The sequence below is a fragment of the Ovis aries genome, chromosome 10, assembly GCF_016772045.2.
Source record: "Ovis aries strain OAR_USU_Benz2616 breed Rambouillet chromosome 10, ARS-UI_Ramb_v3.0, whole genome shotgun sequence".
NCBI lineage: Eukaryota > Metazoa > Chordata > Mammalia > Artiodactyla > Bovidae > Ovis > Ovis aries.
In genome coordinates this window covers 10,599,196-10,671,284 of record NC_056063.1, presented here as the reverse complement: position 1 = coordinate 10,671,284, position 72,089 = coordinate 10,599,196, and positions in this window count along the sequence as shown.

Genomic DNA, 72,089 nt, shown 5'->3' with positions numbered 1-72,089 from the left:
CCATTCAGTATGACCTTAATCAAATCCCTTATGATTATACAGTGAAAGTGAGAAATAGATTTAAGGGCCTAGATCTGATAGACAGAGTGCCTGATGAACTATAGAATGAGGTTCATGACATTGTACAGGAGACAGGGATCAAGGCCATCCCCATGGAAAAGAAATGCAAAAAAGCAAAATGGCTGTCTGGGGAGGCCTTACAAATAGCTGTGAAAAGAAGAGAAGCAAAAAGCAAAGGAGAAAAGGAAAAATATAAGCATCTGAATGCAGAGTTCCAAAGAATAGCAAGGAGAGATAAGAAAGCCTTCTTCAGCGATCAATGCAAAGAAATAGAGGGAAAGAACAGAATGGGAAAGACTAGAGATCTCTTCAAGAAAATTAGAGATACCAAGGGAACATTTCATGCAAAGATGGGCTCGATAAAGGACAGAAATGGTATGAACCTAACAGAAGCAGAAGATATTAAGAAGAGGTGGCAAGAATACACAGAAAAACTGTACAAAAAAGATCTTCATGACCCAGATAATCATGATAGTGTGATCACTAATCTAGAGCCAGACATCCTGGAATGTGAAGTCAAGTGGGCCTTGGAAAGCATCGCTACAAACAAAGCTGGTGGAGGTGATGGAATTCCAGTGGAGCTATTTCAAATCCTGAAAGATGATGCTGTGAAAGTGCTGCACTCAATATGCCAGCAAATTTGGACAACTCAGCAATGGCCACAGGACTGGAAAAGGTCAGTTTTCATTCCAATTCCAAAGAAAGGCAATGCCAAAGAATGCTCAAACTACCACACAATTGCACTCATCTCACATGCTACTAAAGTAATGCTCAAATTCTCCAAGCCAGGCTTCAGCAATACATGAACCGTGAACTTCCTGATGTTCAAGCGCTGGTTTTAGGAAAGGCAGAGGAACCAGAGATCAAATTGCCAACATCTGCTGGATCATGGAAAAAGCAAGAGAGTTCCAGAAAAACATCTATTTCTGCTTTATTGACTATGCCAAAGCCTTTGACTGTGTGGATCACAATAAACTGTGGAAAATTCTGAAAGAGATGGGAATACTAGACCACCTAACCTGCTTCTTGAGAAATCTGTATGCAGGTTAGGAAGCAACAGTTAGAACTGGACATGGAACCACAGACAGGTTCCAAATAAGAAAAGGAGTACGTCAAGGTTGTATATTGTCACCCTGCTTATTTAACTTATATGCAGAGTACATCATGAGAAATGCTGGACTGGAGGAAACACAAGCTGGAATCAAGATTGCCAAGAGAAATCTCAATAACCTCAGATATGCAGATGACACCACCCTTATGGCAGAAAGTGAAGAGGAACTAAAAAGTCTCTTGATGAAAGTGAAAGAGGAGAGTGAAAAGTCGGCTTAAAGCTCAACATTCAGAAAACGAAGATCATGGCATCTGGTCCCATCACTTCATGGGAAATAGATGGGGAAACCAGTGGAAACAGTGTCAGACTTTATTTTTTGGGGCTCAAAATCACTGCAGATGGTGATTGTAGCCATGAAATTAAAAGACACTTACTCCTTGGAAGAAAAGTTATGACCAACCTAGATAGTATATTCAAAAGCAGAGACATTACTTTGCCAACTAAGGTCCGTTGAGTCAAGGCTATGGTTTTTCCTGTGGTCATGTATGGATGTGAGAGTTGGACTGTGAAGAAGGCTGAGCGCTGAAGAATTGATGCTTTTGAACTGTGGTGTTGGAGAAGACTCTTGAGAGTCCCTTTGACTGCAAGGAGATCCCACCAGTCCATTCTTAAGGAGATCAGCCCTGGGATTTCTTTGGAAGGAATGAAGCTAAAGTTGAAACTCCAGTACTTTGGCCACCTCATGCCAAGAGTTGACTCATTGGAAAAGACTCTGATGCTGGGAGGGATTGGGGGCAGGAGGAGAAGGGGACGACCGAGGATGAGATGGCTGGATGGCATCACTGACTTGATGGACTTGAGACTGAGTGAACTCCGGGAGTTGGTGATGGACAGAGAGGCCTGGCGTGCTGTGATTCATGGGGTTGCAAAGAGTCAGACACGACTGAGCTACTGAACTGAACTGAAATAGTAATTAGCAGGATTTAAAACTCTTAATAATTTAATCCATTTTACTTCTGGAGTTGTTGTTGTTGTTCAGTTGCTAAGTCATGTCCAAATTTTGGGGACCCCATGGACTGTAACCAGCCAGGCTCTTCTGTCCATAGGATTTCCCAGGCAAGAATACTGGAGTGGATTGCCATTTCCTTCTCCAGGGGATCTTCCTGACCCATGGATTAAACCTGCATCTACCAGCGTCTCCTGCAGTAGTAGGCAGATTCTTTACCACTGAGCCACCAGGGAAGCCCCGTATTTTTGGTGTCCTGAGTGGTAAAAACTGTAAGAAAATAATGATGTCATGATATCCTCTTTGCTTTTTACTATTGCTTATTTTTATCCACAGATCTGGTAAAGTATGTTTTTTTCACAGCATGCTTTTGTGTATGTATGTGCCTGTAATATCTACATGCGCCTCCCACATGAACACAGATATTTATATAAAGTTCTCTCTCTTTTGTTATGTTTATTAAGAAGTCTTCTTAATAATATTATAGTAACAAGGCAGTTTGAGCATGTCTCAGATATTCCTAAAATTGAAGACCTAAGAAAAATAGCTTTTTTGACTGTGTCCTTTGTTTATCGAAAAAAAGAAATGATTCACAGCGTTTAATGATATTAAAGAAGGGGCAAACCATCAGTATTTGGTCTGAAGAATATTTGATTTAGAAGGGAATGACAATAGAGGTTTATTAGAAATCACAGTAGTCCAGATCAAGTCTTTTATTTATAGATGTTGAACAGTGTTCAAGAATTGAAGAAACAATTGTGAAAGAATCAAAAGTGATGAATGGTGGGCAGAAGGTCAGACCCTTACATATTGATTGATGCTAGGTTTCTTTTTGATTTTGCCAGAGATACGCTGAAAATGGAGGGTAAAGAGCAGAAAGGAGAAAAAGCAGGGCGTATAAACTATGGATTAGGAACATGGGCTGTCAATTCTAATCTTAACTTTGCGGTCTGGCAGTTTTATGAACCCAAGCCCTTTGGCCTTTGTTCTCTATAGCTTAAGAATGATTGAGCCCAGAGCAGCTTTCTTCCAGTTGTTTTACACACAATTTCTTTCCCAGGTTCTCTCTGGCTATTGCTCCCTTCTTGATGGAGCATGGGAGGGCCTTTGGTGGAGGCAAGTTCATTTTTCTTTCCAAGCCCCTTCTGGATCCACCAAGCTTTTATATGTCTGTTCCCGGTCTTGAGAAGTAAGACTTATTTTGTCCATAAAACAGACACAATACACTTCTCTAAGGTGGGGAGTGACACTTGGATCTTCCGTAAAGGACTTTAAATCTTTCTGTTAAAGTTACGTATTTCCAGGTTAAGAGTCTCTTATGCCGGGAAAGATTTTCTAGGCCTGTCCCCTAGGACCAGAAGTAGTGGTGAAGGCTCTAAAACAATGCAGTGTGGGGTAAGGGCTGGCATTGATCTGGAGATACATGGTGTTTGCCCCTGGGGGCACTGCATAGAGAGACTTGGCTGGCTTGTCAGTCGAAGAAGCCCTTAGAAGGAGTGGAATTGGGGTCGGGGGGCTTGGAGAAAGGAGGGGGAGGAAGGAGGATTTTGTTGTCTCTAGCCCCATTTGAGAGAGAAACTTGATTTTTTTAAAGCTGTGGTTTTTAGAATCACCATTAGAGACTACTTGAAAGTAATAAAAATGTTTGCAACAGAGGGGTGTACAATAAACAAATGGATGAATAAGGGATGAAGAGAGGCAAGAAGTGAAAAAGTCCAGAAGTGGTCCAATTTCACTTTATAGATTAAGCCATCTCTGACCTATGTATGGGTATTTCTTATAAGTTGGATGTATGGTTCAAGTGCCTTTGAAACCAAAGGTCAGGTGAAATAAGTGCTAAGGAATAAGTTGAAGGGATTTTACTACCAGAACTTAAATCAGCCAAAATAGGGTGACTGTTGGAGGATGTCACTGATGGCTGAGGGTATCAGAAAACCTCTAACGGTTGCCACGCGCTAGGACACATATGGCTCCAGTGCCGATCAGAGCCGTCGCATCATCTTTTGCTTATTTCTGGGGGATCAGTAGATGGTGAGCTCCACCTGAGGCCTCCCATCACCTCCAACAGCCCTCCCCTGGAGGCAGTCTTGGCCTGAATCCTATTCCTGGAGAGTGGGCGGCACCCACCTTGTGAATAGAACCGGTTCCTTGGGCCTCGGCTGGAGCAGGCGGGGCGCCTGGGATGGGAGGAGCTGGTGGAGTCCCTGGAGGGCGAGGAGAGGGACGAGGAGGACCTCGCGGTGGTTGATTGGCAGTAAAATGAACAGAATGCCTTGTGCAGTCTCGCCATAACCTAGCATAAAGCAAAGGAAAAGCGCAGCAACAGCAAGCCCAATCAGAGGGAGCCCCCAGTTCTAGAAACACTCATGATAAGAGAATATACCCCCACTGACCTTATTGTGGGGGCTTCCCAGGTGCTGCTAGTGGTAAAGGACTCACCTGCCAATGCAGGAGATGTAAGAGACTTGAGTGCGATCCCTGGGTGGGGAAGATCCCCTGGGGAAGATCCCCTGGAGAAGGGCCCAGCCTCCCACTCCAGTATTCTTGCCTGGAGAATCCTCATTGACGAAAGAGCCTGGCAGGCTATGGCCCATAGGGTCCCAAAGAGCTGGACTGAAGGGACTTAGCATGCACGCACAAGTTTATTGAGAAAGCTGCCAGGCTGTAGCAAAAGTTCAGGGAACGTAGCCAGGCGTGGTTAGTGTGGATACAGGATTTGAGAGTGATGCTGACCAGGCTGGAGGCAGCGAAAGAGAGCAAGATCACCACAGCCTGCCCTCTAGCATGGCCTGCGTGGGCTCAGGGGTTAGGTGAGACCTTGGAGATCCATCAAGGAGATGCAGCGACATCTCAGGGAGATGGGAAGGAGACAGGCCGTGTTTAACCTTGTCTTTGAAGCTGTGATCAAGCCACATTCACTGCGGGAATGAAAACCAAGGCACCCCAGTCTGCACCAGCCCCTGCTATGGGATGCTGATAAGGGACACTCACCTGGTTTGCTGAGCCCAGTGGTGGGCAAGACATGTGTGATGTTGGGCAACACATTTCTGGTCTGGGGGAAACTGATGAATCCTGGGAATGGATATGGGGAAAGACCCAAGACAAACAGGGAGCTCGAGAAGCCCAAAGGTGATCCCAATCTGCTATAAAATGTCCAGTAGATGTGACCTGGAAGCAAATGTGGTTTGACCTCATTGCCGCAGGACCCCACCTGGAAAGACAGACCTGCTACCTAACACTTGGTCAGCCCACGGAGAACCTTACAACCGGAACAGAAGTTCAGGCCTGGCCCACATGTTCCACCATTGCTAGCACCCTCTGCCCTCGCAGAGGCCTTAGGGACACAGTTCAGGCTGAGTGCCTCCCAGCCTCTGGATATAAGATGTAGGCCCGGAATCCCCCAGGTGAGGGCGGTAGGGGTAATGGAGGGCCCCATGTTGAGCCCACTAGTCACTGACTCCTCCATCAATAAACAACAGGTGATGCCTCTGCTTGACATTGGAGCTTTAATGCATGGTGACCCTTAGAGGTTCTTTGTAGCCATCAGCATTATTGATGGTTATGAAGGGCAAACAGTCATGGTCATGAAGGTCTCTTTGAGACTGCAGACTGGATGTTCTCCTCCATGAGAATATGAGATTTTTATCTCTCTGGTATCAGAGAACATATTGGGCCTGATATCTTACAAAGTCAAACTCTGCAAGCCTGTGTTGGTGAGTTCCACCTTGGGGTTAGGGTACTCAAAGCACTGCTGAGGGGAAATGCAAACTGGGAACTATTAACTCCACAGCCCCCACAAAGACTGCTGCTGCTGCTGCTGAGTTGTTTCAGTCATGTCCAACTGTGTGCAACCCCATAGACGGCAGCCCGCCAGGCTCTGCTGTCCCTGGGATTCTCCAGGCAGGAACACTGGAGTGGATTGTCATTTCCTTCTCCACAAAGACTGCTGCTGCTGCTGCTGACTCACTTCAGTCGTGTCCAACTGTGTGCGACCCCATAGACGGCAGCCCACCAGGCTCCCCTGTCCCTGGGGTTCTCCAGGCAAGAACACTGGAGTGGTTTGCCATTTCCTTCTCCAATGCATGAAAGTGAAAGGTGAAAGCGAAGCTGCTCAGTCGTGTCCGACTCGCAGCAACCCCAGGGACTGCAGCCTATGAGGCTCCTCTGTCCATGGGATTTTCCAGGCAAGAGTACTGAAGCGGGTTGCCATTGCCTTCTCCTTCTCCACAAAGACTGGTAACTGCCAAAGAATACTGCCTTGGTGGCTCAGACGGTAAAATCGTCTACTTGCAGTGCTGGAGACCTGGGTTCGATCCCTGGTTGAGTAATATCCCCAGGAGAAGGGAATGGCAGTCCACTCCAGTATTCTTGCCTGGGAAATTCCATGGGTGGACTGTCCACGGGATTGCAAATAGTCGGACAAGACTGAGCGACTTCACTAGGAAGCATGAAGAAATAAAAACTATTAAGTACTGCACCGAGTGGGTATTGTACACTCTGCTCAAGTGCTTTCAAAAGCCCAGTATGGCTGGTTTAAAAAAAGTTAAATGGCTCATGGCTCTGTGGACTATGGAGAACTGAACAGGGTGGTGCCCTCTGCCCGTATGCTCTACCCAACATGACGCCTTGGTGTATGACAAGATGTGCTGGACTTATCAGGCTTCCCTGTTGGCTTAATGGTAAAGAACCCACTTGCTAATGCAGGAGTTGCAGGAGACTCAGGTTCAATCCCTGGGTTAGGAGGATCCCCTGGAGGAGGGCCTGGCAACCCACTCCAGGAATCTTGCCTGGGAAATCCCATGGACAGAGGAGCCTGGCACGCTACAGCCCTTGTGGGTTCATAATATGTGGCCAGACCTTGGGCTGATCTGCAGGAGCCTGAGGCGTATTCTTTCACGTCCTTGGCCATGAGGCGCTGATGCTCTCTGGCAACAGGAACCTGATGTCCTAACTCAGGTACAGGCTCCATAATGTACCCTTCAGTAGATGATACAGCCGACTGGGTGCATGGAAAGAGCGCACACATGTTCTCTGAATGAGACGGCATATTGCCAACAATGCTGGGTTGCCCTTGAAATGCAGTGAATTGGTACAAGATCATAGTTGTCCTGTGTGTTCTAAACAACATCCAAGGCAACTGCCAAAAGAGTCTGGTGCCCTGAACTGGAGTTTGATCATATTGGGCCCTTGTGTGCATGCGAAGGTGATAAGCACACCTTGGTTTGTGTGGACACCGCATCTGGCCTGTCCCCAGCTTTCCCCCATCGCCACACAAACCAAACCACCACCACTTGGGGATCAGAGAGGCTGAGTTCCATGTACAGATATCCTCATCGAACACACAATGGGGGCACATTTCAAAGGTCATGACTTACAAGACTGGGCAGAATAACACGACACCGAATGGAGGTTCCATTTCTCTGTAACCTACAAGCAGCACAGTTGGTAGAAAGGAGGAATGAAACATCAAAGCAGCAGGTGGGAAGAAGTGCTCGCAACAGAGGAACCAGCTCCTGGGGCTGCTCTTGCTGCAGTCAAGGGGGGCAGAGGGCTGGTGAGTGGGCAGGGAGGTGGCTCCGCTTGCTGCAGCTACCCCCCACTGCAGTCATCACCATGGAGCCGCTTGGAACCTTTTTATTTATTTATTTATTTTTGAATAGTTGGTTAAATTACAAACAGGCAAAACTATCTTGTCTGGTTGGTATTTTTCAAGGCTTTAACACATGTGGATGATCAACTAGTATCTGCTGCCCCACATGGCAGCCTGGGGACCCCAACTGAGACACCCAACACTGTAGAGACAGCTCACCATGGGTTAGTGCTATGCTGTTGAGAGCATCCATCATGGGATTTGTGATGGGGCATCTCACTGGGAGGAGCAAGTTATTTGCACCCCTGGATGAGGAGGAACTAATCAATTTCCATCGGAATCCCATTATCCTGCTGCAGGCCAGCCCTGTGGAAATGTACTGTGCCTGGAGTGGAACTGGTGCCATCGACAGAGGGGAGGAGATGGGGGTCCTGGTCTGGCATCTCTCACGCCCAGAGCACCTCCCATCCCCAGCGCATCTCTTCGTGTCTGAGAGTGCAGCTTCCCTTCCAATGTGTGTAATATATGCAGCCAGATCAAGTTCCTAAAGCTGTAGCCACATTAACATCTAAGGATCAGACCACAGCTGCAGTTCTTATAAAAGGGGGAGACCTTCCTCTATAAGTTTCTACCAAACATCTGTCTTCTGACCTTATACTTTTGCCACTCCTGTGTATCCAGTCAGAGATTGGCACCTCATAGGAATACTTTCTAAGTAGGGGTGTCCACTTAGATGCCCAGCAAAGAAATCATCAGTCCAGCTGGTGGGTGTGTGGGCAGCCACCCCTCTCTAGCTTACTAGAACCACCATGCTGGGTGTGTCTGGGGATTTGAAGGTTCTGAAACAGCAAATTAGGGACTAGGACTAGCACTCTTAATCCGTCTGACATTACCAACACGGATCCGGAAGCCTGGCCTGCAGTACACACTATCAATCACACTAGGTGTGGTGATTCCTTTCTTGTCAATGGAGTTACATGGGCAGCTATCAAACTGCTGACAAGGAGGGTCTTAAAAATGCCATCAGAGCCATGGGTGGTTATGCTCAGATTTGGGTGGGTTCATGTGGCTCACCCTGGGTTATCAGTATTTGAGCACATAGGCATGCCTAGTTGAACAGTTGAACAGTTCTATGAAGACCTACAAGAACTTCTGGAACTAACACCCCCAAAAGATGTCCTTTTCATTATAGGGGACTGGAATGCAAAAGTAGGAAGTCAAGAAACACCTGGAGTAACAGGCAAATTTGGTCTTGGAATACGGAATGAAGCAGGGCAAAGGCTAACAGGGACTTGCCAAGAGAATGCACTGGTCATAGCAAACACCCTCTTCCAACAACACAGGAGAAGACTCTACACATGGACATCACCAGATGGTCAACACCAAAATCAGATTGGTTATATTCTTTGCAGCCAAAGATGGAGAAGCTCTATTCAATCAGCAAAAACAAGACCAGGAGCTGACTGTGGCTCAGATCATGAACTCCTTATTGCCAAATTCAGACTGAAATTGAAGAAAGGAGGGAAAACCACTGGACCATTCAGGTATGACCTAAATCAAATCCCTTATGATTATACAGTGGAAGTGAGGAATAGATTTAAGGGACTAGATCTGATAGATAGAGTGCCTGATGAACTATGGACGGGGGTTCATGACATTGTACAGGAGACAGGGGTCAAGACCATCCCCATGGAAAAGAAATGCAAAAAAGCAAAATGGCTGTCTGAGGAGGCCTTACAAATAGCTGTGAAAAGAAGAGAAGTGAAAAGCCAAGGAGAAAAGGAAAGATAAAAGTGTCTGAATGCAGAGTTCCAAAGAATAGCGAGAAGAGATAAGAAAGCCTTCCTCAGTGATCAATGCAAAGAAATAGAGGAAAACAACAGAATGGGGAAGACTAGAGATCTCTTCAAGAAAATTAGAGATACCAAGGGAACATTTCATGCAAAGATGGGCTCGATAAAGGACAGAAATGGTATGGACCTAACAGAAGCAGAAGATATTAAGAAGAGGTGGGAAGAATACACAGAAGAACTGTACAAAAAAGATCTTCATGACCCAGATAACCACGATGGTGTGATCACTCACCGAGAGCCAGACATCCTGGAATGTGAAGTCAAGTGGGCTTTAGAAAGCATTGCTATGAACAAAGCTAGTGGAAATGATGGAATTCCAGTGGAGCTATTTCAAATCCTGAAGGATGATGCTGTGAAAGTGCTGCACTCAATATGCCAGCAAATTTGGAAAACTCAGCAGTGGCCACAGGACTGGAAAAGGTCAGTTTTCCTTCCAATCCCAAAGAGAGGCAATGCCAAAGAATGCTCAAACTACCACACAATTGTACTCATCTCACATGCTAGTAAAGTAATGCTCAAAATTCTCCAAGCCAGGCTTCAGCAATACATGAACGGTGAACTCCCAGATGTTCAACTTGGTTTTAGAAAAGACAGAGGAACCAGAGATCAAATTGCCAACATCTGCTGGATCATCAAAAAAGCAAGAAACTTCCAGAAAAACATCCATTTCTGCTTTATTGACTATGCCAAAGCCTTTGACTGTGTGGATCACAATAAACTCTGGAAAATTCTGAAAGAGATTAGAATACCAGACCACCTGACCTGCCTCTTGAGAAACCTGTATGCAGGTCAGGAGGCAACAGTTAGAACTGGACATGGAACAACAGCCTGGTTCCAAATAGGAAAAGGAGTACATCAAGACTGTATATTGTCACCCTGCTTATTTAACTTATATGCAGAGTATATCATGAGAAACCCTGGACTGGAAGAAGTACAAGCTGGAATCAAGATTGCCGGGAGAAATATCAATAAACTCAGATATGCAGATGACACCACCCTTATGGCAGAAAGTGAAGAGGAACTAAAAAGTCTCTTGATGAAAGTGAAAGAGGAGAGTGAAAATATTGGCTTAAACCCAACATTCAGAAAACGAAGATCACGGCATCTGGTCCCATCATTTCATGGCAAATAGATGGGGAAACAGTGTTAGACTTTATTTTTTGGGTGCCAAAATCACTGCACATGGTGATTGCAGGCATGAAATTAAAAGACGCTTATTCCTTGGAAGGAAAGTTATGACCAACCTAGATAGCATATTAAAAAGCAGAGACATTACTTTGTGACCAGAGGTCCGTCTAGTCAAGGCTATAGTTTTTCCTGTGGTCATGTATGGATGTGAGAGTTGGACTGTGAAGAAAGCTGAGTCCTGAAGAATTGATGATTTTGAACTGTGGTGTTAGAGAAGACTCTTGAAAGTCCCTTGGACTGCAAGGAGATCCAACCAGTCCATCCTAAAGGAGATCAGTCCTGGGTGTTCATTGGAAGGACTGATGTTGAAGCTGAAACTCCAATACTTTGGCCACTTAATGCAAAGAGCTGACTCATTGGAAAAGACCCTCATGCTGGGAAGATTGAAGGCAGGAGGAGAAGGGGACGACAGAGAATGAGATGGTTGGATGGCATCACTGACTTAATGGACATGGATTTGGGTAGACTCCAGGAGTTGGTGATGGACAGGGAGGCCTGGAGCGCTGCAGTTCATGGGGTTGCAAAGAGTTGGACATGACTGAGTGACTGAACTGAACTGAAGTGAGGCATGCCTATGTTGGGTACAGGAAAACGATTCTAAACAGAACCAAACCAATTGCACTAGGGATGTGGGATGGGTGTCCCCAGATTTGGGTGCCATATGCTATCCTATGAAAAGGTAGTGACTGGGGTGGCACTGACTGTTCCCACCACCCATATTACTGGGGGGCCCTAAGTGGGACCCCATGATTGTGTGGTGCCAGTCGTTGGCTATGGCTTCCGTCCGGGTGGGTAGGCCCCTGCACCCTGGGCAGAGGGTAGAATCCACCCCACCGTGATGAAAGCGGCCAACCTCCCCGCTTCACGAGCAGTCAGCTGGCCACATCCTCTTTCCCGTGGGCAGGATCACTGGGCTGCAGCCTCTGTCCGCTTCCTGGACTGGAGGACGTTCTGGCACACACAGCAGTCCTTACGACACTCACCCAGCAAGCCTTAAACAATAACCGCCAAAGCCTGTCTTATCAAACATGGAAACCTCTATTGAGAAAAACTGTCCTCCAAAACAGGAGGTCCTTGTGGGCTATTTCTGCCTCGCAAGAAGGTACCTGACCATGATCCACAGGCAACGCTGTGTGTTCATACCTGATCAGTCTGTGCACGAATGAACAGCACCCAAGTCAACGCCCTGAGTGGTTTCACCCCCAGCCTGGGAGGTTTCATAAATCAGGCATTTGGAACACAGGGCTCTTAGAGGAAAAGGTTGCTATTTATTTTGGGAATCATTATCTTAGTCTGTGTTTTCTCTTGCATTTGCTTACATTGTTGCTGTGATGTCTGCCTCCAGAATAGCCAAAGAGCCTCCAAACCAGCCGCCTTCACACTAATGAATCCCCCTGCTGAGCACTCAGAAGAAGGGGGCATGTGAGATTCTCAGAGCTGGCCACAGGGCGAGAGGGTGTTGCAGGAGGTCATCCACAGGACATGACCTCTGGACCTGAGAGCTGGACTGGCCATTTGCGGGCTCCCACCCCTCCTCTGTCCTTAGAATACGTTTTGCTCATCACACACACAGTAGAAGCTGTTTCAAGGACACAGCCTTGAGATGTGTGTTAGTCATTAAGTTGTGTCCAACTCTGTGACCCCATGGACTATAGCCTGTCAGGCTCCTCTGTCTATGGAATTCTCCAGGCACGAATACTGGGGTGGGTTGCCATGCCCTCCTCCAGGGGATCTTCCCAACTCAGGGATCCTACCCAGATCTCTTGCATTGCAGGCAGATTCTTTACCATCTGAACCACCAGGGAAGACCTCAGCCTTGCGATAGTTAATGCTGTTGAGACTGTATACTTGGGTGGCATGCAAGGCTGAACCCAGGACCCTGTGTAAACTTCGGAGATTCTGCAGGCTGGTTGCAGAGATCAACTCATCTTGCAACACCCAAATCAAACTAGGTATGTAAGGTCCCTTGTTTATGGAAAGTGCCACCTACCAATCTGCCCTGCCTCTTTGTCTCTGCTTGCTCTCAGTGCATGGGGATGAGTTTCAGATTTCACCCGAGAAGCTCTGAGTTTTCAAACCAACAGGCTTGAGGTAATGTGTATTCTCTGCTTGTCCTTCTTTAGAATCCTGGCATTCTCACTCTCTGTCTTTTTTTTTTTTTTTTTTTGTAGAAAGATGGGAATGAAACAATACAACATCTTTAAACTCTCCTTTCTATTCATGAGCAGATGTCTCATCAGGACAGAAGGCAGGTTCCCAAAGAGCATGCAGGACAGGAAACACTGGCTGAATTTCTTGGATGTAGATGAGAAAATAGTCACTGGAGGGATGTGCGTGCAAACAGCCAAGCTTGCATTTGCTGTGATTCTCTCTTGTTTTTCACCTGCTCCTCCCCGAACAGGCACCCAGGGCCATGAGATGAATTCTTCTGGGATCAGAAAGCAAAATGTGAATTTGATGCTTGAAAAGGATCAAATTCTTAATGAGCCTTATCCAACTTATTTGCAAGAAACATGTGCTGTGGTTCTTGGGGACCTGGTGATGAACTCGAGTTGACTCAAGGGTGCCTTTGCTAAGAGGAGTTAACGCCTAGAAATCAGCAGAGTTTATTTCCAGACAGTGTAACATAGGGTGGTGTGCTGTGTGCTCAGTCACCCAGTCGCGTCTGACTCTTTGTGACCCCATGGGCTGTAGCCCCGCAGGCTCCTCTGTCCATGGGATTCTCCAGCAAGAATGCTGGAGCAGGTTGCCATGCCCTCCTCCAGGGGATCTTTCTGACTCAGGGATCAAACCTGCATGTCCTGCGGCTCCTGCACTGGCAGATGGATTCTTTACCACTGAGCCACCTGGGAAGGCAACATGGGGCAGAGGTGTGCGCATATAGACTCCTCAGGGGTTCCCAGGTGTCAGAACTACCAGAAGGAGTGAGATCAGTGTGGGGCCCTGAGGCTCTGTCTTCTACGGCCTAGAAGGTTTTTCTTTCTCCCTTGTTGGAATTCTCAAATATTACTAACCAGAATTATTTCTCTAATATTCAGATATCTCCATCATTACTAATTATTTCTCTGAATCAAATTAATCCCCTCACTAAGTAATCGTTCTATTTGACTCAGCTCTGTGTCAGGCCTCACTGCTTTCAGTTTTATCAAGCACCTTACAACCAGCGTGGGACAAAGTGAAAGCTCCACTGAGCAGTCCTCTGGAAGATAGAACTGTTATAGCCTCCAATCTGTTTAATCTTTTTATTTTTGCTGTGCCATGCAGCTTGTGGGGTCTTGGTTCCCTTACCAGGGATTGAACCTGGGCCCCTGGCACTGGAAGCACTGAGTCCTAACCACTGGACTGCCCCCGTCTGTTTGATTCTGTGCGATGGCCCTGTTTTTTTCTCAACATAACTTAAATTTTCTGTAAGTTATCGAAGTAAGTAATTCACCATTTCTTTGTTTTTAACATTAAAAAACATATAAATATATATTAGTAAACTACAACAAAGGACAAAAATTATATGCATATTTTCTTGATTAATCGATTGCTAATATTAATCAGTTGTTAACATACCTTTGTTTACCTTTCTCTATCCATAAATACATATGTTTTTAATGAACTCTTTAAAATAAATTGCAGATATGCATTTCACTCATAAATATTTACCATTAATCTTCTAAGGATAAAGATATTTTGTTCTTAACCACCATATCATTATCACACTCAAAGAAGTTAATAAGAATCGCATGCTATTATTCATTACCTAGTTCAGTTTCAAATTTCCTGTTATCCTAAAAATTCCATTCATAGTTGTTTTTTTCTTTAAGATTTATTTATTTTTGTTTGTGCTGGCCCTTCACTGCTGCCTGGGGGCTTTCTCTAGCTGTGGAGAGTGCGGGCTACTCTCATTGCGGTGCGAGGGTGTCTGATTGCAGTGGCTTCTCTTGCTGTGGCGCACAGGCTGCAGGTCCGTGAGCTTCAGGAGTTGCAGAGAGAGCGCTCAGGAATTGTGGCTCACAGGCTCTAGAGCACAGTGGTTGTGGTCCATGGGGCTTATTCAATTGTCACCACGGGTGAACATCCTGGACCGGGGATAGAACCCGTGACACCTGCAGGCAGATTCTCAACCTCTGGACCAAGAAGCCCGTTAAAAAAAACTTAATCCCAAGATCCAATTAAGTTTCTGGTCTTTCATTTCCCCTTTTCTAATTTGTAAAACTTTCCTTCATTTTAAAATTTTGTTTTCTGTGTCAAAGATTCTCTTTTTGAGACCCCAAGCTAGATATCTTGTAAAAGATTATTGACTGTGGATTCATCTGGTTGTTCACTGATGGATTAGAATACATTTAGATCTTTGTTTGGCAGAAATATTGCAAAAAAATGAGTGTTGAAAATTAATTTATTAACCAGAAAAGTTTCGCTACTCCTCTCCTCCCCCTTACCAATATATCTTAGCTAATGAAGTATATTTCCTACCCCAGTCCTAAAGTTTAGCCATGTAATTTGTTGAGGAAATGGGGTGTAAGTAAATATGAATGATTGGTCTTTTCCTCTGGTGCTTCTGACATTAGCATGAGAAGAATATTTCTTGGGTCTCAGAAAACTGAGTAACACAGAGATCTAGCCTGAATTGAAACCACCGCCTGACCAAGCATTGCCTACATCAGCAGAAACCGAGCCAATCACAGATGTGTGAGCAAGAGGTATATATGCTGCCTGTCACTGAGATTTTATGGTTAAGTGATACACAAAAGAGTTACGTGAGACAGCAATTGTGCCTACCTTTTTTTTTCTTCCTAATTGGTGAAAGACACATGACATGAGATTTACCCCTTTAGATTTTTAAGTGTAGAGTACAGACTGCAAGGAGGGCCAACCAGTCCATGCTAAAGGAGAGCAGTCCTTCACTGGAAGGACTGATGTTGAAGCTGAAACTCCAGTACTTTGGCCACCTCATGCGAAGAGTTGACTCATTGGAAAAGACCCTGATGCTGGGAAGGATTGAGGGCAGGAGGAGAAGGGGATGACAGAGGATGAGATGGTTGGATGGCATCACCAACTCAATGGACATGAGTTTGGGTAAACTCTGGGAGTTGGTGATGGACAGGGAGCCCTGGCGTGCTGCAGTCCATGGGGTCGCAAAGAGTCAGACATGACTGAGTGACTGAACTGAACGGTATTGTTAACTATTCACATTGCTGAATGGATTTCTAGAACTTTTTTGTCTTGCATAACTGAAATTCTATCCGCATTGAACAGCAACTCATTTCTCCCTTCCCCTAGCTCCTGTCAACCACCATGCATTCTGCTTTCTGCTTCTATGAGTCAGACTACCTCAGGTACTTCATGCAAGTGGGATCACTCAGTATCTGTCTTTGAAGGTTAGCCTATTTCACTTAGAATGATGTTCTCAAAGTTTACCCACTGTAGCATACAAAAGGATTTCCTTTTCTTAAGACTGAATAATATTCCATTGTAAGTATACGCCATGTTATCTTTATCTGTTCATCTGTTGATTGACATGGGCTTCCCTTGTGGCTCAGCTGGTAAAGAATTCGCCTGCAATGTGGGAGACCTGGGTTCAATCCCTGGATTGGGAAAATCCCCTGAGAAGAGAAAGTCTACCCATTCCAGTGTCCTTGCCTGGAGAATTCCATGGACTACAGTCCATGGGGTCGTAAAGAGTTGGACACAACTGACCGACTTTTACTTTCACTTTCTGCTGATTGACGTTGGTTTATTTCGACATCTCGGCTGTTCTTAATAATGCTGCAATAAACGTGGTAGTGCAAATACATCTTCGAGATCTTGTTTCCAATTCTTTTGGATAAATATCCACAAGTGGAATTTCTAGATCATAAGGTACTTATTTATTTTAATTTTTTAAAGAACATCTGTACATTTTTCATAGCAGTTGCATCACTGTAGACTTCCACCAAGAGTGCACAAGGGTTCCAATTTCTTCATATTCTCACAAACCCTTGTTATTTTCTGTTGTTGTTGTTGTTTTGTTTTGTTTTTGTTTTTGGTAATGGCCATCCTATCAGGTATGAGGTGATATCTCATTATTGTGGTTTTGATTTGCATTTCTCTGGTGATGAGAGTTGTCGAGTGTCTTTTCATATACCTGTTGGCCATTTGTAAGTCTTTCTTAGAGAAATGTCTATTCAAGTCCTTTGCCCATTTTTAAAACATGCTTTTTGTTTTTTGCTACTGACTTGTAGGAGTCCTTTGTACATTTTGGATATTAACTCCTTGTCACATATATGCTTTACAAATACTCAGTTCCATCAGTTGTCTTTCCATTCTGTTGATTGTGTTCTTTACTGTGCTTTTTAGTTTCACGAGGTGTCGCTTGCCTTCTTTTGCTCTTCTTGCCTGTGCTTGCAGTGTTATAGCCCAGAAATCATTGCCAAGACCAATGTTATGAAGCATTTCACCTATGTTTACTTCTAGGAGTTTTATAGTTTCAGGTCTTATGCTTAAGTCTTTAATTCATTTTAAGTTGATTTTTTTCTTAAGATAGGATCCAATTGAATTCTTTTGCATCTGAATGTCCAGTCTTTTTAAAGAGATTTTCCTATCTCCACTGTGTAGTCCTGGCACCCTTGTTGAAGATAATTTGACTGTATATGTTTAGGCTTATTTCTGGCTCTCCATGCTATTCCTCTGGCTTATGCTGCTGCTGCTGCTAAGTCACTTCAGTTATGTCCGACTCTGTGTGACCCCATAGACGGCAGCCCACCAGGCTCCTCTGCCCCTGGGATTCTCCAGGCAAGAACACGGGAGTGGGTTGCCATTTCCTTCTCCACCTCTGGCTATATGTCTACCCTTATGTCAGTACCATACTCTTGTTATTACTGTAGCTTTGTGATATGTCTTGAAGTTAGGCAATGTGAGGCCTCCATCTTTGTTGTTTCTCAAAACTTTTTTGGCTATTAGAAGTCCTTTGTGAGTCCATATGAATTTATATGAATTTTGGGATTGTTTTTTTCTATCACTTTAAAAGATGCCATTGTGATTTTTGACAGGAATTACATTGAGTCTGTAGATTGTTTTGGGTATTATGGACATTTTAATGATATTAAACCTTTTGATTCATAAATATGGGATATCTCCCTATGTGTGTGTCTTCTTTAATTTCTTTCAACAATGTTTTATCATTTTCAGTGTAGAAGTGTTTCACCTTGGTTAAGTTTATTCTAAGTACTTTATTCTTTTTGATGTTATGGTAATGGGGTTGTTTTCTTAATTTCTTTCTTGAATTGTTCATTGTTGATGATCTTTGATTGAATCATAGTTCATTGAATCAATGATTACATTAGGACTCTGCTATGGACTGATATTCATATATGTGAACATGTATATATATGTATGTATGTATGTATGCATGTATGTATGTATATGTGTGTGTGTTGTGCTATGCTTAGTTGTTCAGTCATGTCCGACTCTTGGTGACCCCATGGTCTATAGCCCACCAGGCTCCTCTGTCCATGGGGCTTCTCCAGGCAAGAGTCCTGGAGTGGGTTGCCATGCCCTCCTCCAAGGGATTTTCCCAACCCAGGGACTGAAGCCAGGTTTCCCACATTGCAGGTGTTTCTTCACCATCTCAGCCACCAGGGAAGCCCAAGAATACTGGCTTGGGTAGTCTATCCCTTCATCAGGGATCTTCCGGACCCAGGAATTGAACTGGGGTATCCTACATCACAGGTGGATTCTTTACCAGCTGAGCTGCCAGGGAAGCCCATATAAGTGTATAATAAATATATATAAATGTATATGCTGATTTTGAGTCATTTTAGGTTCACAGGAAAACTGAGTGGAAGGTGCAGAGCTTCCCTATATGTCCCTGAGCTCGCTCTTGCGTAGTCTTCTTCCTTATCAATTTCTCCCACTAGAGTGGCTCATTTGTTAAAATTGATAAAATTTATTGGCACATCATTGTCACTCAAAGTCCATAATTTACATTGGGGCTTATGGTTAAATCTTCATGTTGTAACATAGGTTTTAAAGAAAACAAATGACTGATTTTTTAAATCAAAGTTTCAATCCTGAGTGTATCTAGGCAGTCAGAAGGCCTTAGGACAGAAAAGAAAGACATTTTCTCTTTTGAGTCTGAAGAAGAGGACTCATGGATCATGTGTTCACAGGCTGTGCACAGATTGCCTTGGGTGAAGGGAACCTGTGAGTCCTTAGATAACTTGTCTTTACCTAGGGCAGTACCTGACATTGTCCTCTGAGGAAAGGGCAAAAGGAATAAACTAATTCAGATTAAATACTATTGATTCCACCTTGCTTCCTACTATACAAATAATCCCAAGGATGGTGATGCTTTCTACTCTCCAAACTGAGTGTAAATTCACACTTTACCTACAGCTGAATCAGAAGCTTTTGTACTCTGGTTGAAGTTCCCCAAGACGAGTCAAAATGTGATATAATTTATGAAGATTTCCAGACTAGCTCTCAAGTCTCAGTTACTAAAAGATCCCAGTTTATGGTCCAGCTTGTGGGTTGCCTCTTCACATTAAAGATCTTGCTTCTCTTTTTGCCCTTGGCCTTCTATGATTTTCAACATATATTCAAAACACACATGTGGATATAAAATAATACAATACAGTAACAAAATAATTCTGTAGGGAAAATTGCAGTACCAAGAGTCCTTTCTCTAAATGGTAAATAAGTCATTATTTAAATTAGAACATGGGTTAGATTGTACATACTTACAATAAATACCACTGGGCACCAGTTATGCACCTGACATCATGTTAGTTGCTTTGCATCTCAATTAATTCTTTAATTTATCCTACATCATAGATCGCTTTTCTTATTCCCATTTTATAAATGAGGAAACTGAGGCTTAGAAAGTTAGTGACTTGGCCAAGAGTATTCAGCTGATGAATGACAGGGCCAGGATTCTAACATTCACACTCCTTCTGTTAGTTCTTAAGATATAAGCTCCCATTTTTAGAGAACTACTAGGATGTGAGGGGGCCCAGATACATGCATCCGGGGAGTTATTTTAGTGAGGAAATCAAACAATGCGACATGTGTTTCAATGTCCTAAACACGAAGGGAATAAGCAGCAAGATGGCAGCAGTAAAAGCAAAGGTCAGAAAATGAACTGGAAGTAAAAGCAGGTGAACAGAGGGCAGGAACAGAACAAGAAGGGGATTTCCGTCATAAGGACTTTCCTAAACGCTTAGGAAACAGAAGTGAGGGGCGGCCAGAACGTTATTTAAGGAGACCAGTGATGGAGGGCAGACAGAGCTATATAACGTCTAGATTGGCAGTTATGGGGGAATTTACTGATGGAAGTAAAAGCTTAAATTGCATGCTTAATGTCAATCTAGTTTACAGTTTTAGGTAATGCAAACTAAGGGTGACGAATTCAGAACAGATGGCAAGAAGCAAGTTTTGCAGAGAGCAAATCACAAACGCCTGTGGAACGGACATCCTGCAGGGACAACACTCAAATGTACTTGCAGGGGACTCCGGAGCCCTCGTCAGTGATTTACGGGTGACAGTCATGGGCAGAAAGGACTCAGTTAACAAAATTCTCTCCAGTTTCCGGTAGGGGTGTCTGTTAACTCGTTTGGCGTGATTTGCTGATTGCATTTTAGGAGAAGCACACCAGTTTTCCTGATAGGAACACTGTGGCAATGACTTTAAAAAACAGATGTACTGTGATAATCTAATGGCAAATTCCGCTTTTCAATTTTCTCTCCAAATGTTTGTGTCTACTTTGGAGAACCATTTGGAAAGATATGGGCAAGCGCTGTGTTATGCATGCAGGGTTGGGAACCCACTGCTTGACTGAAATAGGCATGGTGGGGGGAATCAGATTTGAAGTTCTCCTTCACATCAACATTTTAAGGTAGCTGTTTGCTTTATAAGGTTTACAGAGTCTTTCAATGGTGGGACACAGGTCAGTAACACTCAGATCAGTGAAAGGCAGAATTCTTGTTATCTACAGCTCTAGAGGAGAGAAGTCTAACACACAAACAGCTGCACCAAGGGACAAGATCACAGCAGGCTGCAAACGTAAGGGTGGCTTATGCACAGCCAGTGGGGGTGGGTGGGTAGCTGGGTTTCCTGGGATCCCTGGGATCCCTGGGAATGGGTTCATTTGAATATTCTGCCAAGTCTGACCCACGGATGCTGTTCCTAGCTCTTTGGTAGCTTTGGCTTTGGGGAACTGGGGTGTTTGCCAGTGGTTCTGGAGAGTATGACTTCAATAAAGCAAGTGGTTGGGGTGGGACCTAGCAAGTTGTTCCAAAAAGGAAACTGAGCCATTTTAGCCATGACTCTACCATTGAGTCAAGACAGCATTATGAAATATTGTATTCCACCTTTTTGACTATTGAAATGTTGGAGCTTGAATCTGCAGGAACTGCCATCTATCTAGGCCCTTTCTGCCTCTGAATTTTACATATGTGTAGGGGCATCTCAGGAATGGGGCAGCCTGATGGGCTGCCATCTATGGGGTCACACAGAGTCAGACACGACTGAAGCAACTTAGCAGCAGCAGGGATATCAAGACCATCTTCTCTGATGCTCTGGGATTTACAGAGAATGTGATAAACCCCTTACTTGGTCCTGGGGTTACAGGACCTCCTAGAGGCTGCAGGACCCTCATCTGCCTCCATGTTTCTGTAGGTACAGCGATGCTTCTAGTGTTTCTCGGCCAATGTAGTCATAGGAGGTCAGTGAAGCTGTATATGACCCTTTCTGCACTGGACATACTTCTCAACTATGTCTCCGCAGGGGTCTTGTTACTTCCTGAGAAGTGAGGCACAGGCCTCCTCTGGTCTCAAATCCTAGAAACCTCTCCAATGAACCACCCCATTCTTCCCAGAATACAGTCCAGGGTCGATCCCTGTAGCAGGCTGTTCTCTGGAGCTACAGCATCCAACTGGTGTCTGCCTCTACTGGTCCTCCAGGTGGCGCTAGTGGTAAAGAACACACCTCCCAGTGCAGGAGACCTAAGAGGTGCAGGTTTGATTCCTGAGTTGGGAAGATCCCCTAGAGGAGGGCATGGCAACCCTCTCCAGTGTTCTCGCCTGGAGAATCCCCTGGACAGAGGAGCCTGGTGGGCTATAGTCCATGGGGTCACAAAGAGTTGGACACGACTGAAGTGACTTAGCTCACATGCCTACTACCTGTCCTCCAACCTAAGGAATTTTGTCTAGTCAAGAGTTGGGATCTCAGGAGTAGGAAAAAAGAAAAATTGCTCCTGCTTATCAAATATTTTTCTAAGTTGATGATAGATGCACATGCCTTCTTTCCTTGCTAAACCTTAGACTCTTAAAACTCTAAACCCAGGAACTGATGTTTCTTTATTCCGGTTCTGCTGTCGCATGCTTTCGTGAGGGAATAAACACACAGTGGTCAAGCGTTTACGGTAAAACAGGCAAAAGCCATGGGTCAATATCTCGTAATAGTCTTCTCTTCCTCTCTTCCCCTGCCCCTCAGTATGCACACATTATCTCATTTGGTCCTTGCAACAGCATAGACTGGTAGAGATTTCTGCTTCCATTCAGTTCAGTTCAGTTGCTTAGTTGTGTCCGACTCTTTGCGACCCCATGACTTGCAGCCCTCCAGGCTTCCCTGTCCATCACCAACTCCCAGAGTTTACCCAAACTCATATGCATCGAGTTGGTGATGCCATCCAGCCATCTCATCCTCTGTTGCCCCCTTCTCCTCCTGCCTTCAGTCTTTCCCAGCACCAGGGTCTTTTCAAATGAGTCAGCTCTTCACATCAGGTGGCCAAATTATTGGAGTTTCAGCTTCAACATCAGTCCTTCCAAGGAGTATTTAGGATTGATTTCCTTTAGGATGGACTGGTTGGATCTCCTTGCAGTCCAAGGGACTCTCAAGAGCCTTCTCCAGCACCACAGTTCAAAAGCATCAATTCTTCGGCACTCACCTTTCTTTATAGTCCAACTCTCACATCCATACATGGCCACTGGAAAAACCGTAGCCTTGACTAGACAGACCTTTGTGGGCAAGGTACTGCTTCCATTAGCTAAATGAAAAAACAGACTCAGATGAGGTAAGTGGTTGAGAATATGAATTCAGATCTGATGGTCCCCAAATGAGTTTTCCTCCCCAGATATGGCACTGCCACCTGAATTTTGCACCAAAGAGACCCTAACTTCTTTATTCTACTCTTCTTCCCTGTTTAAAGTCTACTGTGTAGGTTCCTCATCTTTGTACTTCCTCTGGAGGTAATGATTTTATATATCCATGGAACATGCATGCGTGGGTGCTCTGTCATGTCCGAGTCTTTGAGACCCCATGGACTGTAACCCACCAGCCTCCTTTGTCCATGGAATTTTCCCGGCAAGAATACTGGAGTGGGTTGCTGTTTCCTCCGTCAGGAGATCTTTTCTACCCATCCAAGGATCAAACCCAAGTCTCTTGCCTCTCCTGTATTGGCAGGCAGGTTCTTTACCTGGGAAACCCAGTGATTTTATATTAATAGCTTATTGGATTCTACGTATTGTGGCATCACAAGTTAAAAATGTAAACTAAAAACTGTGTCTTTTCATTTACTCATGGAACCAATGCTTATGGGCCCATTAGGTGCAAAGCAGTATGCTAAGCACTATGACTCAAGGATATAGATCCTGACCATGGAAGATGTGTAAAACAGAAAGGGATAAAGACATTCAAAGAGCCTCCTTTATTAGTAAATCTAGGTATAAGAAATCTGTGGTTCCAGAGAAGAACACTTAATTTGCTTGGGAGGCTGAGAGAAGGTTCCATGAAGAGGCATCCTCTGAGTTTGGTCTTGGAGGACATGTAGAAGTTTGAATGTGTGAGTAAGAAATGAAAAGAGAAAAAAAGCAAAACCCTTTCAACCTCAAGGTACTGCTTAAGCAAAGACACTCAGTGGAAGAATATTGTACTTGGGTCTGCAAATAGATGGGTTGGCATGTCAAGTCACAGAGCGAATGGGAGGAGGTAGCTGTATACATGCCTCTAAATATAAATTGGGATCTGAACATGAAGAACATTGAATGTCTTGCTAAGAAGTATGAACTTTATTTCTAGGTAACAGGAAACCTTTGATGAATTCTAAAGAGAGGAGTGCCACTGTCCAGCCTGAAATCAACATTCAACATACTTCGTCATTTTGGAGTGTAATTTACAAGGGGAGAGAAGGAAGCGCAAATCTTTGGTTAAAATTCGCCATTAGAATTATTTGTGTATTAGAGTCGATTGTCCACATCACTCATCTTCACTATTACCACGGACCAAAAAAAAAAAAGGAAAGAAACTTGACTTGTGGGTGTGAGACTGTGGTGAAATACAGATCCTGACTCATGCCTGGTTGGATGTCCTCTGGAGATGCTGTGCTCATTAGTCTGGAGGTGTTAGTGCTTCAGTTTCTTTTATAAGCACTTTGTTATTTTGTCATTGGATAATAATGGATGTGTCACAGTAAATATGTCTCAACTGCCTAGGAAATGCTTACCTGCCGTAGAATACAGTGACATAATTTTTGAGATGATATACACCTTTCTTGTGAAGCCTCAGCTTGTTATGAAGTTCTGGCCTCTGACTACAATTATTTTCTTTCGAGTAAACATTGGAACACATCCTGTTAACTCTCAACCTGCTCTCCAGGCAAGATTTTTCAAAATCTTCTGTCATTTTAAGTATACAGCTCAGGAACAATACGTTTGTTCTGGAACATAGGTACAAATCAGGCTTCCTTGGTAGCCGAGTCAGTAGAGAATCCACTCACTACTCTGGAGACAGGGGTTTGATCCCTGGGCCAGGAAGATCCCCTAGAGAAGGAAATGGCTACCCACTCCAGTATTCTTGCCTGGAGAATTCCGTGGACAGAGGAGCCTGGTGGGCTACAGTCCCACAAGAGTCAGAGACGACTGAGCAACTAAACCAGCACCACCATAGCTACAAATGGTCAACCAGTTTTCATTGTAGAAGCAACAGAGGGAAAAGGTAAAGGAGGTTAAATGTAAAAAAGATCAATTTTCACCCCAATCTCATCATTTGAAGTTTCAAGGAATACGGTTCCTTACATTGTACTGTGTAAAACATTTGGACTTATTTGCGGATTCATTTGATTAACTGATTTATTAAAAAAACACTTGCCATATACTGCATGCTAGATGTTGGGATGGACGATAAGATGAGGAAAGATTATAAGGCTCAATCCAAAGGACATATAATTGCATCTTACAATCAGACTTGGGCAGTGTACTGCAGTTATCAGTTAATCAACAAACATATTTTTTCCACAAGCTTAATTTTTGTAATCTCAGTACTAGGGGCTATGGAGCATGTAAAAATACATCATACAAGACTTATACAATTTTTTAAAGTATTTGTTTCCTTGGCTGGGCCAGGTATTAGTCATGGCACGTGGGATCTAGTTCCCTGACCATTGGTCAAACCTGGGCCCCTCGCATTACGATCAGGGAGTTACCCTGGGCTACCAGGGAATCCCAAGATAGATACAATTGAATGAAAAAAAGGTTCAGTAAATATTCTTTAACCACATAAGTAGAAACTGAGAGCAGGTATAATTTAAGAGGCATTTAAAAGATCAGCAGATGGGAAATTTCTATGGACTTGACTGATTAGGAAATGCCTTTGAAAGGAGGTGGAAGAACGTGGCTCATGTTGGCCTGGCACTTGCTCCTTCATCCCCATGTCGTAGTCATAAGCCATTTCAATTCACTTAAACTATTGCTTGAACAGTGATCTGAGTCTGCTAAAAATATAAGAAATATTTTGATTTGTACTGAGTTATACTCTGAAATTAGTTATTACATGAAGACAATTCTCCATAAGTTCTTTTAAAGAAAAGAAAATTAGTTATGGGTGAGCATAGTCCATTCATTATTTCACGTACTTGTAGACCTTCAGAGAATGGCGTGGTGTCACGGCATAGCCCCAGAGTGTTAAATTTTGCATTTGATTCCTTGCATTTGCTGAAAATGAATGAAATTGGATGACTTCCTGTTGACTATGAATCTAAAGCAGCTACTGTGCATTGTTTATTTCCCTGGAGTGCAAGAATTCTGTAAGAATTCTATAACATCCTGCTTTTAATCAAATTACGCCTCTTTCTCCCCAAAGATTTTCACGTGCAAATAGATTAGATAAGAGGTAGGAGTTCAGAGTGACAGACCTTTGGGGATAGAGTAGTATTCCTATAAGTATTCCTGTATTTGTATTAAAATATTATTTTTAATTATGAAATATTTCAAGCATGCAGAAAAGCATAGAGAATAATCTAATAAAGACCACACACCCCTTATCTAGATGTAATAGATGTTAACATTTGCACATTTTTGTTTTTGGATGTCTTTTTCCTTTAAAAATATTATGAATACAGTAGATGCTTCCTCACTACATCGCTTCCTCCTTGTCTCCAGAAGAAGGTGTTATTCTGAAGTTGGTCTGTATCATTTCTAGGAATAAAATGTCTGTCCGGCTATCAGGAAGCAACGTATCCTTTTATGTGGTGTAGGTATACGATTCTACGCAAGTGCCATCAGAGTGTATGCCACCTTGCTTTTATAGTCAGCAGTTTTGAGACTACTGTGCATTTAGCATAGTATGAATGCGCATTTAGCACCCTCACTTTAATTGTTGTAGAATATACTCACGTTGTTGCTTAGCATTTCACTGTGAGTCAATCATGGTTTACTTAGACTCTTTCCATTTGTTTTCTATCAGTAAACCTGCTTTGGGACATGTGCCGGCTTCTTCTCGGGGAACGCTTGAAAGTGGACTTGCTGATTCATCATTTACGTAGGTTCTGCTGCTGAAAGTCAGCAAAGGTGTGAAGGTGCCAAGACAGAAGTCCATTTCTTTGCCACTTAGCAGCCCAGATGCGTGTGTGAGTGCTCAGTCTTGTCCAGCGCTTTGCAACCCCATGGACTGTAGCCGGCCAGGCTGCCCTGCCCGTGGGAGTCCCCAGGCAAGAATACTGGTGTGGGTTGCCATTTCCTCCTCCAAGGAATCTTCCCGACTCAGGGACTGAAGCCATGTCTCCTGCATCTCCTTCATTGGCAGGAGGATTCTTTTTTTTTTTTTTTTTTAATATTTTTTGATTGAAAGATAGTTGCTTTACAGTCTTGGTTGGTTTCTGCCATACATCAACATGAATCAGTCATATGGCCCCTCCCTCTCACACCTGCCTCCCACCTCCCACCCCATCCCACCCTTCTAGGTTGTCGTGGAACACCGGTTTGAGCTCACTGAGTCATTCAGCAAATTTCCACTGGCTGCCTATTTCACGTCTGATGTGCCCATGGGTGTAGCCGCTCAGTCGTGTCTGACTCTCTGTGACCCCATGGACTGCAGCCCGTCAGGCTCCTTTGTCCGAGGGATTCTCCAGGCAAGAATCCTGGAGTCGGCTGCCATTCCCTCCTCCATTTATATCTGGCAGCGTGTGTGTATCCATGCTACTCTCTCCATTCATCTCACCCTCTGTCCCCCGCCACTCCACTGTTCTGCTCCCCCTGGGAAACCAATGTAACAGCTCAGAGTGGCTGCGTACGTCTGAGTGTGGCTCAGAGCGGGTGCTTATGTTCGTGAGTGGTTCTCTTCAGTGGGGGAACGTGGGGACTCAGCCCCCTTCCAGCTGTGTCTCCAGCTTGCGCTGGGCCCTTCAGGGACTGTGTTCCCCTGGGGGAATTCGAGAGAACATAGGGAGGCACATTCACCCTCCTGAAAGCTCTGGGTTGGAATCGGCACAAACCGCTTCTGCTCTGAACTGATTTGCTATTTAAGTTCTTCTGTGGGCAGTTAGGGCTTCCCTTGTGGCTCAGCTGGTAAAGAATTTGCCCACAATGTGGGAGATCTGGGTTCGATCCCTGGGTTGGGAAAATCCCCTGGAGAAGGGAAAGGCTACCCACTCTGGTATTCTGGCCTGGAGAATTGTTGGGCTCCAAAATCACTGCAGATGGTGACTGCAGCCATGGGATTAAAAGACACTTGCTCCTTGGAAGAAAAGCTATGACCAGCCTGGACAGCATATTAAAAAGCGGAGACATTGCGAACAAAGGTTTATCTAGTCAAAGCTATGGTTTTTCCAGTAGTCATGTATGGATGTGAGAGCTGGAGTATAAAGAAAGCTGAGCACTGAAGAATTGATGTTTTTGAATTATGGTTTTGGAGAAGACTCTTGAGAGTCCCTTGGACTGTCAGGAGATCCAACCCATCCATCCTAAAGGAAATCAGTCCTGAATATTCATTGGAAGGACTGATGCTGAAGCTGAAACTCCAATACTCTGGCCACCTAATGCAAAGAACTGACTCCTTGGAAAAGTACCCTACTGCTGGGAAAGTTTGAAGGCAGGAGGAAAAGGGAATGACAGAGGATGAGATGGCTGGATGGCATCACGGACTCGATGGACATGAGTTTGCATAAACTCTGGGAGTTGGTGATGGACAGGGAGGTCTGGCATGCTGCAGTCCATGGGGTCGCAAAGAGTCAGACAAGACTGAGCAACTGAACTGAACTGTGGGGGGTGATCCTCACAGTGGAAGTCACTCACAGTAGGAGCTGGTCTTCAGCCCGTTACACTGGAAGACTTTCAGATCAGCTTCCGTGCTCTGGCCCGGATTATTATGGATGATCAGATTGCCCTAAATTTCTCTTTTGTGGACCAAAATGGAGTCTGTACAATCACAAATACATTGCACTGTACTTGAACTAACACCTCAGAACCTTGTTTCCTGAGGTAGATTCTAATGGTTTACGGTACTTGTTCCATTTAGTTCAGTTCAGTTCAGTTCAGTCGCTCAGTCATGTTCAACTCTTTGCAACCCCATGAACCGCAGCACACCAGGCCTCCCTGTCCATCACCAACTCCTGGAGTTCACTCAAACTCTTGTCCATCGAGTCGATGATGTCATCTAACCATCTCATCCTCTGTCGTCCCCTTCTCCTCCTGCCTTCAATCTTTCCCAGCATCAGGGTCTTTTCAAACGAGTTGGTTCTTCGCATCAGGTGGCCAAAGTATTGGAGTTTCAGCCTCATCATCAGTCCTTCTAATGAACACCCAGGACTGATCTCCTTTATGATGGAATGGTTGGATTTCCTTGCAGTCCGGACATTGGTTGGTCTTAAACCTGGAGGTAGGGAGGCCTGGCTGAGGTCAACACTGCTGGTTGGCCTCATTACACTGCTTAGAATCTTACTGATAGTAGCCTTAATATGATGCTGTGTGTGTGTGTGTGTGTGTGTGTGTGTGTGTGTGTGTGTGAGACTTCAGTCTTGTCCAGCTTTTTGTGACCATAGGCTGCCAGGCTCCTCTATCCATGGAATTATCCAGGCAAGAGTATGGGGGTAGGTTCTTCATGTCCTATTCTAGGGGTTCTTCCTAACCCAAGGATAGAACCAGTGTCTCTGACATCTCCTGTGTTAGCATACAGGTTCTTTATGACTAGCTGCACCTGGGAAGTCCTAATATGATGCTGCATGAGGCAAATTGGCAGATTTTGTCCCAGCCTCGGCTGGTAAGGTTTATCAGTGACTGACTGAGTGGTGTACTCAGAGAACTGTGCCAAAAGCTAAGATGATGTAGAAAGGATGTGGTTGGAAGTAAATCCTAGGGGTCTCTGATGTTTCTGCACAACTTGCAAGCAGAGGCACTGAGTCTGCTTTCTGGACTGCCTTGACCTAGAATTTTCTGAAAATCAGGGCTATGTCTGTAGAGCAAAGGGTAGTCACACTTCTGGCCCATTATTAAAGAGTTAGGTTCCCTAGACTTGGTGTTTCTCTGCTGCACGTGCCGCTGTCATCTTGTCCTCTTCAAATCTCCCCATAGAGACTGGAGCTTGGTGAACTGGCACTAGAAAATGCCGACGCTCTGGCTACTGTTACTGCCGTGAGAAATGAAGACCTTTGTTTCCGAACCAGGGGTCTCATGTCTTCTGCCAGCATGCGTGATGGTGGGACACGCTAACTTGTTAGCGTGCACATAGGGTAAAAATCTCAGTTTCTTCAAAGTTCCTGCTGATGAGAAGATAAAAATACCACAGCTTGGGTGATTTGGGCCAATGTTCCCATCCACTCTGGGTCTGCTGTTCCACGTAATTTACAGGAAATAGGATGTGTTAGACTAGACTACTTTTAAGGCTCTTTGAGAGTCCGAAGAGCTGTGGTTTTATGATTCTACAGGGCAACGCCTTAGTGCCTTCCTCAGCACTGTTGCCGTTGTTCAGTTACTGTCCAACCAACGGCAACACATCAGGCTTCCCTGTCCTTCACTGTCTCCCAGAGCTTGCTCAAACTCATGTCTATTGAGTTCGTGATGCCATCCAACCATCTCATCCTCTGTCATCCACCTCTGCTGCCCTCAATCTTTCCCAGCATCAGGGGCTTCTCTAATGAATAGACTTTTTGCATGAGGTGGCCAAAGTGTTGGGGTTTCAGCTTCAACATCAGTCCTTCCAATGAATATTTAGGGTTGATTTCCTTTAGGATTGATTGGTTTGATCTCCTCGCAGTCCAAGGGACTCTCAAGAGTCTTCTCCAGCACCACAGCTTGAAAGCATCAATTCTTTGGCATTCAGCCTTCTTCATGATCCAACTCTCATATCCGTACATGACTTCTGGAAAAACAGTAGCTTTGACCAGATGGACCTTTGCTGGCAAAGAGATGTCTCTGCTTTTTCATACACTGTCTAGGTTTGTCATAGTTTTTCTTCCAAGGAGCAAACACCTTTAAATTCATGGCTGCAGTCACCACCCACAGTGATTTTGGAGCCCAGAAATAAAGCCTGTCACTGTTTCTATCTTTTCCCCATCTATTTGCCATGAAGTGATAGGTTCTGATGCCATGATCTTAGGTTTTTGAATGTTGAGTTTTAAGCCAGCTTTTTTCACTTTCCTCTTTCACCCAGATGGTGTCCATGGTAAAGAATCTGCCTGCCGATGCAGAAGACACAGAGACTCGGGTTTGATCCCTGGATCAGGAAGATCCCCTGGAGGAGAAGATGGCATCCCACTCCAGTATTCTTGCCAGGAAAACTCCATGGAAAGAGGAGCCTGGAGGGCTATAGTCCATGGGGCCACAAAGAGTACCAGTGAGCACAGTTTAGTTAGTGGATTAAGGAAAATCCATCGTTGCTGTGGCCTCTATTTCAGCAAACAGTAAAGCCTGTTCTGCCCATGCTGGCTTGTCTGGGGAGTATCATGACAGCAGGCATCTGCATCTGATGGTTCACCAAAGACACAGAGAGATCAGGTACTAAGCAAAGGGCACTGACTTACGAGACCTGACTCGCGATGCCCTTTCTTGTTTTGAATATCAAATCAGTTGTCTTTTGTCGTCCTGATGGTTTTGCACTGGCGAGCTTGGTTGCTGGTGATGCTTTGCCCTGTGAGACACTGTAAGTCTCGACTGGAGCGGGGAGGGCAGGGAGAGTTCAAGTGAAAAAATGATCAGGGACCCTCTGGGGTTTGCAGAGTCCTGAGGCATGACTGACTGAGACATTGGCTCTTTGCACCTCAAATTATTCTTTAAGTCAAATGCTATTGCTCATATCCATGACAGGAGGTGATGGGTCAAATGTTGGTGAAGCTTTGATTGACAGGGCCTGCAGGAAGGTGCTGCTCAGGCAGAGACAGCCCCAGTCCCTGAGCTGGCTACCCTAGCTCCCCTCTCTAGTCCTTGACCTCAGGACTCGGGATCTACATGCTTGCTTCTTTACTGTTCCTTTTCTGGAACACAGAGGAGCGCTGGTCGCAAGAGACTTCCTAGCTCCAAAGCCAGTGCTAAGGCTGGAGCGCTTGCGCCTTCTACGCTGGAGCTTTGCATGCACATCTCGTAACATAAGCTGTTTCACAGTTTTCATACGCCCCAGGGTTAGTCATGTCTGGTTCTTTGCGATCCCATGGACTGTAGCCCGCCAAGTTCCTCTGTCCACAGGCTTCTCTAGGTAAGAATACTGGAGTGGATAGCCATTTTCTTCTCCAGGGGATCTTCCTGACCTGGGGATTGAACCCGGGTCTCCTGCATTGCAGGTAGATTCTTTACCATCTAAAGCATTCCCACCAGATTCCCACCAGGGAAGCCCTTCTCATAAGCCCTGTGATCTCTTAAATATTCTCCAAGAGCTGCTCCTACCTTTTCATACAGCATTCTTTCCCCCCTTGAGGTGCATGTTCTTCTGTGTTTTTCTGGCCCTCAATTCTCTCTCTCTCTTTTTTTTTTAAAGGACGATCCATTATCAAGGGAACTTGCTTTTTTGTTATTAAGACCCTGAACCACCGTGGTGTCTGATTAAATTAACTGCGAGTTTCAGAGCACAAGCAGTACCCTGTTTAATCTTCAATTTCCTTATTCATACAGGAGTGATAGAAACAATTTTCTCCCTTCCTATTACATCGGGTTCCCCTGGCACAGGAGACACTTCCCGATGCTGGCTCCGAAAAGGCGTGCGCCTCATAAACCGGAGCCAGGAGAGATCAGTGTTGTATATCTTTGAGGACATTTGTTACCTACAAAATAAGATCTGAGAGCCAGAAGGAATATATTCTGCAGAGAAGCAAATATTTTATATTTCCACAATCACATTTTCTCAGAAATATAGTGTATCCAAATATTCAGTACCTGAAAAGGGAGCATTACGCCTGCTTACTTTCCCTTCCTTCCTGCCCTGACCGTGTTTTACCTTACCTATCTTATCTTTTAATTTTAGTTTGGAGCTTCACCTTGTCATTCCCTCAGATCCCTTTCTCTCTGAATTTATTCATCAAATAATCCATCTTGACCATGTAGGCAGTGCCATCACCAAAAGCCTGCAGCTTCTCTGACTGTAAAGTAAATCTCTTTGAGAAACCTCTGAACAGTGACTGGTTGCATAAAGTAGATTATGTGTGTCTGGAAGACTTTGGAAATTGTTGTGTTCCACTTATTACCTGTTTCTGAAATGAAATATCAAGATAGTTTATCTTTGAAATGCTCCTCTCCAGACTATGAGGTTGAAAACTTAATAGTATCATGAATTCAGTGTAAAACAACAATCTATTTATTCAAGATTCTCTCTCCAATACTCTACCTCGGAAATATCCTCGATAACACTATATATTTTGGTGTTGTTTTATTACCCAAACTTGTTGAACCTGCTTGAGGCTGGGAGGGGCAGGAAGGCAGGGAGGGAGAGTAGGAGAGGGGAAAGGGGGAGAGAAAGAAAGAAATGACTTCCTAATGCAGTTAAGATCTAAAAGTCTGCCCGAAGATGGAAACCTTTCAGAGATGTGATTTGCTCTTTCTTTGTGTTTCTTACATAAACACTACTTTAGTGTAAGAGTCATCCACTATTTTGATGGTTGCGCTTCACGTCCTCTAACACTAAGGCTTAAAGATAGACAGATTTCAGCCTGTTCACTTATTTCTTCTCTCTCACAGGAGTGGTCAGACCCATAGGCAAAAGTCGGGCCAACCTCTTAGAGCTCCCCTGATTCTGCACCAGTGGGTCTCACCTGGGCACGATCCCCTCCTACTCTCAAGGGGCATTTGGCAACTTCTGGTGACCTTCTGGGTTGTCTGTCACGTTGTGTGTGAGGGGCTGTTACTGGCGCCTAGGTGGGAGAGATGGAGATGTTACTGAGCAGCTTGCAATGTACAGTTCCCATGACAGAGAATGCTCTGGTCCTAAGGTCACTTGGGCTTCCCAGGAGGCACGTTGGTAAAGATCTTGCCTGCCAGCATAGGAGACACAGGAGGCTCAGGTCGATCCCTGGCTTGGGAAGGTCTCCTGGAGGAGGAAATGGCAACCCACTCCAGTATTCTTGCCTGGGAAATCCCAAGGACAGAGGAGCCTGGAGAGCTATGGCCCATGGGTCACAAAGAGTCAGATACGATTGAGCACACATGCACCCGCCAGCTGGCTTTCCTGGGGCTCCCCTGGTGGCTCCGATGGTAAAGAATCTGCCTGCAGTGCAGGAGACCCAGGTTTGATCTCCAGGAAAAGGGAATGGCTCCCCACTGCAGAATTCTTGCCTGGAGAATTCCATGGACAGAGGAGTCTGGTGGGCTACAGTCCATGGGGTCGTAAAGAGTCAGACGCAACTGAGTGACTAACACTAAGGTCCCTAGTACACAGTCTGAGAAAGCCTGATTTATACTAATCGGACTCAGAAGCAAATGGTGGAGGTCAGAAGACAGAAAAGAAATAAAAATAAATTGGGAAATTATCTGTGTTAATTTATGTCATTTCTTTCACTTAATCCCTCATAAAACTACCAGTAAGTAACGATAATTGTTCTTGCTTTTATTTTTTTCTTCAGCCAAAGGATGACTCTAAGATCCACCAAAGTTAAGCGATGTGCTAAAAAGTCACTTGAGTCACCAAGATTCTAAAGCCTGTGATTTTCCTTTTTCCCCTCACTGGGGGCAGGGAGATAATTATATTAGTTCTCTTCTTATCCACCAGAGGGCATGTTCCAAGACTCCCTTTAGATGCTTGAGGCCATGAAGGGTGATCTTTCAGTTTCTAAGTTTTGCAGTCCCATGGACTGTAGCCCACCAGCCTCTTAAGTCCAAGGAATTTCCCAGGCTAGAGCACTGCAGTGGATTGTCATTTCCTTCTCCAGGAGATCTTCTCGACCCAGAGACCAGATCTGTGTCCACCTGCATTGCAGGAGGATTCTTTACCACTGAGCCACCAGTCAGTTCAGTCGCTCAGTCATGTCTGCCTCTTTGTGACCCAATGGACTGCAGCAACTCCAGGCCTCCCTGTCCATCACCAACTCCCGGAGCTTATTCAAATTCATGTCCATCGAGTCTGTGATGTCATCCAACCATCTCATCCTCTGTCATCCCCTTCTCCTCCCACCTTCAATCTTTCCCAACATCAGGGTCTTTTCAAATGAGTCAGCTCTTCACATCAGGTGGCCAAAGTATTGGAGTTTCAGCTTCAACATCAGTCCTTCCAATGAATATTCAGGACTGATTTCCTTTAGGATGGACTGGTTGGATCTCCTTGCAGTCCAAGGGACTCTCAAGAGTCTTCTCCAACACCACAGTTCAAAAGCGTCAATTCTTCAGTGCTCAGCTTTCTTTATAGTCCAACTCTCACATCCATACATGACTACTGGAAAAACCATAGCTTTGGCTAGATGGACCTTTGTTAGCAAAGTAATGTCTCTGCTTTATAATCTGCTGTCTAGGTTGGTCATAGCTTTTCTTCCAAGGAGCAAGTATCTTTTAATTTCATGGCTGCAGTCACCATCTGCAGTGACTTTGGAGCCCAAAAAATAAAGTCTCTCACTATTTCCCATTCTATTTGCTATGAAGTGATTGGAGCAGATGCCATGATCTTAGTTTTCTGAAAGTTGAGTTTTAAGCCAGCTTATTAACTCTCTTCTTTCACTTTCAACAAGAGGCTCTTTAGTTCTTCTTCGCTTTCTGCCATAAGGGTGGTGTCATCTGCGTATCTGAGGTTATTGTTATTTCTCCCAGCAATCTTGATTCCAGCTTCTGCTTCATCCAGCCCTGAATTTTGCATGATGTACTCTGCATATAAATTAAATAAGCAGGGTGACAATATAAAGTCTTGACGTACACCTTTCCCAATTTAGAACCAGTGTGTTGTTCCATTTCCAGTTCTAACTGTTGCTTCCTGACCTGCATACAGCTTTCTCAGGAGGCAGGTCAGGTTGTCTGGCATTCCCATCTCTTTCAGAATTTTCCACAGTTTGTTGTGATCCACACAGACAAAGGCTTTGGCATAATCAATAAAGCAGAAATAGATGTTTTTCTGGAACTCTCTCACTTTTTCTATGATACAATAGATATTGGTAATTTGATCTCTGGTTCCCCTGTCTTTTCTGAATACAGCTTGAACATCTGGAAGTTCATGGTTCATGGACTGTTGAAGCCTGTCTTGGAGAATTTTGAGCATTACTTTACTAGCGTGTGAGATGAGTGCAGTTGTGTGGTGGTTTGAGCATTCTTTGGCATTGCCTTTCTTTGGGACTGGAATGAAAACTGACCTTTTCCAGTCCTGTGGCCACTGCTGAGTTTTCCAAATTTGCTGGCATATTGAGTGCAGCACTTTCTCAGCATCATCTTATAGGATTTGAAATAGCTCAACTGGAATTCCATCACCTCCATTGGCTTTGTTTGTAGTGATGCTTCCTAAGGCCCGCTTGACTTTGCATTCCAGGGTGTCTGGAGCTGCAGTGATCACATCATAGTGGTTGTCTGGGTCATGCAGATCGTTTTCGTATAGTTCCTCTGTGTATTCTTGCCACCTCTTCTTAATATCTTCTGCTTCTGTTAGTTAGGTCCCTACCATTTCTGTCCTTTGTTGAGTCCATCTTTGCATGAAATATTCCTCTGGTATCTCTAATTTTCTTGAAGAGATCTCTAGTCTTTCCCATTCTATTGTTTTCCTCTATTTCTTTGCATTGATCACTGAAGAAGACTTTATTATCTTTCCATGCTATTCTTTGGAACTCTGCATTCAGATGGGTATATCTTTCCTTTTCTCCTTTGCCTTTAGCTTCTCTTTTCCCAGCTATTTGTAAGGCCTCCTCAGTCAACCATTTTGCATTTTTTCATGTCTTTTTCTTGGGGATGGTCTTGATCACTGCCTCCAGTACAGTGTCATGGACCTCTGTCCATAGTTCTTCAGGCACTCTATCAGATCTAATCCCTTGAATCTATTTGTCACCTCCACTGTATAATCATAAGGGATTTCATTTAGGTTATTCCTGAATGGTCTAACGGTTTCCCCTACTTTATTGAGTATAACTCTGAATTTGACAATAAGGAGTTCATGATCTGAGCCACAGTCAGCTCCTGAACCAACTGAGCTGCCAGCAAACCCCAAAATATTGAGTAGTACCAAATCCTATATATACTATGTTTTTTTTCCTATAGTAATGGGAGGGTAACAGGTATAGCCTTGGTATGGTGGAAAGGGGATGATTCATATTCCTGATGGGATGGAGCAGGATGGTGTGAAATGTCATGACACTACTCAGAATCACGTGAAACTTAAAACTTATGAACTATTTGTTTCTGGATATTTTTTTTTAAATTTAATATATTCAGACTGAGGTTGACCTTGGGCAACTGAGACTGTGGGAAGTGAAACCACAGGTGTGAGGTGATCACTGCATTCCATCGAAACCTCAGACTGGGGAGAATTGAGGCTGTGCTGGTGTGTGTTACCAATAGCTTTATATATTGGGTGCTCATATTTATATCACATAACCAGATGACGTTGCATTTCCAGGGAGGTTTTAAGTAGTTGGAAAACTTATTTCTATCCTTATGCTTTGTTTGGAAAAATATGTCCATTCCTCTTTTTCTGTGCTTTTTTGTTTCGTTTTGATATTTCTTCTGATCGTATTTAAGAAACTTAACTAATCACATTGAACTTGGGCTGTGGTATGCAATGTATTACAGACAGGATCTCGACAAGGGCAGTGTGCCATTGGTCATGAGTTAAGAGCACACAGATGACAGAGGCTCCAAACTGAAGACTTCAGCCAGGAAAAAATAAGCTCCTGAACTGAAAATTAGTAGATATAAAATGTTGTATCAAAAGAACAGAATCACCTCTTTTCTCCAGCTATCTGGAAGAAGAAAATAGATTTTCATTTATTGGATCAGTTTAGTACTTTCTTCCTTGAATATCTTAATAATGATTTAGCTTTTCTGTTTATGGTCACATTTTTATAAAAAGAAAAGAACTCGGTAAAAAAAAATTCAATTAAAATTCAGCCTCTTGGAGAACAATTAGGCATTAAACGTAAAGTGATAGTGAAAAGTCATCCCTCCCCGTTGACCTCTGACATTCCAGAATAGACTACTCAGGACTAGGGCCTGGGCATTTATATTTTCTCTAAGTTGCATGGATTTTACTTTAGTAAGTACAGTACTTTGAATGTGCTCAGTTGCTTAGCCATGTCCAACTCTTTTCGACCCTTTGGACTGTAGCCCTCCTGGCTCCTCTGTCCATGGGATTCTCCGGGCAAGAATATTGGAGCAGGTTGCCACTTCCTCCTCCAGGGGATCTTCCTGGCCCAGGGATTGAACCCCTGTCTCCTGCTTCTACCTGTACTGCAGGTGGTTTCTTTACTGCTGAGCCATCAGGGCAGACTGCTTTGAATTTACTATTGTTCACAATTACTCTTTGTTGGTGATGGTGGTGTTGGTGGTGGCCCAACCTTCCTGCTCTTGAACCAGCATAGATCCCAATCCCAATCTCTGCTTAGACTTTTAAAAGAGTTATTTTCCCAAATGTTATATGCAGACAAGGCTGTGAATAACTTTTAAAAGTATCAAGCTATGGAAAACAGTACAAGTGTTTCATAAGAGGGTTTAAAAACTCTGGACGTTCAACCTCTCTTAAGCCTCAGATTCTTAACCTGGAAAATAGATATGGCAACAAATCCTACACTTTCTTTTATAAATTTAAGGATGTGGCTAAACAGTAAAATATTTAGGACAATGCAAAAATTAACGTATTGTTGATGTATGTTTTACCGTTTGACACTTTGGGGTGCTTTGTTCTTGTTTTTAACAATTTTGGCCTTTGAACATCGTCTTTAGCTTGGAAGAGTCATGCTAAATCTATATGTTTTTAAAATAAAATGGCTTAGCTGCTGCAGGAATTCCTGTACTACAGACTTTAAACTTTGAATACACAGGCTTCATTAGACCCATGGATACATGTAATTTAGCTCTCTTACTTCTCAAAATTTAAAAAAAAAAATCAGTTGCTAGCATTTAAAAAGCAAGAGCCTTCTTAAAGAATTGGTATTCTGACTTATACTGGAAAACCTGTATACTCCCAGGCCAACAATCAGCCCCTAGAGACACCTTCTCTGGATGCTGCAGGCATGTCAGTTTGTCACCCACACTCAATGGGGGAAGGTTTTCAAAGTGTTGCCCCAGATCAATGGAGTTTGCATCACGTGGAGATATCAGAAAAGCAAATTCTAGGGCCTCATTCCAGATCAACTGAATCAGAAACTCTGGAGCTACAGATCAGCAAATTGTCTTATCCATGTTTCTCAGTGATTCGGAGACACTCTGGGGTTTAAGAGCCGCTGCTCTACAGCCTGCCGGTCACGGACAAGGAATGCCATTTCAGAAAACAAAGAGTGTTGCGGCCACCAAGCCACAGCGGTGCGCCCTGAGGATGCAGAAAACCAACGTCCTGGCCTCAGACAGCTAAGGTGCACATCAAAGGAACGATTTCAGTAGGCCCAGTTTCTTGGGTCTGCCCATTCATAGAAGAGGGCTAAATTCATTACTTTGCAATGTCTTGTTTTCTTTAATTAGCAGAAGTCTTTCAATGTTTGGGCATCAGTTTTTTTGTTTGTTTTTGAAAAGTTCCTATATATCCTGGCCCCTTCCTTACCTCTTGGGAATGGTCCCTCAGAGCTATCTGGGAGCATGTATTGGGCTGAAGTTCTCAGTAAGTCCACTGAATAAAACATAATCCTCAGCTTTTAGATCAGCATGGTTTTTTTTTTGTTTGTTTGTTTGTTTTTTGTTTTAATTCGACATAGTCAAATGATGTCCTCTTTCTGAATTTGTCTACATTCAAGTAACTCACTTTGGCTTCTGGTTGTCATAGAGTTCTTCCTTTCACTGAGTCACATTTTATTTTCCTGTCCCTTTCACCACTGTTGGCTTTTCCTTTCCTTGCTCTTCCTGGACTTGAGGTAACTAAGAAAAACGACATCCCTGTGGTCCGAAGCACGTTCAGTGCACAGCAGCAGCTTGCGTGAGAAGCCCTCCTGCCCCCGAGCGGACAGAGCTCTCGCTGTTACCCTCTGAAGCCATCCTCCTCTCACTCTGGCCCATCAAGTACATTTTTCAGAAAACCTCAACTCCTCTACTTTTGAAACTCAGCAATTGTAAGCAGCCCCAGAAGGAAGGCAAACTTGTGCTTTTGTTTTGACATTTCTTCCAACATTGATTAGATAATTTCTGATCTGTTTTACTGTTTTGTATTAGAGTGTGAACATTTCTAGAGATTACTCTCCATTGGTGTTTCCTCCTTGAGGGAAAATGCATAGTTATAAGAACTGTTATCATATGAAACCAATATTCCTGTGAGGTTTGTAAATTAAATTTTCTTTCCAACTTTTGTTTAATGTATTCAGTGTCACCTTGTAAGGCAACTGAGATAATTCTGTGTATCCTATCAATTTGTTTCTTATTTGACATCTGTGTTTGTTTATATAGCTTTCAGAAGTGGAGAATTCTGTCACCAATTAATGTTGATGGTTTCGAGTTAGAGAGAAGAGAGTATGCTTACAAATGAAAGTTGTTTTTTTTTTTTAAGTTGTGTTTTACTGCAGCTGAGTGTTTTCCAAATAAATATCCGCTGACTTTATTGAATACGCCAATTGGGTAATAGGCTCACAGGTTTTCAGGGAAGTGAGGCTCAAATATAATATTTATTTATAGGAAAGGCCTGTCATTAAATAGAGAGACAATTGAAAACACATTAAAAAAATATCTTCAGGTAATTGACCAAGTATATATTTCCTTGTGAAAATGGAATCTGGAGCGAAAGCAGCTGCTCAGATAACTTTAACAAGAACATTGTTAAGGATGCTATATATCAAATCAGGAATTTCTGATTTCTGAACTTCCAGATTGGTTGAGGAATCATCTAGGGACCTTATTAAAAATATTAATTCAGTAACTCTGTGGCAGGGGCAGAGAAGATATATTTTAAAATCTTTCCAATTGACTATTAATATATAGCTGAGTTTGAACCCCCTATGCTTTTTGTTGTTGTGTTAAACTCTGGTTTTATTTTAACACTCTTCCCATTGTTTTTCTTTTTTCCCCACTTTGACCGTACCTCTCATTTAATTTCTGTTGTTTGGTATTTTAAAATATCTTTGAAGTCATAATAAATTCTTTTAGTATAAGGTATAGTATAAATAAATGTAATGACCACAGCAAAAATGCCATCATACTGGTCGTTAATGAAGCAGATTTAGGGAGTGTTGCTTAGTAATTCTGAGTTAACTGCTGGAAGTGAAAGTTGCTCAGTCGTATCTGACTCTTTGTTACCCCATGGACTATACAATCCATGGAATTCTCCAGGCCAGAATACTGGAGTGGGTAACCTTTGCCTTCTCCAGGGGATCTCCCAAACCCAGGGATCGAACCCAGGTCTCCCACATTGCAGGCGGATTTTCTACCAGTTGAGCCCCCAGGAAAGCCACCAGGGAAGACTTAACTGTTGCTGAACTTAATACTCTATTTTCCATACGCAATGCTTCTCTGATAGTAAAGTTAAGAAACAGAACCGGGTCACACAGTACATGGTGTTACAGATTCTCTATCCCACTTTAAGGATACAGTGCACAATTATAGCTTAAAAATTCTAAAAAGACCTGGGTAGAGACATTTAAAAATCTTCAACACTTCAACACCCAGCACTCTGCAAACTTTTAAAAAACCAAACACTCCTTCCTTCTCCCAGAACACATGTTAACATTTTCAGAACAGTATTTTATTTGGGGAAATCGTGTATTAACTGCTGTTTGCAACCAGTGAATGTCAATATGGGTGAAATGGGAAGGGCTGCTGTGTTGGGTAAGCAGAAATGATCAAGCATAGCCAGTAGAAATAAATTGAGCGAAGTGGGTCAACTTCAGGAAAAGTGCTTGTCCAATGGCAAGTGGGAAGAAATAGATTTAATAAGGAGAAGAAAAAGTCTATAGGATATCTATACTCTTGCAGTTGCAGATGGAAAAGCATTAGAAGCACACATTTGAAATAAATCCAGACAAAGCTGAGATCTAGCTGGTATGAACTGCGGTTCTTCTGGGTTGTTCATGGCACTATACTAAGATGTGCAAATAAAGTAAGTAGTTGTTTGAAATGGAGTAAACTTCAATGATGAGGGAGAATGGGGGTGGAGTCTGGGGAGAGATTTGGGTGAGTATATGTGTCAGTCACCGGTAAGATCATAAAGGGAAGAATTTGTGTTTATATGAAAGGATAAACTTGCTTTGATAGCATGGGATCTCCTTAGGTTTTGCAGACAAGTTGTACCTACCTCCTAACAACTCTCATCAGAGTATGAATAAATTAAAGTTGGGTATCCATTACCTCACTTTTCCTATCTGTATTGCCAGGGCCATGGGGAGAAATAGATTTATTCTAGGGAAATTTTATTCTGTTGAATAAAATTCTGTTCACATTTTATTCTGTTTGTTTTATGTGACATTCTATTAATTGGTCACCTAGTCAGTGAAATTCACAGTCTGCATTAAATCATGTTAAACATTATCTTTATCTTTGAATGACTAAAAATTAAAGAGAAGTGGTCAGAAACCCATTTAATACAATTCAGTTCGGCAACACTTAATGTGTGAAGGTATAATCTAAATTATCCATGAAAGCAAACCTTGATGTACGACCCCTAAATTATTCAAAGTGGACCTGATGAGAGGTGGGTATGAGCTTAGAAAGCCCAGTACAGTCTGCCCACTAGGAAACTGTTCATGGGACAAGCTCAGTATTTATTGTAAGAAGATGCTGGGACTTTCCTGGTGGTCCAGTGACTGGGACTTCATCTTCCAGTGTGGGAGATGCAGGTTCAATCCCTGGTTGGGGAACAATGATTTCATATGCCTTGTGCCTAGGGGACCAGAACATAGATCAGAAGCAATATTGTAACAAGTTCAATAAAGACTTTAAAAATAGCCCACAAAAAAGTTGCTATATTCTTATCAGATCAATAATAGCAAGATCAATCAATACAAATTCTGGGGCCCAAAGAAGTGAGTCTGCTGAAGAAGTGTTAGTAACCACTGGCAAGGCACGTGGCTCTAGGAACATCTCTGGAAGATCAATCCCATAATTTCTATTTCATCAAAACTCCATAATTTCTGAATGCATTCTTCTTTGTGCATGATCATGTTTATTAGCTGGGAATCTTCGCTGTCAGTCCTTTGCTTCTGGTTGAGAAAATCTTCCTCTTACAAACTCTCTTTATCAACTTATCTCTTTAAATTTGATTAATTCAAATTTCTGGAAAATCATCCACATTGTAATACGGATAAGAAATAATAAGAAAAAAAATCTAGGATCCTCTGACTTTTTAAAATTTCTTAATGATTTAGTAAGCACTTAAAGCAAGCCACTTCATTTCATATATGTATATATATTTAAGTATATTGGTTTTAGAGAAGGCATTCAATGGTTGTCTTCAAAGTTCGATCATAGGATCCATGTTGAGATATCAGCAAAATCCATGAAGGCTTCTGTTTTCTGGTTTGTGCAGTATGATCATTGTTACTGCAAATGTCTTACAGCTAGAGCCAAACCAGAGTGACCACTGTAACCAAACTACAGCGTGAGATCTTTGAAAGCTGAATGACCCCCCATTTGTTGAGTTAGAAAAACTATAGAAATAAGTGACAGTGCTTGCCTTAGTAAGACATATTTCTAAAAACTCAGACAGTTCTCATTGTTCTAACCTGTGTTTTTATTATTTATTTACTTTGATGTGAACTTTTTTTTTGTTTTTAAGCTTTTATCAAATTTTTTGCAATACTGCTTCTGTTTTGGTTCTTTTGGCTGCAAGTCTAGTGGGACCTTAGCTCTCTAACCAGGAACTAAACCCACACTCCTTGCATTGGAAGGCAGTCTTAACCACTGGCCTGTCAGGGAAGTCCCTCTAGCCTGCGTTTTTAAACTATGGACATCCTTCTCAAATGATGACTTCTTGAAATATGCACAGTGGTTCATATGCCCGTGTATACGGATTTAGTGAAACCAGGAGAGACTAGAGCAAATTCATGGTTTAATATAACACAACAAGGGTGGTGCATTTTAGGCAAAATCCTATTTTTAGTATAGTAAGAGAAATCAAGTGGGAGATCACTAGGCCCTGCAAAGGTTAAGACACAAGCCAAAAAAAAAAAAAAAAGGTTCCACTCATGCATGTTTATCTGTGTAGATCTCCACACTGGCCTCCCTCATCAACCTCCTTACATAGTAATTTTACCATCAGTCACCACTTACAAGAAACTTCCTGAAAGTAAAGCTTGGGTAAAGACACCAGAGGTGAGGAATGGAGAGAGATAATTGTTGAAATAGATGGCCTGAGAATCTGGGCCTAGATTTGTGCTAAGGCCTGAAGTTGTTTTGTACTTCCTTTTCAAAATTATGTTTTTTTCCCCTACTTCTCTTCTATCTTTGTTTACTTGAAAGTCCAAGCAAAGTTTTAATTTTTTTAGGTGGATTGATAACCTGATGATAGGAGGGAAACACTCATATAAGCTCTTTGAAGGTTAGTTTTCTATGTTAACTGAGCTAGGCTATATGGCTTGCAATTATTTAATCAAATCTTAATGCAGATGTCACTGTGAGAGTCGTTTGTAGATATGGTTAGCATGTATTACCAATACAGTCAATGACCTCAGTAAAGGAGATTAGCCTAGATAACATGGGTGTGCCTCCTATAATCAGTTGAAAGTCTGTAAGAGCAAAAACAGGTTTCCTGGAGGAGGGCGAAATTCTGCCTTGAGACCATGACATCAACTCCTGATGAGTGTCTAGCCTGCTGGCCTGTCCCACAGGTTTTGTACCTGCTTGTCCCCCTAAAGCACATAAATCATTTTTTTGTGTCTCTTTCTCTCTCTCCAGTTCAGTGTTTCTAGGGAAACCTACCGATACAAACTGTCTCAAGTCATTTGAAAGACTTGATGATATGATTGTTGATACATGGTAATATGATTGACTCATAGCTGAGCTAAACTGGGGGTTTTAACACCATTTGTGAAGTGGTACCAACGTTTTTGAAGAGAAACTTAGCTTTGCCTTCATGGTGAAGCTTAAAAGATAATGCTGCCTAGTACCACTTGTTCAAACTGGCCGTCACCTGGCATAAAATTTGCACAATTAAAATTAAAATTAATTAAAATTGATGCAGCGGACTTTCCAGGTAGCACTAGTGGCAGAGAACCCACCTGCCAATGTAGAAGGTTTAAGAGGTGTGGATTGGATCCCTGGGTCAGGAAGACCCCTGGTGGAGGGCATGGCCATCCACTCCAGTTATTCTTGCTTGGTGAATCGCTTGGGCAGAGGACGCTGGCCGGCTACAGTCCAAAATGTCGCAAAAAGTCGACATGACCGAAGTCGCTTAGCTCACACGCACACATTGATGGAGTAATCAGAGTAATCATAGATCTGATTTAGAGCTGACAGTGCCAGAAACTATAGACTGCCTCTTAAATATAGGGGAAAACTTCCCAGGGCAAAACCAAAACACTTTGATTCTTAGAATTGGAAATCCAGTTGTCATTTTAGAAAATCGAGATCCAGTTATCATTCAGTTCAACTTGCTCTTGTCAAAAGTAATGAAGTAGACGCCCAGGGAAAGTTAAGGGTGCTAGGCAATGCCAAACTCACTAGAATTACATATCTTTGTAAGGGTATTCCTTGAAAATGCTTTCATATTTTTCTCTTTTGCTAAGTATTTGTTGAAGCCCATTGTTTCAGCCTGTAAAGTATTCCATCATGTGGATGTGCCCTAATTAAACTGAATCTCTTTTTGGCATATTCATTTATATTCATATTTTTACTTCTATAAATACTGTGAAAAATATTCTTATACATAAGTCTTTGTACACATATATATCATTCCTGTGGATTAGTTTCAAGAAAAGGGATTTCTGCATCAAAGGTTACGTACATTATAGAAGGGTTTAATTTCAGTTACCAAATGGTCCACTAGTGAGGTCTTGTGCTAAGTTGCTTCCGGTGTATCTTATACTTTGCAACCCTGTGGACCATAACCTCCAAGGCTCCTCTGTCCACGGGATTCTCCAGGCAAGAATACTGGAGTGGGTTGCCATGGCCTCCTCCAGGGGATCTTCCTGATCTAGAGATGGAATCTACATCTCTTGTCTCCTGCATTGGCAGGCAGATTCTTTACCGCTAGTACCACCTGGAAGCTCAAAATGTTGGTCACTGAGTCATGTCCAACTCTTTATGACCCCATGAACTGTGGCCCACCAGGCTCCTCTGTCCATAGGATCTCCATGCAAAAATACTGGAATGGGTAGCCATTCCCTTCTCCAGGGGATCTTCTGCAGGTCTCCCACATTGCAGGCAGATTCTTTACTGTCTAAGCCACCAGGGAAGCCCCAAGAGAGGTCTTAGCAGCTCTCAGTAGTCAGTGATGGATGAAATCACCTGTTCCTCTGCACAGTCACCCACCCTGGATATTTTTAATAACAAATACAAGGAAAACGGAGTCTTGTCTCAATTTACTTACAGTATTAGCAAGTATCTTTATCTAATTGTATTGCCAATTGTGTTTTCTTTATGCATTTTTAATGTTCTTTCCTCACTTTTTAACTGGAGTTTATATTTTACTGCTTTGTAGAAATTTTAAGACTGTGAAATAGAGTCCACAAGAAATCCCTCAATAAATGTGTTGTTGTGTGTTTTTTAGTCACTAATTCAGGTCCCACTCTTTGTGACCCCATGGACTGTGGCCCACCAGGCTCCTCTGTCTGTGGGAATTCCAGGTAAGAATTCTGGAGTGGGTTGCCATTTCCTTCTCCAGGGGATCTTTCCAACCCAGGGATTGAACCCATGTCTCCGGCATCGGCAGGCGAATTCTTTACCACTAAGCCACCAGAGATGGTTGGATGGCATCACCGACTCAATGGACATGAGTTTGAGTGAACTCTGGGAGCTGATGATGGACAGGGAGGCCTGGTGTGCTGCGGTCCATGGGGTCGCAAAGAGTCGGACACGACTGACTGACTGAACTGAACTGAAGCACCAGAGAAGTCTCCATTAGTAAGTTGTAGATGTGATTATTGTTACTGATATTGTTAATATTTTGCTGTAGCCGATGGTATTTTTGCGTCTGTTGCTAGTTGCTGTCTTATACTTAGGAAAAGAAATTACAAAGGTGGCGCTGCCTAGGGTCAAATAGCCTGTGTTAGGGAAAATGTATCTGTTTCACTGGGAAAGATTCAACAAAACATATCCCAATTATGTCGTTGGTTTTTACAGTCTTTCATCTGCATCCTTTCTCCAGGCTCTATTCTCCCTGGAATAAAGTCAAATGTGGTTTATGCTTCAGGCACATATATAACAGTATGCACACCACTCCACCTCTTTAGTTCCTTCTTCCAACTAAACACTGAAAGTCTCTCTTTTCTTGGAAATAATAGGAACTGACCTCAGAGAATACATAAATTGCAAAGTGCCTCCTTTTTTTACTTGGCATTTTACATGATTCCTACTTTTCCCTCTAGAAAGTATAAAATTACAACTTCCTAGAATGAAATCTGTGCAGCCGTTTTTCATCTTTTTAAATATTTAGCAGTGCACAGTGTTTACTTTTTATGTTTCACTGCTGAATATCGCGTTTCATTGGAGACTCTTGGGGAGCTGTCTTTTTCATTTTTACAGGTGGTCTCAAATTTTTGTGGGCTTGCGTTTGTTCATCTGCCTGCTGCTGTGTCTGAGCTCCTCCCCTCGGGCGGGAGCAGCATTTGTGATTGGTCACCTCCTCATGCATGGATGGGGATATTTGGAATAATCCGTTATGAGTGGCAACTGAGAATTATGTATCAGGAACTTTTGCACTGTTGTTATGGAACGTTGTGCTTCCACAAATAAGTTAATACATGTAGCTTGATGAACTCGATGAACATAGTAGATGCTCCAAATATGTTAGTTGTCTTCTCTGTCAATCAAAGCAATAGAACCAGTAGACAGACACCCACACACAAAGTAAAGAGACTTATTTCAAAAACTGAGAATCGGCTTCAGGATTGTTGGGGCTGGCTAGTTTGGAATAGGCCAGCATCAAGTAAGTGTTGATGTTACAGTTGTGAGTCCAAAATCTGTAGGGCAGGCCTTAGATGAAAACTCGGGCAGAGTTCCTGTGCAACCCAATTTTGAGGCAGAATTCCCTCTTTACCTGGCAGCTCAGTTGGTAAAGAATCCACCTGCAATGCAGGAGACCCCGGTTCGATTCCTGTTTCGGGAATATCTGCTGGAGAAGGGATAGGCTACCCACTCCAGTATTCTTGGGCTTCTTTTGTGGCTCAGCTGGTAAAGAATCTGCCTGCAATGAGGGAGACCTGGGTTGGATCCCTGGGTTGGGAAGATCCCCTGGAGAAGGGAAAGCCTACCCACTCCAGTATTCTGGCCTGGAGAATGCCATGGACGTTATAGTCCTTGGGGTCACAAAGAGTCAGACACGGCTGAGCGACTTTCACTTTCCCTCTTCCCCAGGACACCTCAGGTTTTGTTCATAAGGTATTCAACGCATTAGATGAGACTCATCCACATTATTAATCCCCTTTACTGAATGTCCACTGATCATGGATGTTAGTCACATGTACAAAACACCTTTCGGTAACGTCTACACTAGTGTTTGACCAAACAGGTGAGCACTGTCACCTCACTAAGCTGACATGCAGAGGTACTCATCATGCCCGTCTTTCACACTCCCTGCCTGTGTGCAGAAGAGAGTAGGGCACCCCTGGGGTATCAGGGATCCTTCCCCGCACATCTTAGTATCATGAGCTCACCACATCCAGTTAATAAACCCAGAGGGTAAGGAGCTTCGGAAACAGGATCAAGTGCACTTTTGAGTAAGGGAAAGAAAAGGTTTTGTTGGGAGAGTAAGGGCAGCAGAAAGAAAGGGAAGAGCATCCGGAAGGTGACGCTATCACCTCCTGGTCTGGACTCATTCTGGCATCTCTATGAGTTTAGGATAGTAGTGGAAGTGGTGTGCTGGAAGGAAAGCAGAAGAAGGATGGGCTCCCTCAAGGGAACGTTAGAAGACCTTCCTGCAATGAAATGGGGGTGTCATGGGCAGAGGGATAAAAAGCTCCCTGGATTCTCAGGCGGCATCCCCTCAAGTTCCCAAGAAATGCCCAGATCCTCTTCAGTATGGCCACGGACCAGGGTCCTCTTTGATTCCAGGTTGACGGTGGACATTGGAGATATAGTTACTACATAGAAGAAAGTGAAGTTCATTCTCCAGATGCAAGAAGGAGAACAGGCTTGAATGAAACAAAAGAGTTGGTGGTGAAGTTACTTCACCTTTTGGCACCACCAAGTATTTAGACACGTAGGAGGATGATAATACCAACCCCCAACCTATTTAGTAGGGCAAGTAAGTTAAAATTGTGATATGAGCTTGAATTTATGTCAATCAGCAAATTCAAAGCACGGTACTATAATTAGAGACTCACGATGAGCCATAGAATATCCTTGTGGGCAAAATGAATGCACGTTGAACATTTTTAGCAGTTATTTTAAGCCCAGATATAGCCTGGTTCAAATGAGTTGATTTCTCTATTCTGAGTTAGAAGGGCTACTTACATAGAAGGTAAACTTCCTTTACTGATGGAATTTTCTGCCACTTTAGGAACTTGGAAGGGATCTTTCTAAGGTTACACTCAATAAATCAAATCAGAAAGCTTGGGAGTGACTTGTGGAGGTCTTCAAGGTACAATTTGTTAGGGAGAACACAGAAAACCCTCCTCTAGGGGACTTATTCGGCTTCTGGCTTTGTTAGATCATGCTTGTTTATCATATATTTTTAATGCCTCTTTATTATTAACTTTTTTTTTTTAACGTGAGCAATTTAATGGTTTTAAGTGAGATAAACAGAAACAAATTCAATAGCTGATTTTCAAGAAGGATCTCTTAGGATTTGTATTTGGGTGGGAAATATATTTGCTAGTTCATTGGATTCATTACATTTTGAAACACTTCCTTTTAATGCTTATTCATTTTGAGTAACACAGAACAAATGCACAGTAATCCCCTTCTTTTCAATAGTAACTACTCTCTTTTCAGGCCAGGAATCCCAAGACTCCTCTATGATTCCCTGTACTGCTGTTTACAAACAATGGTGCAAATGACTTAAATGTTTCCTGGATTATTTACATAGGAGGTGATGATACAGGGCGGCATTAAAGAGGGCAATGAATTCTGGAAGCTGGAAAGTCAGCTGCATAAGTCATCTATGGAAGACTGACACAGACATATTTGCATTGTTAGGCTGGTATTGTCTAATGTGATTTTGCAGAAAAAGCTATCAGAAAAGCTTCCCCTGTAAGCAGCCATATGACCTCCAGGAGGCAGTTAAGAGAAGTATAATGGCACTCTTTGATAGAGTGTAGGTTATATTTTTTGGTGGTGATCCAACTTTTTCCAGTCTTTATTCACTAGGGAGTAAAATTATTGCCCCATAAAATAAGAGAAATGTCCAGTTATTTCTTAAGTAGGACCCTATTAACTTTAACACTGTCACCAGTTCCTTCCACAACATTAAAATCTCTCAGCCTTGTGGCAGGGAGGATGTTACGTACCCAGATTTAGTGATCCAAGGACAGTTATTTTGAAAACATACATTTCCTTGAAAGACGCAATTTTGCAAGAACTAATTCTTAGAAGGATGTTTCAATGAATCACTGGACTCATAATAGCATTTTTCTCTGAAAACTTTTGCCAACATCAAGACTATAAGCCAGGATATAAAAAAGTGAGCCTTAATGTTAAGGGAAATTTATAATCAAGAAAGAGAGTTTGATTATTGAAATGCATTACGATGCTTCACCCTGAAATCACTGAATTAAAGTTTCATTTATTCGGAAAATCTGTATAATTGTCTTCAGTTTATATCTGAATACTACCACCGTGTAGAATACCCTTTTAGGTCATACTGAATAAATGGTCACACAGCATAAAAATGCTGTTCTTGCCCATGTTGTCTGGGTAAGAATGCACTGAACCCGTTTGAAGAGATTTGATTGTCCCTGTAGGGGAGAAGCCATCTCCCTTGGTTATATGTTGTCAAGAACTGGCCAGGGACCAAGATCAAACTCAGTCAAGGGTGATGTTAGCCTTCCACATGCATCATCTATCCCTTTGACTCTAAGACTGAGATTTTAATAACCAAACATTTCCATCAACTTCTAATTGTTCCTTAACTGGGATTCTTGTGTTCTGCCAAGTTGGGTCTAATATTTGTCTAGCCATATTTGAGCTATTCTTGCTCAAGCTGTATCAGTTAGAATTTGGTTAGACTACAAGTCATAGTATGCTAGCTATCTTCCTCCAATAGTAGATCCCAGAATTGGGACTTCAGTGATTCCAGGAAGCATAATTGAGGTGGGAAAGAGAGTAAGACAGATGTCAACTTAAAAAAAAGCACATGAGAATTGCGAGTCAACTTTTCTTTGTGGCAAAACAAGGACCATAATCTGAGATACAGCACCTCAGATAGCTCTGAAAAAACTCCTCCAAAGAGGTAGACTGGGGGAGGTCAGCATATATGTGATTTTGGTGAAGGGGGAGTGTATGCATTCAAGTGCTTCTTTTTTGTTTCTGCTAGTCACAAAGAGCAGTCATCATCATATAGGATTCTAGTGCTTTTCTAAATATGAGGAGATGGGCTACACTAGTGGCTCACCTGGGTCAGGAAGATCCCCTGCAGACGGAGATAGCATCCACTCCAGGGTTCTTGCCTGGGAAATCTCATGGACAGAGGAGCCTGGTGGGCTGCAGTCCATGGGGTTGCATAAAGAGTAGGGCATGGCTTAGTGACTAAACAGCAACAACAAATATGAGCAGATACAAGAACTGGCTCATAAAATCAGCTCCTAAAAGTATCTAACTCTCTGAAGACGTCCTCTACCAGCTTTTCCCAGAGCACAGACTGCCTCGTGTCTGCTCTCCGCCCTGAACTCTTTTCCGGCGAGTGTCGGAAGTCAGCGGCTGTAGTAGCACGTGATTTAATCCTTGTAGACACAGATGCAAGCACCAATGACCAGTCCCAGTTTGTCGCTGACACAGGGAGGAGAGAAAAGCCTATAAGGTCTATGTTAAAGAATGTGTTACCTCTTTGGGCACCTGGAACTAAGTCCACAAGAGATCTTCCAGAAACCAGGAGGAACAGGCCAAAATTGAAGGGACAGGGACTGTTCCTCATCAGTGGAGTTTTCCCTCAAGAATTCGAACTGTCATAGGGGCTGAATGGAACCCATGAGCAAACACCCATGGGGCCAGAGAAAGGCATTAGATAGAGAGGCAGACACACAGGCTGCTGTGTGGGAAACTGCCTACCCAAGCTCTTAGTGCAGACATTAACCTAGAAAATGGCATGGCTATGCGGGAGCAGAGGACTGCCTCTTTCACATAAAAGAAGTTCAGACGTCATTTTAGACCTTCGAAAGTATTAAACCCTAGACAGTCCCGGATTTGTTTTAGAATCCTCACAATCCTCGGATGCCCAAATTCTTCCCAGTCCACTGTTTTGCCATCTCTAGGGGGGGGACCGTCTCCAAATTCCACAATGAGCCCTAAAGCTTTAGTAATCACCTCTGTCTTCCAGGGGCTAAAATTTAGGAAGGCACGAAGAAGTAATTTCTTTTTAAAGAGAATAATCAGGAGATACAAAAACATATTTCCATCTATGTCTAATTAGCCAGAACTCAGTTACATGGCTACATCCTGCTATAAAACTTTCTAATTGAAGGTGGCCATGTGTCTAATTAAAAAATAGTGATTATAATTACTATGAGTGGAAGGGAAAATTGAGATTTTGGCAATGAATCACCTCTGCATTGTGCACGTTTCCTCCATCTGGATCTGTAAGTGGGAGAAAAGGCAGAAAGGGTAGCGTATAGGACAGAACCATATTGACTGCTTAAGGACCTTGAAATTACTACGTCATGTTCCTTTGGTAAGGCTGATGATATTCACAAAATTTTAGTTATTGACCTTGTCACAAAAGTAATCACGGGTGATACGAAAGGAAGAATTAGTTGGACTATGTTTTGTCTAGTAGCTTTGATGGTGAATGCAGAGTTCGCGTAACACCGATGGCGACAATGACGGCATTAGTCTGCTTGGGTTGCCATAACACAACGCAATAGAGGGGGTGGCTTAAAAAGCAGATGTTTATTTCTCACAGTTCTGGAAGCTGGAAGTCAAGGAGCAAAGTATTGGTAGGTTTGGTTTGCCTGAGGTCCTTCTTCTTGGCTTGCAATTGGCCCTTTTCTTGCTGTCTACATCACCCTGGTGTTTCCTATTCTTCTCATAAAGACACCAGTCCTATTAAATTAGGGCCCCATCCTTGTGATCTCATTCAACTTTTGTTACCTCTTTAAAGGTCTTATAACCAAATACAGTTATATTGGGGGTTAAGACTTCAACACATGAAACCCCTATGAGCTGGTGCTTGTGATGTGATGCAGAAGACAGGGGGTACCACGTGTGAGAGATGGACACGATGCAGGTGGGCGGTAGGTGATGTTGGGGGAGTTCTTTGATGTGGCTCTTACTGAGCAGAATCCACAATTCCCGAACAAGTGGAGACGTAAATCTAAGACTGGCAAGGAAGGGCTAAAATATCCGTTTATTATTGATGGCGTCCAGAGGGTGTGACTTTAGGGCTAATTGTCAAATGGGTTAGCTGATGGAACTGGGCAGACTCAGCTGTCCAATCACAGCACACTGGTCCGGGGCAGGCCTCCCCACTCCAACTGTGTGGAGTTTCCAAAGGGACTGTGGAAAGTCTGCTCCCTCTAAGTTGAAGCTTCTTCCCTGGAGGAAGAATGCAGGGAGGAAGCAAGTTAAACAGGCTTGCTTCTTCTCCCAGATGAAGCTATCAGGTCCCTTTGTATCTTCTGTTGGTGGAAAGAACGTACAGGGCAGATATCTTAGGAAAAAAAAAACCCTCCCTAGAAACCAGTGATGAGAACAAGGTGTTCTCAGGTAACTGGCTATAAGGAAGTTGTCTTGAGCTTGCCTGAGGGAGTTGGGGCATCTTTACACAGGTATCTACTTTGAGACTAAGGCAAGAAAAAAGAAGTTAAGGCAAAAGAAGATCTTTTTTGTTATTTGTGATTTTTTTTAATGGGATTAATTTTGTATTTTTGGGAGGAATACAAATCATTCCAATAATGCTGGGGGCCACCAGGTATGAGATTCTGTCAATGAATGGGTGCAGTTAGAATATCAATTGATGTTTTGGTGATACATTTATGATGTTACATTGTGAGCATTAGAAGAGACCAATATGTAAATACGTAGAACTTCCCCAGAGGAATTCAGGGAACTTCTCTTTTTTTTTTAAAAAAAGAGTCTGCTTTCAGTAAGACAACCAATAGATTTAATCAAAGGAGTAAGTCTAAGCAAAGGAATCAGAACCAACTAGAGGAGAGTAGGATTTTTAATCATTCTACTGGCATGTCCAGCCTATGATGAATATCATTAACAACTGATCAATAAGCTACTTTTCCTATTTCTTCAACTAGAGCTGAAACATAAAAATGAAGAGATGTAAACATTTGTTAACTCTCCAAAAGACTAAAACCCACCTTCAAAAATAATGCATTCCAGCAGAATAGTTTCATGTGCCTTTAAGGACACCTTCCCCAACCCACCCCAGCCCTCCTCCCATTCCAGTCCCCAATCTGGGGTCTACAAAGGCAAACCAGAACGGAGACTTGAGACACTGATTCAGAAAAATGAGATCGAAAATCTTGGTTCTCCCCAAAATTGGTTATGTAAAGCAAAACTGTATTTTTTGGCATTGCCTTAGAGAGTGGCCTAATAGAGCATTCACTTCATAGCTATAGAATTGGCTGTGGTTTTCCCTGAAGAATGTAATGCTTATCTCTCCCTGTTTTTGCATGCACAAAAGTAGAATTTTACATTTGGTGTGTGTCAAATTGAGTTTCTCAGATTTTTTTTCAATTAATTCCTCTCCTCTGGCGTATTTTGCAAATAGAATGTAGTAATGATGTTTAGTCATTTTGTTATGTGATAGTTCTAAATAACTAACTAAATCATTCTGCTCCAAATACACTTTGAGGGATCTTTAATTTTGCAAATGAAATATATGTTTGGGCAGTTAACAGAACTGAAATAAATTCAGTGGCTAAAAAAATTCTCCTTTTCTCTGTATGACATAGATGCAGGGCAAAGGATGGTTTAGGCCTCCAAACAGATTTTTTGCTTGATTTGCTTTCTCTCATTTCCCTTAAGTTATCATTTATCCAGTAACTTAAGGGAAATTAAATCTCTCTCTCTCTCTTTCTTTTTTTTTAAGAAAAAGGCCATCTGGATTACCCTGATGAGTTGAAAATAGTTATAGGTAATGAGCTTCTACTTTCCAGGTGGCTCAGTGACAAAGGATCTGCCTCCCAATGCAGGAGATGTGAGTTTGATCCCTGGGTTGGGAAGATGCCCTGGAGAAGGAAATCGCAAGCCGCTCCAGTATTGTTGCCTGGAGAATCCCATGGACAGAGGAGCCTGATGGCTACAGTCCACGCAGTTGCAAAGAGTCAGACATGACTTAGCAACTAAACAACAACATTGGACTCAAAGTATTTCCAGAAAATCATTCAAAATCAAAATACTAGGAAACTCTGAGTTTTAAAAATGTTTATTCTTTGTTTGAGATTCTTTAATAAATGTTTATGAATTTTTTTTCCTCTAAAATATGTTTCCCTTAGAACTAGGCCATTAGAAAAACTATTTTGTTTGAAATTATGGTTTTTTGGTTACTTTGTTATCCATTCATTTATATAAGTTGGGGATGTTCTATATATTTTTTCCCCTTATGCTAAATAAAAGTAATCTTTTACTTCAACTTGTGAAAATGAAATAGGGAATTCTTGGCAGCAATATTACCAAAATAGTCTTTATATAACTGCTTTTCTGCTTCCTTTTGGTATTATCAGGATTGGTATCCACAAGGTTTAGTAGAATTTGAACTTTATAATTTAAACCAATCTTTCTTTTACTCATGACCAATTTCTTTGTCCTTTGGATTTCTGATTTTGGAAACTAACAAAAAATGCTGTTAGAGTGGGGCTCCTTCGACTGGAAGTGTTGGTACTGTGTATGCGATCTCTTAGCCTTCTCTGATGGTTTTCAACTGAGGATTTGAAAGCAGGCGGAAAGACTGAAGTGGCTTTTACTTGTGTGATGTAGGCAGAGCATCTTCTGAACACAATTCTCCTTCTTCCTCTGAATGTGAATCCTGTGCTGATCAAAGGGGTCAGGCAGATAACCTGGCCCTGTAAAGAGTTTTCTGGAACATAGATGGCATGGGGCAGAAATTCCACCTCTGATTTGTGACTTATCCCTGATTTAAAATAGTCCCACTTCCTAGACCAAAGAAGAAGCTTTCTAGGAGTACCAGAGATTCTTGAAAGCCTCGGCTAAAGCTTTTAGAAAACATGTACAGTGCCTGGAAGTAATGGCTGAAGCAGCCTTCTGAAGTCTGGAAGGCTGAATTTTTTTACATATGTGAATAAATGCAGTTCCTTTTAAATATATGCTCAATATTTTCAAAATATACAGTTAACACACACACACACACATATATAGCCACTCACATGGTTCTCTAAATATACATATACATAGTTCTATGTATATATACATATGCATATATTTGTATGTATATATATATATATAGTTCTAAAATTCGTTTTGAGTGAGCAAATAGACACGTATCTCTGATGAAGAACTGTGATTTAATGTATTTTCTTGTTGGTAACACAGTCTGCAAATCAGGATGACTTTAGCTTAGAAAGAGACGAAAAAAGAGTCAAGAGCCCATACAGTCCCACCTTGGAAACATCTGTAGTTAAGCTGATCTGACTAGAACTGATGTTCTTAGCGTTTCCAATGATATTTCCAAACACACACACGTTCTCACTTTCTCCTGTGCATTCTTTTGTCTTCTGTACTGACGATGGAACTTCTTCCAAACTGTTATGTTCTTCTGCTGGGATTTGTATGACCACTAACTATTTGTTTCTGAAAACAAAGGCACATCTGCATCTGGAGAGTGGAGAACTAGTGAAGTCCCTGAGACATATCTTTCATATATTTCATTCCATGTCTCATTGGGCTGATACCTGTTACTCTTTGTAGGATGCTGGTGGTTTAGCTGGTAAGTCATGTCTGGCTCTTGTGATCCTCCAGACTACAGTCCACCAGGCTCCTCTGTCCATGTGATTTCCCAGGCAAGAATACTGGAGTGGATTGCCATGTACATCTCCATCTTTGTAGCGTATCTGTGGATGTAAGGGTGAGTCAGAATCCCTGAATGGAAGGAGGGATGCTAAGGGTTTGGCATGCAGTAAAAAGCATAATGTTTAAATGTTGTATTTTTTGTTTTTTAATGTTTTCTAACTAGTCCTTTTCTCAAATTTTCTATTCAAAGAGCTATACAGACTATTAGAAAAGGTGAAATCCACAGCAGAATTAAGAACTAAGACTGACAATTGCCAAAACCTTGGGGAAAATTCTGCTAATGGTCAAATTGGTACAACCCATTGAATGGCTCAGTGGTTAAGGACATGGACTTGGTTCCAAATCTGGCTTTGTCCCTGACTCACCGTGTGACCTGGGAAGTATACTTAATCTCTTGATGACTCAGTTTCTTTGCCTATAAAATGGAGGTCACGACAGACTTCTAATTAGGAGCTTGGGCTTCCCCCATGACTCAGCAGGAGAAGAATCTGCCTGCGATGCAAGAGATTGTAGGAGATGTGGTTTTGGTCCCTGGGTTGGGAGATTCCCTGGAGAAGGAAATGGCTTCCCGCTCCAGTATTCTTGCCTGGAGAATTCCATGGACAGAAGAACCTGGCGGGCTACAGTCCGTAGGGCCGCAAAGAGTCAGACATGACTGAAGCAACTAAGCACAGCGCATGTAGAAAACAGACAAAACCAACAAGGCCCGACTGTGTAGCACAGGGAGCTATACTCAGTATCCCGTGATAACCTCTCGGGGAAAAGTGAACGTGAAAGTTGCTCAGGTATGTCTGACTCTTTGTGACTGGAGCCCACCAGGCTCCTCTCTCCATGAGGATTCTCCAGAGAAGAATCCTGGCGTGGGTTGCCAAACCCACCTCCAGGGGATCTTCCCCCCACCCAGGGATCAAACCCAGGTCTCCTGCATTGCAGGTGGATTCTTTACCAGCTGAGCTACCAGCAAAGCCCTATAAAGAAAAAGAATCTGAAAAAGAATACATCTGTGTCTAGGATCATATAGATATATCCGAATACATATATGTGTATATATATGTCTGCATCACTTTGCTGTGCAAGTGAAAGTAACACAACATTCTATGTCGACTGTACTTCAATAAACAAATAAATAAAAACAGACTCTTCTACAGGAGGTTGCTGGGCCGTTTAAATGAATTAATACATGATTGGACTAATGCCTGGAACTTTGTAAGCAGCAGAAAATGCTAGCTGTTATTATTCGGTGGCTCAACTATCTTGTATCTGCTTGACATTAGGCCAGATAACCCTTTATCACTCTTCGTCTCCTTGTTCAGTAGGAAAGGGCCAAACCTGCCAGAAATCCAAGAGGTCGTTTATGTAGCACATTGCCTTTCTGAAGCAGTCTCTGGCTTGCCTTCTCCCAAACAGTTCAGCGAAGCTCTTATTTGACGTGAGACAAGATGCACATCTGTGACAGCATTGATTTCCTTTATTTCACTACTGGCTTCTTCTGCCCAATGGGACTCTTATGAATGTCTCTATTCCTGTTATCTCTTCATTATACAGGCAGTTTTTACAATAATTCCATAACCAAGCTGTGGTTAGTGCCCATTTTACCTGAGAGGAACTTGCAGTTCCTAACACAAAATGAATTGGTCCCAGAATTGGGAAAAAAACTTTGACTCAGAGTTCAGATATCTTTTCAGTAATGGCGACCTTAAAAAGATGTCAATCTTCACCCTCCTTCTCTCTATCATTTTTGGTGCCTTTTAATACAATCAGGTTGAACATCTCTTTGGCAAGTTAGTAATATGTCCATTTAAACCAATCAATCAATCCATGTAAACTGTTTTTTTTTCACTTTTGTTTAGGAATGCAATAAAGCAAAATTGTTCTAATTATCTGGGCTTCCCCAGTAGCTCAGTGGTAAAGAATCCTTCTGCAATGCAGGAGCTGCAGGAGACATGGGTTCATTCCCTGGGTGGAGAAGATTCCCTGGAGAAAGGAATGGAGAAGATTCCCTGGAGAAAGGAATGGCTACCTACTCATGTTCTTGCCTGGAGAATTCCATGGACAGAGGAGCCTGGAGGGCCACAGTCCATAGGGTCGCGAAGAGTTGGACACTGAAGGGACTTAGCACGCAAACGGGTTCTACTTATGTAAGGGATACAAGTTATAAAGAAAAGGAAAACTCATTAAGAAATACAAATTCTGCTTCTGTGGTTTGACTGTCTTGAGCTTGATTTGTATTTACTACACCTGTGCTCTTATTTGTATCTCCTTGACATTTGCATGCAGCTATGTTTTTTTATTTATTCCCTTGACATAAAATACACATTGTCCATAAGGTGCAGCTTAGTAATGAGGGAAAAATTAAGATTGGAGTAGTTACGCATGCTTCGTTTTTTTTCCTATAGACAAATTTATTTTTGCCATCTATTTCTTAATTGACTCATTAAATTTTCTTTACTCTCTAGATAAAAAGTGAGTAGAAAAACTTTTTTTTTGCTTCCTGAACTATCCATCCAGCAGAATAAAGCTTGTTCTTGACAGTAGATTTATTAATACTCCTATGAATATGAACTTAGAGTTTTAACTCAAGACCTGTTACGATGATTTGTAACAAGTTAGACATCAGTATGGATTAAATATCTGATTAGTTAGCTGGACCCGATTATAGTCGTCAGCTGAGCACTGTCTCTGTTCTTCTGAGTTCTGCTTTGCATGGCGGGCATTGAAAGCCAGTGCACTCCATTTCTCCAGAACCTCTTACCTATAGGGTTTTAGGTTAGATTTTGCAAAGGAGGCGCTATGAAACAGTTTTAGAAATGAGACAGAGGCAGAAAACATCCATTGCTCCTCAGGTAGCAGGGGACTGGCAGGTAGGATTCAGAAAATGCCTCTGGACGTTTCCCGGTGATGGCTGCAGGGAGTGATATGTTGCTGACCCTTGACAGTTGCCAAGGGGTCCTGCATCCATGGGATCCGCATTTGGAATAGGAAAGGTCCACTGGAAGGCACCATTTTACATAAGGAACTCACACACTGTGCATTTTGGTATTCTCAGGGGTCCTAGACCGCATGTCCCGGATGCCTGGTATGACCACAGTTTCTTTCAGTTTTGTGATTCTGAAAGCTGGCAACAACCTGAGAACTAGAAGCAGTTTCCCCAGATAGTCACTGTTTCACTCTTTTCATCACTCATTTCCCGGTATTCAATCTTTTCTTTCTCGAAAAGCTTAAATCATTGTAGGCTTCCCTGCCCAAATTCTCACTGCTACTCAGAAGCTAACTAAATGAATTAACCAAGATTAATTCACCATGACCCTGGTCAGGACACATCAGCTGTCTGGCTTCTCATTCTGAAAATGTGAAGATAGGGTCGCAGCTGAAAGATACACTGGAAACATGTTTTCTTGGAAATAGGAGAGGAGAGAGGGGTCTCTACCAATGGATGCTAACCATCCACATATGCTTATGAGTTTCATTTAACCTACTAAATCTTAGAAACATTGATGCAACGTTGAATGATTTTGTCTCCCATAAAAATCTGGAGTTCTTTAAAAGGCAGGAGACCCAAAGACAGTGGGCCTTTCTCCAGGTCAGCAGTTGGCGGGAGCAGTTGCATGCCAGGGTGTATCTTCCTGGTCTGCACAGCCTTATCATGTCCTGATGCTTCCATGGTGGTGTCACTTGCCATGTATCACCATAGAGGTGCATTTTCCCCTCAGATATTGATTGTCTTGCATGCATCCTTCTTCCAAAAGCGGTAAAATCAAAGACAGAGAGAAAGGGCAGTGCATTTAAAAAAAAAATTAGAAAGAGTGTAGCTACAGCAGACCTGAAAAGCACTGTAAATCAACTCAATGTAATTAAGATTTATACAATGTTTACCTAACAGTGGGATACAAATCCTCTTCAAGTTCCCTTAGACTGGAGCTAGGAGACCCAGGAACATATTCAGGGACAGAAGATAAGGTAGAAACATTTCTTTCATTCTATTAATCTTTGAGAGTTTGATATTGAAACTCCAACTAAAAATCTTAATTTATCTTCTTAAAAAATAATAGTGTATGTAACCTTGTTCAGTATTTTCCAAGGCTTCTGTAATTGTCATTGCACTTCCATAATTAAAAGAAAATAAAAATAAAAAAGAAAGAGTATGGCATTTTTGTGTGAAATATTTTACATATTATTTGACAGTTCTTCATCCACTTCACTCCCACTTCCTTTGGCCGTCTCCTATCAGTGTTTAAGTTTATAAGTTTCTGGTTTAGGCTCTAGCATTGGTTCTATTGTTGTTGTTTCATTTTGTTTGGGTCATAAAACCTTTGAAGAATATTTTGCAAACCATTGGACACTCTCCCCCTCCAAAAAAATACAAGAACACAAACATAATATTCTGATTACAGGCTGCTTTGAAGTCTTGCACGTAACCAAGTTAATAAGCCCCTTTGCTCTGGAGTAGTACTTCTCGTGAAAATGAAGATTCAGATTCAGTAGGTCTGTGAGGAGTTGATATTCTGCATTTCTAACAAGCTCTCAAGTTAGGGTTTGGGTCTGGGCCCTATGTTTTCAGTAGCAAGATTCCAGTGGTTCTTAAATTTTCTTTGGAGATGAAAATCCCCTGAAGAAATCTCTTGAAAAGATTGATGCCTAGACAATGGTATTTTTCAGAAGCTCCCATCTATGGGATTTGGGAATCCGCTCTACATCAAAAATTATTTACTGAAATCAGTAGAGAGGCACAGCAGGCTGCAAGAGGGGTCTAGGCATCAGCTGGATGTTGAAATAGAGAGAAATGCGGCCAGCAAAGATGGCAGGACATGGCCAGCAACTAACAGTTTGGTTTTCCAAAGACTGGCCAATTCCTTTTTCCTGTAGTAAAAGGAACAGTAATAACATAATGGCCGCAAGAAATTTTTTAATGACCTGCTGTATTAGAATCATACATATAGCTTAGCAGAATCTATGAATCTTGGGCATGTCTATTGCTCGATTTCAAAGCAGATCATGAGTTGGGGAAAGAAAGGAGAACTGGCGGGAGTGGGGGGGGGGAAATGAATATTCTAGTCATTGTTGAGCATTTCTGAGGCAACATTTTCCCCTTATGATGTGGCCTTGTCCAAAGCTACTAAAGAGTCACCAAAGTTGCCACAGTAGGTTTTATGTCAAATGAGAAACTAGTTTGAAGGGATGCCCACCGCTAGCGTCGGGGTGGATGCCTCCTTTCACAGGTAGTCCACAGCAATTTAGGAAAAGCATGAGTGTGTAACACAAAAGACGTGTCCGTGGCACTGCTTGATCTGGACTTCAAAGACAGAATGGAAAGCTGAACTTCAATGGAAGTCAGATCAGTGGAAAGACGTTCTCACAAATGATATCACAGCCTGGGTCATTAATGTTTCTCTCCCTTCACCTTGTATCCCAGCCTCCGTGCGCAAGTCTCTGATTAGTGCAGCTGGAACACAGGAAACTTCTGATACCAAATATGTGGAACATTTCCAAAGAAGCATTTCCGCTTTAAAGAGATCTTAAAACATTATCTGAATCAGCTCCCCTTTAAAAATTCTATTCCTGCAGGGAAAAAGGTAATTATATGCATTTAGGTATGAATGGCTTTTGCAAAAAAAAAAAAAAATCCTTAGTTGACACTGCCTAATCACAAGGAATTATTTCATAATCGTGAAATAATGATAGCCCTAAATCTCTTAGGTTCAAAAGAAATCCTTCAGTCAAATTTAGCTCCTGATGCTGATATGCACTTGCTAAAATGATGTTTTAAAAGATCTTTTGTGATCATTTTTTCTTCTTAATTTCCCAATTAAACTTCTCTCTCAGGCGCCGTCGAGTCATTAGTTCGCAGTCATCTTGTGGTCTTTGGTTTTGGAGCATCTGGTGGAGTTATACAAAAATGGACACGACATTTAAAACTCATCTGGAAAAACTTTTGGAATATTGCGCTTCCCCGTCTGACTCACCTTTCAGAGAGGAGGAAGCGGGAGACGGCTTCCCTCTGAGCACTGACAAATTGGGCTACTAGGTGACAAGTGAAGCCTTGAGGAGCCTGCAGCTGCCGCTGATCCTCTTCATCTGTGAGGTCAACGTCTCTAATACACACCATTTTCTTCACATAATAGACTTGCACCTGTCATTCGGTCGGGAACGACAAAGGAAATATTTTTCCTCTCTCATCTTTTTGGTTGTCTTGTGATATTCTCTTTTATTCTGCCCTAGAGAACAGATGTTGTGTCTCTGCTAAGGCCTGTTTTACATTATTTTGGTTTTCAAGGAGTGTTTTTTTAACATTTTTGATGATGATTTAGCATCAATTGTTCTCGTAATTACTGTGGTTAATGAACTCCCCACCTATCTTTCAGTAGGCAATTACAAAGCTGGCGTGTATTAGCAGGAACTATACAAAGAGAAGAGGAGGGCTGGTGATTGCGGATTCCATCTTCACATCTCCAGACCAGTTCCCAAATGGTTTAATCATCATCAGTGTCAGCCTTTGCCATATCTTCATTCGACATGCCATATATTATAATGCTGCATTTATAGTTCATCTTGACTTGATATTTGCTCCGTCAGAATAGAGGTGCCCTGATTAGACAAGGGGACTGGCGGTTGAAAGAAATGTTTTTAAAATATGCATGTACCATCACCAATCCCCTACTAGCCTTTCTGCCTATCTTCCACTGTCTGCATTCACCAGAGACTTGTTTGGTTAGATATCCCCGTGACGAGAAAAGATGGCATCTACGGCAAAAACGACAATTCCCAACAACTTTTCGCACAAGATTTCTTCTTTTAGGTAAGGACAGGTAGATGAGGGGGAAGGGGATCTCTCTATATAAAATGTGACAACATTAAGTGTTTCAAGTGTATAAATACTTGTGTGTCTGTGTTCGTATTTTGCAAAATTCTATTATAAGAATTGCCATCCAAGCTATAATTATTGCCATCGTTTTCCTATACTCATCTTTGGTCATTTCATGTCAATTACAGCCTCAATCATCTTGGGTAGTCCCTGATGTCAGAGATCTTTTCTAAACCAATCAGTCGTTGATTTTCAAATATTTATTACTCCTCTACTGTGTATAATAAAAGTCACTGTGCTAGCGGAGAGGAAAATATGGAAGCAGAGCAGCAAGGTATATAAATAAACATAAAAGAGTTGATTAGTCTCAAATTAGAAGAAATATTTTTTTACATTCAATTTACAGAAGAGTAGACACGTTTAGGAATCTTCACTCCTTATGGAAATCAACCCTGAGTATTCATTGGAAGGACTGATGCTAAAACTGAAGCTCCAATACTTTGGCCACCTGATGGGAAGGGCTGGCTCTCTGGAAAAGACCCTGATGCTGGGAAAGATTGAGGGCAGGAGGAGAAGGGGGCAACAGAGGGTGGGATGGTTGGATGGCATCGTCAACTCAATGGGCATGAGTTTGAACAAACTCCAGATATAGTGAAGGACAGGGAATCCTGGCATGCTGCAATCCATGTGGTTGCAAAGAGTTATATATTATTGAGGGTCTGAACAATAATAACAACAGATACTTTTTATTAGCACAATCTCTTGATCTCTATAATATAATGTAGCAGGTAGGAAATACCAAACAATTTAGTATTCAGTCCCTGCCTTCTTCCAGTTTCCATAATTCTAATTAGGAAAACTGGAAAATATAGATGAAAAATTTAAGAGCCAAATTTAAGGATATATTTAAGGTATAACGCTAACACAAGAATAGTTATAAGACAATAGGTGGTTGTTGGCCAAGTGATGCTATATAGGTTAAGCATTTTGAATTCTAGGGAGGAAGCACTTCTGTATGCTGGGGTGGTTTTGGACAATTTCATTTAAAAAAATGATAATGATAACTGGTCCTTATAGCCTATTCTTGGATTAATGCCATATTATGTTATGGTAAAAAACAAAAAACTTAACACACTTCAGATTAGAGTATAAGACACTGTAGTTTTTATGATTTTCAAGATAGGATGTACTGGTATTTCAGTTGAGTTCAGTTCAGTCGCTCAGTCGTGTCTGACTCTTGGCGACCCCATGAATCGCAGCACGCCAGGCCTCCCTGTCCATCACCGACTCCTGGAGTTCACTCAGACTCGCATCCATCGAGTCAGTGATGCCATCCAGCCATCTCATCCTCTGTTGTCCCATTCTCCTCCTGCCCCCAATCCCTCCCAGCATCAGAGTCTTTTCCAATGAGTCAACTCTTTCCATGAGGTGGCCAAAGTACTGGAGTTTCAGCTTTAACATCATTCCTTCCAAAGAAATCCCAGGGTTGGTCTCCTTCAGAATGGACTGGTTGGATCTCCTTGCAGTCCAAGGGACTCTCAAGAATCTTCTCCAAACATTAAACATTATAAAAGATCAAGAGTGCTGGAAAATCACTGGTATTAAAGTTGGACAACTGGGTGTTATTAAAGGTTTTTAACTGCAAACAATAGGAAGCGACCCTAACTTAGCAAAAAATAAACTATAGAAGGGCTACTGTGTAGCTTCCACAAGGAAACCTAGGCACCGAGGAGCTAGGTGGTTGTATCTCTGTGGTTAGAGGCACCCCGCCTAACACTCACCACTGCTGTGCTGGATGATGAGATCACCATATTTCAGTACACGGCCATGTTCCCCTTTGCCTTTCATTCCTTTAGCAGCCATAGGAGGAGCTTCCGATTCCTAAGCCTGTGTCAAGGGCTTGCATGCTAATCCCAGAGAACTGGGAGATGGAGCTCAACCCACTTCTGCTTCCTGTCTTTTGCAGCAGACATTTACCGGAACAATCCAAAAGATAGGACTTTGACCCTTTGACCGGAGGTAGAGTCAGGAGGAAGATGGCACTAATCAGAGATGATGGCCAACCAAGTAAGGAATTCTTATAAGCTTTGCAATGGACATTGCTATTTATGGCACATTGACTCATAGAAAATGTCACTGTGTTGCACAAAGATGGGGAAATGGGATCACACCTTCTACCAAGGAACTCGCAACAGTGTGTTCTTCCTCACCAAGGAACGATAAATGCTGTGAGCCAAACAAAAGTCCACTGCATGTTGGTTCAACTATGTCTCATTTCCAAGCTGTGTGATGCAGGCAAGCCACTTAAATTTTCTGAGCCTTAGTTTCTTCTTTAAAATTGACAGTCTGTGATGTTGTGAAGATTAAATAAGGGGATAAGTGTAAAAACTGTTTGTAAAAATGCAACAAAAATGTAGGCATAATGATCATTCCCAGAAAAAGAAAAAGAAATATTTCTGTAATCTCTTACACTCCTGTAAATCCAGAGAACCCCAAAGTCTGAAAATGGTAGCTCTAACTGACCATTTTAGAATTTTCTGGCACACTCTCAGATGTCTCCAAATACGAGATATCTCACTAGGTGTGTTCTGGTTGATTTTGTATATTGATTTTTAAGAAGGAATTTTTTTTCTACATTTACCAGTTATTTAGTGGAAGGCAGCTGACTTTTCTGGCACCACGTTAATGCAAGTTCCTATGCCCTATGCACAATGAGGCCAAGCAATACCAAACTGTCAGAGTTCAGAATAGAGAGAAAGGTTTATTGCAGGACCATGAAAGGAGACAGACAGCTCCTGTCCCTCCAAAACTCCAAGCTCCCTGAAGGGTGTCAGCTGACCGCTTTTAAAGGCAATGTGAGAAGGACTTTCCTGGTGGTCCGGTAGTTAAGACTTTGTGCTTCCATTGTAGGGGGCGCAGGTTCGATCCCTGGTCAAGGAACTAAGATGCCACGTGTCAAGCTAAAATAAAAAGGCAATGTGAGAGAAAGGGGTGGTGAATTGTTGCAAGCATCTTGGTGTCAGAATCATTTATTCTTTCAGATGTCCACTAGGTCAGGTCACAATGTCCCTGTAAACTCCCAAGAGGACAAATGTTTTCCGTTCTGCAACTTTTTATCTCTGTATGAATGGGAAAGTGTTATACCCTTCATGGTTGGAGTCTTGAGGAGTGGGCTACCCTGTACATTTTAGGCTATAGGCAACATCCTTAAATGATGGAATACAAAGGTTAAAGTAAAAGAAACAGATTTAATATGGAGTCAGAATTGTTTTACCCTATGAATGTGAGAGTTGGCCCATAAAGAAGGCTGAGTACTGAAGAACTGATTCTTTCCAACTTTGGTGCTGGAGAAGACCCTTGAGAGTCCCTTGGACTGCAAGGAGATCAAACCAGTCAGTCCAAAAGGAAATCAACTCTGAACATTCACTGGAAGGACTGATGCTGAAGCTGAAGCTCTAGTACTTTGGCCACCTGATGAGAAGAGCCTACTGGTTGGAAAAGACCCTGATGCTGGGAAAGATTGAAGGCAAATGGAGAAGAGGGCTGCAGAGGATGAGATGGTGAGATAGCATCACCAACTCAATTGACATGAATTTGAGCAAATCTGGGAGACAGTGGAGGACAGAGGAACCTGGCATGCTGCAGTCCATGGGGTTGCAAAGAGTCGGACACGACTTAATGACTGAACAACAACAAAATCACATGGAACTGCAGATGTTAACGTTTGGAATGGGCTCTAGCATAGACATCAAATGAGGCATCTGGGCTGTGCTGATCCGATTTAAATAGTGCTCCTGGGAAAAGGGGGCTTCTCCAAAAGTTTCCTAAGGATGCTGCTGCTGGTGTGATTCTCACAGGACTAAACTAAAATCCTCTCCCTGGAAGTCTTTCACTCTGCATTTTGCGTGCAGCTTCATGCATTCTTTTTTTAAAACTGGGCATGAGTTACCAGAAAACAAACAAACAAACAAACAAAAACTGTTATATCATCACGTATGTTTTTTCTTTGTCCAGATTGACATGGCTATTTTCATCTGAAGCAGGTTTGTATTATCCACAGAGGGGTCCCTTTTATGGAGGGGATGTTGCCTATGAGGTTCTGCCAGACCAGACGCACCTTAAATGACAGCTTTGGAGAATGGACTTTTCCTGTGTCAAACCACTCGATACAAAACTGGCTGTCAAGTGACAGAGTCCCATCTGTCAGCTTTACTGAGGATTGGACGAATGGCCTTCCATTCACTAATGCCTGCTTAATTTTTTTTTTTTTTTTTGCTATGTCCCCTCACAGTGATGAGATTATTGAATCCTTTGCAGCGGCCCAGCACATGATGAAATGCAGTCTGTTACCATCTATCCAAGGCTGGCAATGCTTCTTCAGGGTGTTTTGTCTCTAATAAAAAGACCAGGAGACACTGATTCCCACTTTTGTGCAAACCTGAGAAGCTCTGGAAACTGGCGGATTCCCAATTGTTATTTTTATTCTAATTATATAGTGAAAACAATTTTCAGAATCTAGCATCTAATTTGAGATATTTTAATCTTAGTCTCATCCATTAATTTGTCAAGACTAAGTTGAGAGAGAAGCTTGAAAGCAAGTTTTTTTTTTTTTTAATCTTAGTCTCATCCATTAATTTGTCAAGGCCATGTTGAGAGAGAAACTTGAAAGTAAGTTCTCCCTGATAGGAAAACCCTTTCAGGCTTGAGATAAAAAAATCTATCGTAATCACAGATCCACTTTCCCCCTGGCAATTGAACAGAGAGACCCATAGCACAGGCATGAGTCTCAGTACAAGTCTTATTACAGATGGTGACGTGGTGGTGGGTACAATCTTTCCTCTTTATGGGATTAGCCATTGCTGCATCCCACAGCAGCTGTTTGTGAACATTAGAAAACTCCATCTAACGTGGGTCTAAGCCTGTCCATCAATAAAATGATAACGTTGGACTATTTGATTTTTGAGGATTTTCAGATTTTTCAACTACCTATTGTTTTTTAATGTATTTTATTAAAGACAAACGTAGGTGATAAAAACAATGTTATTATGATCATTTCTTCGAGTTTGTTTGTCTAACTTTAATGGCTTAAGTTAACACTTAAAGCTTAGAGTCTTTATTCTCAGACTTTTACCAAATAAAGACTTATAGAACTCATGTATATACTGAACTATGAACCCCTTTCTTTGGGAATAAACTAGAATGGTGGACAATTACATTAGGCAAAAAACTCAAGATTTTTTTTTCTGTCCTTTAGATTTTAAAAGCTTGCCTACACTCTCTCCTCCCCCAAATGCTGTGCGCATATTTTCTGTGTCAGAAATATCAGAAGCAAATGTATACAGTGTGTGCCTAGTAGATAGATGCTCAGTCTATGCTGAGAGAATTAAATAATGAGTGAATATTCAGACAACATATTTCCATGTTAGCAGATGGTCTTTGATAGACTCAAATAAGAGCCAACTGAGCAAGGCAGTTCTTGTGACAATAAATCTGTATCAATTCTATTATACGCATCCTTCTCATTCAAGGGTAAATTCTATGTCAATGTGACTATAATTCTTCTCCACCATCGTCTTTGGTCCTCACCCGCAGCATCAAACAGGACTGAGGATTTTAAAGTTGTAAAGGCAGGAAATGTGTCAACTTCATATGTGAATTTTTATAACTCTCTGCTCCTCTTGCCATCACTGCCAAAACCTGTACCAGCCTCTGTGCTTTCTTCCCTTTTCAAAGCAGCAGCTTGTGCTGTGATCTGGGGTCTGCGGTATGAGAGATGGTCTGTATTAGTGGATAAGCTCATGTTTTTATATAGAAACAGGTCACGTATTGGTAGGAAATCCTTCTTGCTGTTGAGCCCAAGCAGAGTTTGAAGGGCAGACGACAAAAACCAACACAGAACACTCTGCTGTTTTTTTTTTTTTCTTTTTCCCCTGTTATTTTAGAAAATTTCTTTTATCACTTTGATCATGCTACTTTGTGGAGTCATTTGGGCAAATCCCCACAGTTAGACAGGCCAACTGACTTCTGCTTAATAGGGTCATATTTATGTGGCTAGAAGGGCTGCCCACTGGCTTCATTCCCCAGGAAGTAACTCTTGGCTAGTTCTGGCAGGTACATTACAAGCTCACAGGCTTTATCAAATCTGTGAAACCAAGTGTGATTTACGCTAGAGTCAGGGCAAAGAAACATACTGCAGGGGATTCTAAAATCAGTAGCTTCTTTCTTGAAGAGGGAGAGGGCATTTGAGTTAGAAGCCAAAAAATAAGACCAATTTCAGCTTATCTTGAAAATTTCCAGGCTTATTCATAAATTTGACAGGAGTGCTATCAAAGAGAAACACTTGGAAATGATGAAAAGTAAACACTCAATGTGAGACCCAGAGATGGGGTCTTTTCAGGGGGCTGAGCTTAGTGAAGAGGACCACGATGAGAATAAAATATGATGCCGCAAGTGCTCACTTCAGTGTTCTTTTAAACTCCTGTAGAAATGTGAATGGGGGAGAACAAGCCATTCAAGAATATCTTCCAAATTTAAAAAAATTAAGTCAGGAATAAGGGAGAGTTGAATCAAAAGTAATGAGGATATATATACATCTGATATATGTGTGTCCAATAAACTATATAATATGTACATGCACATACATATATGGGGCTTTCCTCGTGGCTCAGACCAGGAATCTGTCCTCAATGCAGAGACTCAGGTTTGATTTATGGTTCAGGAAGATCCCCTGGAGAAGGAAATGTCTACACACTTCAGTATTCCTGCCTGGAGAATTCCAACGACAGAGGAGCCTGGTGGGCTACAGTCCATAGGGTTGCAAAGAGTCGGATACAACTGAGTGACTAACAGATGCCACACACATATACATACATACACATACATTTATGTATATCCATATATATATGTAGGATATAGAAAAATGTGCAGGAGGCCACCTGAGACTTCCCAGTAGCTCACACAGTAAAAGAATCTGCCTTTGAGGCAGGAGAACAGGGTTCGATCCCTGGGCTAGGAAGTTCCTCTGGATAAGGGAATGGCAATCCACTCTAGTATTCTTGCCTGGAGAATCCCATGGACAGAGAAGCCTGGCAGGCTACAGTTCGTGGGGTCACAAAGAGTTGGACACGACTGAGTGAAACATAGTCCACACACACACACAGTCAGGAGGCTACAATGGGCATAAGTTCTATTTTTATTATTTTTCTGCATAGCAGATGTTTGGGAAAGAGGAGAGAGTTCTCCCTAGACAGCTGATGATCAGATGGCATCATTTATTCTACTGGCAAAATTAAGTAGAGATTGAAAACAAGCTGAATTTTCCATAATTATCCTATTTGGTAGTTTGATTGTATGATCAAGACATTGTTTAAATCATTTTGGAATAATTTAGGATCTTAAAATCTCCAGGAAAAAATGATAGATTTATCTTAATTTTTAGGCAACAAGGAAATGAATTTTCCACCATCTATTAGGTCCATTATTTTGAACATTTATATACCAGAAGTAAGCTGCATTTAGTAATAAATTACCCTGTCTCATATTTCATTAATAAGAACTTGATCAGAACCAAGTTTCTGATTGCTTGAACTTCTAACCAGCTTGTACAAGGTAACCCATTTTGCCATGCTGAATCAAAATAACTCCAGCCTAAAGCAAAGAAATTCTTAGTGTCTATTCTCTGTGGAGTCTAACCAAGAACAAATGTCTCTGTGTGTGTGGGCATGCAGCTGAACACACCTTTGTGTCACTTTGAGATGGCAAACATCAGAGGAGCCCTTCATCACCTTCCAGGATACTCAACTCATTTAAAATCCATGTTGGAAACCATTGAACAGTCTCAAATAATACAGGAATAAATAATGAGGCAAAAGTAATGAAGAGGACTGCTTTATGTGGAACAACAAAAATAATCCTGAGAATCTTGGGTCAGCTTTTGGGTCTGTAACATTAAATGAAACACATGGAAAAGAAGTGAATGACATTTTTTTTTTTTGCTTTGCTTTTTTAAAAAATAATTAATTTATTTTAATTGGAGACTAATTACTTTACAATATTGTAGTGGTTTTTGCCATACATTGACATGAATCAGCCATGGGTGTACATGTGTCTCCCAAGATGAACTGTTTTCTGAAGCTCATATGTTCTCAGTGCCCAGGATGTACCGTCGAGACTTCCCTTGTGCTGAGAGTGGGTGTGTGAGGGTGTCCGGTGAGGTGGGCTGGGCTGGGTTAGGAGAGGCACCAGATTTTGCTGCCAGATTTGGTGTGGCAGCCAACACGTCTCCACAGCAACCTTTCATCCCATGGCACACCTCTGGGGTGAGACGCCCAGGCTTTTTTCTTTCTGACATTTTAATTTTCACTTCTCCCAAGGAATCCTGCCATATTTTTAAGTGACACAAGACATAGTACTTAATTTATGCATTTAAGTAAGCAGATCTGACAAAACAATAAAAGCTGAATAAGGTTTAGCTAGGCAAATTGCCGCTTCTTGAACTTTGAAATTTGCATGCAC